Source organism: Scardinius erythrophthalmus, assembly GCF_964197995.2.
Source record: "Scardinius erythrophthalmus genome assembly, chromosome: 10".
Taxonomy (NCBI): Eukaryota; Metazoa; Chordata; class Actinopteri; order Cypriniformes; family Leuciscidae; genus Scardinius; species Scardinius erythrophthalmus.
Window position 1 is genome coordinate 18073803 of NC_138230.1, and position 72089 is coordinate 18145891.

The 72089-nt window shown below is 38.3% G+C and overlaps 3 protein-coding genes across 4 annotated transcripts; all 3 read left to right on the forward strand.

Annotated features, from left to right (window-relative positions):
* Nucleotides 1-10921: 10921 nt before the first annotated feature.
* Nucleotides 10922-17739, forward strand: nfe2l3 (nfe2 like bZIP transcription factor 3). Its single transcript, XM_081377445.1, has 4 exons — nucleotides 10922-11821; nucleotides 12832-12939; nucleotides 14890-14973; nucleotides 15091-17739. Exons 1-4 carry the CDS (start codon nucleotides 11312-11314, stop codon nucleotides 16288-16290), a joined length of 1902 nt encoding a protein of 633 aa, XP_081233571.1. The 5' UTR covers nucleotides 10922-11311; the 3' UTR covers nucleotides 16291-17739.
* Nucleotides 17740-20090: 2351 nt separating this feature from the next.
* On the forward strand, nucleotides 20091-22988 carry cbx3a (chromobox homolog 3a (HP1 gamma homolog, Drosophila)). The gene is made up of 5 exons (XM_081377452.1): nucleotides 20091-20328; nucleotides 21059-21198; nucleotides 21341-21509; nucleotides 21611-21705; nucleotides 22432-22988. Exons 2-5 carry the CDS (start codon nucleotides 21065-21067, stop codon nucleotides 22556-22558), a joined length of 525 nt encoding a protein of 174 aa, XP_081233578.1. The 5' UTR covers nucleotides 20091-20328; nucleotides 21059-21064; the 3' UTR covers nucleotides 22559-22988.
* Nucleotides 22989-27982: 4994 nt separating this feature from the next.
* snx10a (sorting nexin 10a) lies at nucleotides 27983-36125 on the forward strand. Of its 2 annotated transcripts, XM_081377446.1 has the most exons (7): nucleotides 28039-28148; nucleotides 29188-29227; nucleotides 30517-30603; nucleotides 30773-30873; nucleotides 34205-34303; nucleotides 34773-34988; nucleotides 35268-36125. In XM_081377446.1, exons 2-7 carry the CDS (start codon nucleotides 29201-29203, stop codon nucleotides 35431-35433), a joined length of 696 nt encoding a protein of 231 aa, XP_081233572.1. In that variant the 5' UTR covers nucleotides 28039-28148; nucleotides 29188-29200; the 3' UTR covers nucleotides 35434-36125. The 2 variants fall into 2 exon arrangements, with proteins under 2 accessions (XP_081233573.1, XP_081233572.1); XM_081377447.1 differs by lacking the exon at nucleotides 29188-29227 and having other exon boundaries at nucleotides 27983-28148; nucleotides 35268-36041.
* Nucleotides 36126-72089: the final 35964 nt, after the last annotated feature.

A 72089-nucleotide genomic window follows, 5' to 3' on the forward strand; every position in this document is an offset into this window, starting at 1 on the left:
ATGTTCAATGAACAGTAGCCAATGAAAATGCTTGCTTCTGCAAGAATAGCAGTATACCACTGATGGATGATGTTTAGTTGTGTTTCATGGTTGCTTACAGATGAAACTTGCATTATCGTTCAGAAGTTTGGATTTGTTATGTCTCTGAAAGAAGTCTCTTTTGCTGACTAAGACTGCATTTATTTGAACTGAAATACAGTAAAACAGTTTTGTAAATATTGTTACAATTTAAAATAACTATTCTTTTTTAGTATATTTTTAAAATATATTATTCCTGAGATGGCTAATCTGCATTTTCAGCATCATTACTCCAGTCTTCTGTCACATGATCCTTCAGAAATCATTCTAATATGCTGATTTGGTCTCAAGAAACATTTCTTATTGTTGAAAACCATTTTCAAATAGTTGAAAAAAAAAAGTTTTATAAATTTGAAAAGAACAGCATTTATTAGAAATAGAAATATCTGTAGTGCCACTTTTAATCAATTGAATGCATCCATGCTGAATAAAAGGATTAATTCCTTAAAAAAATATTACTGATCAAAACTTTTAAACATCAGCATATTTCTATTTCTTTCTTCATCTCTGATCATTTTGACTCCAGGTAAAAAAAAAAAAAGAAGAAGTCTGTTATGATAGCAAAGTAAAAGGAGGTTTGGTGTCAGGAAACTAGATTTGTAAATAAACCTGATTGCACAAACCTCTTAGTGCTAGAAACACTAAACCGCTCATGTCATCTGCACACAAGCATCCCTCAACACTCTTACACACACACACACACACACACACACACACGCACTCACACACACACAAACAAACACACACACGCACTCACACGCTTACACACAGTATGCTCTCAGTATGTTTTTATTGACTAAATCTGTACTAAATAGACAAAATAATAATAATGTTGCTGTATCCTTTGGTTATGTCATAACCTTTTTTGTTTCTACATGATTACAAAAATGCATTTTTAGTACAGTTTGGACATGATTTTATTGTCTTTATGTTTAGAAAGGTACATTAATTAAATGAAAACAAAATCTGTCGGATAATGCACAGATACAGATATGTTTGAGATAAGCTTCGAGTGAGGAAAACATGGGTAAAAGAAAAATGGATAGAAAGCATTACACACTGAAAAGACATTGGAATCATCAAGTGAGCCAAAAGAGTATGACAGAACGGGAGATTAAACTACTTGATGAAAGGTTAGTCTCTCAGTCAGTCAGCAACCCTTAAACAGAGGAGAGATGGTGAACTCTCGTTGGTGTCACTCAGTCGTCAATCTAAGTGGCAGGAGAACCACAGGGGCCCGTGTCGCCGGGCGGAACTTGTCTTTCAACCACCCAGCAGCTGCTGGGATATCACGACAAGAACTGGAACACAGCCCAGCTGCCCTGACCCTTTCTTTCCCTCTGCCTCTACACACACACACACACACACACACACACACACACACACACACACACACACACACACACACACACACACACACACACACACACACACACACACACACACACACACACACACACACACACACACACACACACACACACACACACACACAAACAATCTAGCACAATCAAAAAATAAATATACTAAAGACACACCCAATCTTATGTCAACATCGACACTCACGGAAAGAGTCACACACATACACAACTAGGCACACTAAACATAAATATTTATGTTACTTTATAGTTTAGACTATTTACTTTCATCCATTTTATACATGACCATTTTATAGGATGTCAAGTCTAGTTTTTTTGTTTTTTTTGAGCATACATTCTCACATACACATTTTGTAAAAGAATAAAGGGCAATTGTGTGTACAAAACAAATATGTGTTTGTGAGAAATGGAACCCACTGATCCATATCACAAAGACAACGGAGATGAAGAAACTGACCTTTTTTACAGTAATAAACTGTATTGAGGATGTGGGAGTGTATTTGCTAGAAAGTATACTGGAAAGTATCAATGTAGATTCTTATACAAAAATTTTAATAGTGCATTTGTAAGATTAAAAGAAAAACCATAGGAAAAAAAAAAGAGTCCATATGGAGAGAAGTCTTAGCTGGAGTCTGGGTGGCTGGAGTGTGTGTGTGGGAATGGGAACCCGAGGCCCCTTTTCCAGCTGCTATCCTCACTTTTCTTTTCTTCCTTTATTTGCCTCTCTTTTGTGGTTCTTCCTTTTCTTTTCATCCTTCTTATGGGTGCTGATTTTGCAGACTTATAGTGTTTGAAAGGCTTCTCTCAATGAACCTCAGAGCAAGAAAAAGACTGAGACGAGAAAAATATTAAGATGTTGTAAGATGCACAATTCATTAAAACTTAAAAGGTGCAGAATTTCTTTCTCATTAAAATGTTTTATGAACAGAGAAAAGTCTATATATATATATATATATATATATATATATATATATATATATATATATATATATATATATATATATATATATATATGTTTGAGATTAATTAATATATATATTTATTCCCCCTAATGGGGGCGGGCTTATTGAGAACACATGACCAGCTGAATACTAAGTTTATCTAAGTAACCCCCAGTTATTGGACACTTTCATTCATTGAATAAATTAATCCTGGCTGACTGCAAATCAGGCATTACTACAGTGCATCAGTAACTGAAAACATTTTAACAGTGTTGGGAAAAGTTACTTTTAAAAGTAATGTATTACAATATTGCATTGCTCCTTAAAAAGTGACTAATTGGATTACTTTTTATGGAAAGTAATCTGATACTTTTGTTACTTTTTCTCACCTGGGCTAGGCTTGCTTGTTTTTTTGTTTTTAGTTTTTTTTGTCATACCAACTTTTCACACCAAAAGTTAAATTTATTTATTTATTTAAGTTTATTTGAATAGGGACAAGTATGTTACATAAGCTCATGAATAAGTCTCAGGTTGAAGAAAATGCTAATTCACGCCTGTACAGTAAATGGTGCAGCTCAAACTTTTTAGCTGTGCTGCCAATCTGGACTGTTGAAAAAAAGAAGAAAAAGTCATATTTGCTTTTTTGTATATGATTGAATTGGATCCTCGGATGTCAGCAGAAAACATAGGTCCAGATTTAACAGCTTGCGCCAGCACAAAGCCTCTTTTGGCGATTTACTAAAGTCAGGATTTACTAAAGACACGCAGTGAAAAATTGGCGCTGAAAAGCTGTGGGCATATAAATTTTTGCGGCTGACCATATTGCATATGCATTTGTAGGAGATCCCTCTCAGACTCAAAATTTATGGGAGGAGAGTATTTAAATTAATCATGCAAGGTGATTTACTAAGGTCTGCGCTCGTCAATTTACTGGTGTTTGCGCCATTATTTACCGCCCAAAAAAGCACGCTTTAAACCAGACGCTAACTGGTAGATTGCGTAGTAGGTCATTATGGAAGTGATCCGGCTGCGTCTGTGCTCTTTAATTTGCTCGTCGTCATTAGATCCCACGTAGAACTTTCCACTCCCATCGGCGCTTTTATGGAATTGCCAGCGGCTAATTCGTACGAATTCATACGACCTCACTCGTACGAATTAGTACGATTTTTGCTAAATTGTACATATTTTACGAATTGCCCAATTCATATGAATTCATACAAATGACCCACCCCTGACCCCGCCCCTAAACCTACCCATCACGTGGGTTTAGACAAATCGTACAAATTCGTACGAGTGAGGTCATACGAATTCGTACGAATTAGCCACCTTTTTATCACTCGTACGAATTCGTACAAATTGGTCATGAGATAGCGTTGTATTGCGCTCTCAAGCTGATTTGCCCTTTTTAGTGGATCTGGCCCATAATGGTTAAAGTGAGATTACCCACATAAAGTATAGCCTATTATAGTATATAGCCTATTTCAGGTTTATTCTGAGTATTTCTTTCACTGTTTTTATTAATTATGAGGAATACTGAATCTGTTTTTGTGAGAGGAGTAAATGTATACTCACATTTAGTCTAGAAGTATCATGTTTCCACATTGCGCAAAATGCTTCTTCACTTACTCCCAATTTCTCTCAACCTGGGAACAGGAGAGGTGCTAGTCAATATATGGGAAAACAACTTGTGTTACTTATTTGAAAAAGTAACTGAGATCATTTTTTATAAATTTAAAAGTAATGTATTACTTACCTTTTAGTTTGAAAAAAAAAAGTAATCTGATTATGGAACTCGTGTTACTTGTAATGTGCTACACCCAACACTGAACATACTTTTGTCTTACGCTACATTAATGTCACTACTGTACAACCTAAGCACAAAATTACTGATTGCACCTTTAAACCAAATTCCATACTTTTTCTAATAAGTATTTCTAACATGTGTACACACACGTCATGATTTTTTTCTTTGGTACAGTGTTTAAATGGCTGTGGGTTTGTTTGCGATTTTCAGGTCCAACTGTAAAGTGTCTATGGTGATTTCACAGCGTCTGGTAATTCTCTCGACAGCAACTTGATGATGGCTTTAGTACATATTTTCAGGGACCTAGGTAAAGTAAAAGTCTCATGTGCTTGTCAGGGCATTAAAAAAAAACAGGGCTGACACGATTGGTGCTGGACCGGTCGACATTTGAGTACGCTGGAATCCTGTGTGAGTCTGACAGTTTCAGTGTTTTAAGAAAAACATTAACACATCACAAATTCCACCCCCTCCCATAAAACATCTGTCAGTCATTACGGACCCTTCCCCCTCACCCCTAGGCAAGGGCTTGAGAAACAACTTTTAACCCCTGACCCAAAGCACAGAGCTCCACTTAATGTTGCCGCCTTATTTCCACACACGACATTCTCTCTCTTTGTCTTTCTCTGTTACTTGAACACAGACTTATCTGTAAAATAGTTAACAAAGACATTTATATAATTATATAGCCTTCCTGTTGCTCAAACAGTAGAGCGTTGGTGCTTGCAACACCAAGGTCATGGGTTTGATTCCCAGGGAAAGTAAGAACTGATAAGAATGTCAATGTGTACCTTGAAATGCAATGTAAGTCGCTTTGGATAAAAGCATCTGCCAAATGCATAATGTAAATTAGTGAAAAAGCCAAATCATATTTGTCTTATGGAGTCATATCCTTTTGCTTTCAATGCCACATGAGTGTGACATTGGTATTTATATTTTTCTTTAGTATTCAAAATCTTTTAGGTATAAAATACTTCATAGTCTTTATATAGTCCCTTTAAAGTATTAATGAGACCTCTTTTTATATTTTTCCTCTTTTTTCATTGTGATTTACTCCATTTCTTTTATCCACTTTACCGCTCTCATCTTGTCCCCCTTGACTTATTGTCAGTGTATATCATCCTTCTTCGGTGTCTTTGAGTGCATTTCATTGTCTCATTCGACTCGCCCTCAAATCAATAACAGACACATTAGCGTTTGGTGAGGGGGAAGAATACAGGTGATCCTGTATCGATCAGGAGTCAAAGACACACAAATGCTCTTTCATGCACACGTGCACACGCTCTTGAAACATAAAGTGCAATTCAGGGATCCAGCTATCCTTAATGTCATCAGAGAGAACTAGCTTGAGAGACCTCGAAAAAAAAAATTTATAATAGAAGTTGGAATGCAACATGAATTCCCTGTTTAATTAACTTTCTGCTTAGAGTCGGCCAGTTCCTTTTTGTGCAAACTTTCTGTATCTTTGTTTTTGTTTCTATTGAGAAGCCTGCAACCTTGTGGACACACATAGTTATCAAGAAGGTCATCTACAGTCTGTCCCCCACCAAAAACCCCAAGCTTCAATGCACACTGAGAAATTTCCTGACCAACATCTAATAATATACAGCTTATGCACACAAGCAATGGAGAATGTTTGTAATTGCAAAAACTTTAGGAAATATAAACACTTAAACTAAGCTCTAAGTGTAGAAAACCAACAGAATGAATAACGGAATAGTGGCAGATTCATTTCATGTGCACATATTATGTAGTATTTGGCAGCGACTCCTTGTGGCAGTTTAAATTGCTCGCCCTGCAAAATGTTTGAAACTTAAAACAAAAATTGCATCCACAACGGGGCGCTAAAGAGTTTCCCATTATCTTGAAATTCGTCATATCCGGACATATTCAGATGTTTGCCATTGGCTATTTTGAGTGATGATGTATTCATCATTGGACCAATAAAATTGTGGGAAAACTGCGCAGCTCTGATTGGATATGGTTGATCTGTCAATCAAGGCGTGCAATGCCCAAAGAAGCACATGTCGTCAGTTGAAAATGTGGAAGGCTACAGGCAACAACTCAGCGCTCTCACAAGTCAGAGATTTAGTCAGAGACAGTTAGTTTTTCTTTACTAAAATCACTTTAATTTTATTTTACTAAAATCATATTAATAAACAACAATAAACAATTTGTTTAACATAATTATTAATATATTTTAATATATTTATTTTTTTAGATTTTAGTGTATAACCTAAAATAGCCTAACACAATAATAATAATAATAATAATAATAATAATAATAATAATAATAATAATAATAATAATAACAATAACAATAGTAATACATTTGTGTGATTTTTCAATTACAAATACGTTAATGATCAATTGCATTTTATTGGTTGTCACAATCACAAACACAGCAGCATTACTATAGGCCTATTTGCTATAGCTACATTATTATTTCTGTTATTATATTGACTGTATTATTATAGTAGCCTATAATTGTTGTAGGCTATAAAATATTGCAAAAATGATTGATATCAGAGTTATAAAATAGGCATAAATTATTCAAGTAGAACACACATATGTGTGTGTGTGTGTGTGTGTGTGTGTGTGTGTGTGTGTGTGTGTGTGTGTGTGTGTAATGTGTGCCCTGGTTTATATTACATTGTGGGGACCAAATGTCCCCATAAGAATAGTAAAACCTGAGATCACCTACATTGTGGGGACCAGCCAGCGGTCCCCACTTTTCAAAAGGCTTATAAATCACACAGGATGAGTTGTTTTGAGAGAGTAAAAATGCAGAATGTTTCCTGTGATGGGTAGGTTTAGGGGTAGGGTATACAGTTTATACAGGGGACAGAATATACAGTTTGTATGGTATAAAAACAATTACGTCTATGGAGAGTCCCCACAAAGATAGTGAACCAGACATGTGTGTGTGTGTGTGTGTGTGTGTGTGTGTGTGTGTGTGTGTGTGTGTGTGTGTGTGTGTGTGTGTGTGTGTGTGTGTGTGTGTGTGTGTGTGTGTGTGTGTGTGTGTGTGTAAAATGACAAATAAAAAGTATAATGACAAACGGATTAAAATATGTAGACCTACTATATAGAACTCACATTGTTTAAGTAAAAGAGACATAATTTTAGTTTTGCACGCTTTAACCCAAATCTAGGTTCAGTTGGGCTTTTCGAAGTAGGCCCCACATTTACATTTACCATGTGTAGGCCTTCGCACAACTGTTTTTGCAAATTTGTAAGACATCTTATAGGCCTAGGCCTAGGCTTTATACATTATATAGGCCTAACAGAGATGGGGATAGTGTTAACGGTCTTAAAAAAAATTAAGTGTGCTTGAGCATATAGCCTATATGGTATATCATCTTGTTTAGGCAAGGTATGTCATTCTTTCTACAGACGGCAGCCAACTGAAAACAGGCTTGTTTGAGATGAGCAAAAGCTGCGCAGGACCGATCACCGGTGTTCACCGCGAAATGCATGCCGGGGGTCCGCCTTGCTCTGATGTCATGCTGACGTAGCCTATGTCAAAAAACTCTCGCGAGCGCAAGGCAGACGTGTCGGATTCTGCAGTCGCGCGCAGTTGCTCTCCACTGACTGCGCTGATCAAAAGCACGATGGGAAACGACTTGCTGACAACACAGCTTAATGATCATTGGCTTAAACAACCATGATGTATTTCTCTTTTAAATTTTTTTTATTTTAAACCTGTGATGTCATGTTTTATGTGTATACCTTATGTGTGAATATTCCCAATCTGAAAGTGCGGTCTCTATGGGTTATGCATTGTAATTTTTATTTAAAAAGAAACACATTTGAACGTAAAAAAAAAAAAATATATTGATAAACATGTAGGCTATTTGGAATGGAATTAAATAAGTAGGCTACTTTGGGTGTCTTGTTGATTATATTTATTTTCATATAAGAGCAACAGAACTTAAATTACATCCAGTTTTTTAGCAACACTGTGCACGAGCGTGAATCCCGCGATATCCATCTTTGATCTCGCAGATGTCAGATCCATTGCGAGATGAGAGAACTGTCCGGCTTGCCTGCTTTTTTCACTCCTCCCCTCGCTGCAGCCTCCTACTCTAGCAAACATTTCAGGCGAGGCAAGGCGCATCTCAAACAAGCCTCTTCTTGTGGAGTCAACGCAAGCTTGTGCGCATGTCCAGTTCGTTTGTGACGTCGAAATTATTTAACCTATCCTGGAGCTCCTTGATCCAAACACAGAAAAGGGAATCTCTCTCTCTCTCTCTCTCTCTCTCTCTCTGAAATTATTACGGATTAGTGTTTGTCATTCGTAGGTTATAAAAGTTTTTTTTGTGCTTTTTTTCCTCCATATAATTTACACCTCCATGAGAAATCGTCCATTTATTCTAGCGAACATGCTATGGTCAACAATTAATAGGCTATTGAGATGGTAAAATTAGTTAGCCTATTTAATCTGTTATATAAATTATAAGATGGCACATGAATGATGTGGAGGTAGAAGATCATTTATTTCCCTGACGAGAAAATGATCGTCACCAAAGGGAGGGAGTGAGTGTTTGTGTGATTATGGCTCCTCCCCTTTTTCTCTTTAAATGAGTGAATTTACACAACGAAAGCGATCACTTTGGATGCTGTAACACACACACACACACACACACACACACCGCACGATTATGTCATTTCACTGACAAGACCAGACACAAGCTGAAGTTTCTAAAGGATAACATCGTGTTGGACAAAGCTGGGGGATGTTAAAGGCTGTCCGGACTGTGAAAAGCGTAACATGAAATTTTAATGTTATAAAACTATGCAAGTGTATTTTTTTTTTCCAAACACTGGTCGATTTTCAGTTGGATGGCAAGATTAAGATCTCAGATGAAGGATTTTACGTCATGACAGTATTTACAAGAAGATCAGAAGATGGATTAAAAAAGATCCTTATTCTGAGCTGACGTCTTTAATTATTATTATACAAATTATTGTTGTTACTGCTGCTGCTGTTGGTGTTTTCATCTTTCTTATTGTTATCTTATAGCAAAAACGAAAAGAAAAAAGTTGAAATACACAATTTTTGCATGTATTTCACTATAGCCTAATATTACAGAATTGCATCCACAGTAAACTAAACCATTTCTGGAGTGATAACTGACACACAGAGGTGGGTAGAGTATCCAAAAACTGTACTGTACTATCTCTGTAGCCTACTATCAACGTATACTAAACTGTACTGTAGCCTACTCAACTGTATATATATATATATATATATATATATATATATATATATATATATATATATATATATATAATGTTATTATTTAGATATTTTTCATTTAAATTAGCTACTATTATTATCATAATTAGGCTATCTTTACCACAAAACAGAAGAGACAAGCATTATTTCTGGCTTCTGAAGCCCGAAAATCATTGCATGTCCTCTAGTTTTTACGGCGTGTCACTGACACAGAGAGTTAAAACTCTTCACATCGCGCTCATGACCGCTACTGAACATCTGAGCACAAACAACGATCAAATTGCTCATTGATAGGTCTTCTTCTGTAAATTGGTTAACTGGGTTAAGGCAGACAAAGGCATTCGTTTTCAAGACGAGTTCCCACGCCACTGCGCAATACACACCAGCGGGATATAGTGGGTGATCATTTCATAAACTGTGGCTTATTTAATGTATAAATCTAGTTAGGCTATATGTCTAAGAAACTTGTATTGTCAAACTTTATATTGTAGTAGGCTAGTAGTGGTATCGTGGCGTAGGCTAATAATCTGTTTGGTTGTAGGCTATTACCTGAATGAAATTAAATCGAATATCGTCCTGTGGAGTCATTTATTCGCTGTGATAGCGCACCTCCTAATAATCACTTGTTCAGTGGATTTAGAAAACAACTAGCCTATTCAAATAAAAGTGTGCAGTTCCCGTTTTAAACAGTAGAGGGCGGAGAATGATTAACTAAATTACTTTGGAGTTGATTTAGCCAAGTCCGACCTGTGGCATGTTTTTATTGTTAATATCTCCCTGACCAAACGCCACTGTGATGTCTGAAGAACAATTTTACGCCAATTAGCCTAAGAGTCTGGGCGCTAATAGCCTATGTTTTGAAGTAGGCTACAATGGGACAAACGGTGCTACCCACATGTTTGTTTTTTATGTAAAAAAAAAAGTCAACATTTTTGTTGGGTGTTTGCATTGTACTGTCTGTGTAGATAAGATAGATAGATAGATAGATATACAGATAGATAGACAGACTATCACGCCCTGTAAGTGTGGTAATCTTTTCCCCTCGTTTCTGTGGTTCATGGACAGTTACATGTAACTCAGCAATGACATCTACCGTTGAAAGCATTTGAAGAGTACACCGGTTTAGCAGGTCAAACAGAAGAGGGAGTAGCAGTATGTTTTGACATCTACGTAAAACACTAGTTTTGTATAATATAAATATAATATAATATATATATATATATATATATATATATATATATATATATATATATATATATATATATATATATATATATATATATATATATATATATATATATATAAAAATAATGGATAAAACTCCCCAGTTTACTTTTCTTTTTTATCCAAGAGCGGAATGGGTTAGGAAGCGACAAAAGCATGTTTGCTTGTGATTGGCTCTTTAAATGAACGACAACAGAAATGGCCCAATCAGAGCTTGTTGCGATGGTAATTCCGTCGCATGTGAGTGGGATTTGATGAATTATGCAAATTTGAGCAGTTGTTCCCCTCTTCGGATGAGAGGCTCGATTCAGGATAGCCGGGGACTTTTATTGTTCTTTTAATAAGATAAAAAGTTTCATTTGTGTCGGTCGCTACAGAATAGATTAGGTGATAATGACTCCTTGTGTTTTGATACATTAGAGGAAGGCACTATCTCTGCATTAGGATGTTATAGGCCCGGAAATTATGAAAAGCCGGTAGTGTGTAAGTGCAGCGAACAGTTTCGCCGGTCGGGGCTGCTCTTTGTCTGACACAGAGAGTAGTCAACGCGTGCTCTTTTGTTTAGGATTTTGTCTTTGTTTAACTGCAAACGGGCGATCTTTGTTCTCGTTCAGGCCTCCCGAGGTTGAAATATTTGTTTTGAAACATGCATCATATGAAGAAATATTTCACCGAGGGACTCATTCAGTTTACGATTCTGCTTAGTTTGATAGGTGTTCGCGTGGATGTCGACACTTATTTTAGCGGCTACTTTTCGCCGTTGATAGAAACGGACGGAGGGCCGAGCTCGGCTTTTATACAGACCCCTTTTCACCACTATCGGGACACCGCGGCGGGCCATCAAGTGCATCCAAAATGTCCCGAGCTGGACTATTTTTTCACCAGCCGCAGGCTGCTGAATGAAGTGCGTGCGCTCGGGTCCCCGGCCCGCTTCCCCACGCGTGTCAGCGCATGGTTGGTTCACCTGGTGCCTGATGAGGGTTCCGATGTCAGTGAGCCACACGACCTGTCAGGGGATCCTGATGACGAGGGCGTAAATACCGAAAATCACCGGGAAGAGTCTGATCACAGGACCGGAGAGGGCTTCGGACGGTCAGTATCTCAGGACTGCACCGTTTCAAGGCCTTGCTGTGCAGATGGCGAACTTTCCAAAGAGGTAACAATGCAGTGCCGTATAACACCCATTCCATACTTAACAGTTATATTATGTAGTTTTCCTCACGGGGCACACAGGAGCAGCATGTGAACAGCTATAAGTATTTGTTTGTTTGTATTTTGCTGAGTTAGCCTGTTAGCTTCATGGCAAGTGGTGTTTTTGCACTCGTGGGCATCTAGGCGAAAGCGAAACAATAAGTGACCCAAGTTATCCTATCCATAATCAAAGTAAACTAGTTTAATGTTACACATTTAAATGTTGTTAAATATATGGTCAAATTAGATCGACTTGTTTGAATTGATCTGTACTGATCTTTATGCTATGAGTGTGTGAGACGTTATTTGCGTATTTTTTTTCATCAGCAAATTTACTGCAAGTTTTTGTGTGGAAATAAAGTCGTGTTTACGATTTATCTGTTAACTTGTTAGTTTAAATGTCAGTTAACATGGCAACTAGATGTACAGGTGCGTCAGGCAAACGTCACATTTAAACCATAGGTTTCAACGTCAAGTATGTAAAAAACTGTTTTGTCAAAGTACAGTGTTATAAAATAAATACTTAACGAAATTCCCTTCTTTTTCAGTTTTTTTAACGGATAAATCGTTTGTTTTATAATAGAGTATTCTGAGAGAAGAGTGGTAAATTACCATTTGGTCCAGCCCAAACCTGCTCTTTCTGTAATGTTCGTTGTTACCTGATCATGTCTTGACAGAGTTCAACCTAGTTTCTGAAATCCGTTAATTAACGTATTCTCCCTAGAGCACTGTTTAAACCGTGCATGCTATGCAAATATTTCTTCCTTTTAACTAATTACCACAGGTGCAAGTAAAGTTCTTTGAATAAAATGAATCTATTGAATGAGTTGCAGAGAAATAAATTTGTCATAAACATTTGCACCATAGTATTTCTTTAATCTCTTGGAAGTACTCTTGAATGAACTGTTTCAACATTTTTTTAAAAGAAAAACATTTTAAGCCTTTATTTTGACAACACAATTTCTTTCTTTCCAGGAAACTTTACTGAAGCAAGAGAATGAGGAGGAGGACGAGAGAGGGCAGGAGGAAACCAGCCCTGCTTCCCTGAACCAGCTGACTCAAAGCTCAGCATTAGAGCAGGAGGTAAACAAACACTAACTTTACTACCTGTCTTACAGGAAGGGTGTGTTTATCAAGTCCAATGTAAAACTGTAACTTTTTGTTTCAAAATGAATACATTTCAAATAATGAGTCAATGCATCATCAATCCTTCTTCCAAAACATGTTTTTGTCTTACCCTGATTCACTATGGTAAACCTATTATAAGCGTTTATATTTTAGACCCGACGGGATGGTTTTCATAAGTCACGCATCTGTGCTTTTCTCGTCATATCTGTAAATCGAGAAAAGTTGCTCAGGCTACTTTGAAGGATGTATGGTGTGGGCGTGGCATAGGTTAGTTTTCACAACGAGCGAGAAAGGTTGACATGGAGCAGCTAAGTCTCGAACCTCCGAGGAATCACCCGTTAAAAACAAACGCAAAACAGAGGAGTGTCTGCCGGCAAAAAGAGAATGCGACAGAGCTTGTAATAAAACAAGATTGAACATCGGCTTGGCTTTTTAGAGATAGCGAGAATTGAGGGATTTGAGATGTCAACAGGCGAGTGAGGTATTTTATTGATCTATTAATGGGTATAGCGTGTAGTTATAACCACTAAAGGGCCAAAAGTTATGGAAGCTTGTTTCTGCCACAGAATACAACAATTTAGAAGATAATTGTGACTTTTTATCTCACAATTCTGTCTTTTCCTTACAATTGTGCGTTTACATATCGCACAGTTTATATCTCGAAATTCTGACGACTTTTCTCACAATTGTTAGATATAAACTTGCAATAGTGAGTTATAAAGTCTGATCTGAAAAAAATTCTCAGAATTGCGAGATTATATCTCACAATTCTGACTTTATAGCTTGCAATTGACCGTTCGCAAAGACCCTGTCCTCTTTAGTTACTTTTGCTATATCAGACAAGCCACACATCATGTTCTAACGCAGTGAAAAATACATCGTGGAGCAGAGAGGAAATTGACAACACGCTGACAGACAAGACAGAGCAGGTTACTTTTGGTTTCCGTTTTGAGTCTTTAATGTGTCGTGACAGATCGCTGTAGCACCTCAGTTCAAGCTGCTCATGAACCGATCATCTCTTCCTCCTAATAAACATGAATGGACATCAGAAGGAATGTCGTTTCAACTACGGAAAGACGTCAGTACACACTGTTTTTCAAGTTCAAGTCCACTGATGTCAATCTACTAATGCCCTATCCAAATACACACTCTTTGCACTTGACCATTTGTCTACTTGCATGGTGTATTTCCTGTATTTGGCCCAAGTGTTCAGGTTGACTACAAGTGTGTGGAACTCTTGATTACCCGATGGGACACGCTTATAGTGTTGCAAAAAATGCAAGTGTTTACAGAGCTTTTTCATTACTTTGCATTGTCAATATTCGCTATGTAACTAACAGAAGACACAATTTTAATATTGTGGTGCTTCTAATTAAATGATAAAAAGCAGTTGCAAATGTTGTACAAAATTCGCATTCCCTACTTTGCACCAATGCAATGTGCAACACTTTGTTTTACTTCCAAATTATTTGTAATATCTAATTATTTTAAGTTACAGTGGAATGTTTTCCTCGACATCTCACTATTTCGGGGCACATAATGCATGATGGGATATACTTGACTCTCCTGACTGCTTTGTCGGACAAAATGGCGGATGGCGGATTATGATTGGTCAGATCACCTGTCAATCGAACTCTTGGTGAAGGGGGAATTGCGAGTTCATCACGCAATTCTGAGAAAAAAACAGATTTTTTTGGGGGTGGTGGAAACGAGCTTCCATTTTAGTGTACCTTTAAGAAATGATTGCATGTTACATAACAGTAATTTAGTTAATATTTTACCAGCTAAATGAATCAATGAATGAGAGAAGTTATGTTAGTTATGTTTCTGGTCATTCAACTCCATATTAACTGTTGCTGGTGTGAGATTTAATTTTTTTTTTTTTTTTTTTTTTTCTCTTTCCAGGATTTGCTGGCTAGTACCCTTCCTCCACCTCTTTCTGGGCTTGAGCTTCCTCCCCAGTGGCAGGACTTCCTCTCTGAATTTGATGTAAGTGTGGACGCTCTGTCCTCCATTCAAGATTAAAGGAATGTTCTGGTTCAGTACAAATATATCGATATTTTTGAAAATGTTTACATTGGCAATATTTTCCTCTTCCATCTACAGGATTTTGACTCTATGGTCCCCCAGCGCATGTCAGATTTAGAAGCCGACCTTCCTAATCCCATCAGCTATGATGTAAGCCTTCAAGATGCCATGGTAACCAGGGGAGATTCAGCTAACTGCAGGCCGGCATCTTCCCGAGCACCCCTCTTCCTTCTGGAATCCACAAACTCTTCTCACTCAGTCCCACCTCAGACCTCAGCAGGGGCAATTCCTTCATCGCTCTTCTGTTTGTCTGGGAACAGCTCTCGTAATGAAACCTCCCCTACGCAGATGGGAGGCTTTCTAGATGAGGCTGTTTTTGAGCACATCAACATGTTGGACCTGGGTCATCTTGGTACGATCGACCCTCAGATGCTGGATGGCATGCAAAGTGAGATGGACACTCCATGGCCGGAGGATTCAGACTCTGGCCTGTCTTTGGAGAGCAGTTTTAGGAGCGTCGCATCCCCGTCTACTTCGTCCGATTCATTTTGTGAGGATGAGGGTGGAGCTACGGGCTATAGCAGTGAAGTGGAGTCTCTTTCCTCAAAAGGCGGCGCTTGTGCAGCTGCTTATCGTGATTGGTCGCCTGTGAACCTTCATGAGAACATCTGGCATGATCATACCTACTCGGCCCCACAGGCTCAAAATTCCACATCGCCTAGCTGGATCACAACTATCAAACAGGAAGTGATGAGCGAAGATGAGTCTGAACCTGAAGAGATAAGTCGCGACGAGCGTCGGGTGCAGGCGTTGGGTCTTCAATTTTCAGCTTTTCAGATTGTCAACATGCCTGTAGAAAACTTCCTGGAGCTGCTGGACAGGCAGAATCTTTCAGGATCAGAAGTCACGCTCCTGCGTGACGTGCGCAGAAGAGGTAAAAACAAGCTTGCCGCTCAGAATTGCCGCAAGAGGAAGTTGGATGCGATCCTGGGCCTGCAGGGTGAGGTTGAGGGCCTTGCGGTGCAGCGGGATGCTCTCCTGCGCCAGAGAGCCCACACAGCCAAGGCACTTTCTGCCGCTGCTGAACATTTCGAGGCGCTTTCGAGGACTGTGTTGAGCCACATCCGGGATGAATATGGACATCCTCTGAACCCTGAGAACTACACGCTGCACTGCAGTGCTAACGGACGGGTGATGGTTCAGCCCCGCACCAACACAACGTCAAGGACAATGACTGGTAGCAAGACAGTGAAGAGAAAGAAGGTCAAGAAGCCCTAAGAAACTTTTTTTGAGAGTGTGTGTGTGTGCATGCGTGTTTGTGTTTACATACAAATATTTTTGTTTTCTGAAAGGTGAGTTTTTATCCTTGAGACAAGATGTTTTGGGGCATTTCTGGCTCTTCTTTGTTCCTAAAAGCCATTCGTAACTCAAGTGGAGGGCAAAAAGAATACTTTAAAAAATACTACACTTACGTTTGGGAGCAGCCTTGTTCGCTTGCTGGAGAGAATGTACTGAAAACACTGGATGTTGTGTATAAGAGTTCGTATAAAGAGTATTTCTAAAGAGCACATTTAAAAAAAAAAAACTTAATTTTGCTTTTCTTTAACTGTTCATTTAAATGGCAAGTTACTAAGTAAAGAATGATTGCAGATGGTCACTGGAGGACCATGTTAAAAAGTGTGCCTCGCTATTTCTTGCTGGATAGAGCTTAAAGGGATAGTTCACCCATGAACGAAAATTGTCATTTACTCACTCTCATGTCGGTCCAAACCTGTATTACTTTTCTTTTTCTTTCCCCCCCCCTGCAGAACACAAAAGAAAGTATTTTGAAAAATGTCTGTACAATGAAAGTCAGTCCAATGTTGTTTGCCATTGTCTTTCTTCTTTTGTGTTTCACAAAGCATGCAGGTTTGGAATGACATGAGTGTGAGTTAAAATGTTTGGGTGAACTCTCCCTTTAACACAAAGAACCCCACAGCAATGACCCTAATTCAATTTAAACTGTTTGCAAACATTAAATAAAATACAACTTTCAGATGAGATAAATAAAACGATACACAGTTAAAATAATGTGATTTTATTCATGACAAACAGGGTCCCGCTGCTTAAACTGTTCCTGTATATTACTTTACTGTCAAACTACATTTGCATTTTACATCTATGCACTTGCCTAACAAGAACAATTATAATGCGTTCTGATAGCTTTTTATAAAGGCTTTATAAGGTTGGATTGCAGTTATGTTTTCAACTTGGTTTTCCTTTTTATTTTTTGCACACTGCTGTCACATATTAAATATACATATAGAAGTGGTTATCTCTGAAGTGAAGTCAAAGTAAAAAAAAAAAAAATGGAATTAAAAGAAAACGCAATTGACGAGTTTTGGTCTACCTCATAGCACAGTTATAATTTGGAAAAGGCAAGTACTAGGCCTACATCAGCTATTAGTGAATTAGTATAAAAATAATTCTTGGCCCAAGCAAATGTTCCTCTTGTTTATTTCCTTTATTGGCAGAGTGGTTTGATTTGCTGTTTGAGTAGAAGCGGTTTCTCTCTCTCTCTCTCTCTCTCTTTTTATTTCTTCAGTTTTTCTGTTTTGTGTGTTTTTGAGCAATTATTTGTATGTATGTGTTTGTAAGGGGTTGGAATACCTTTAACTTTAAACAGGGATATTCAAAATATGGCTCTTTTATATCTTTTAAAATGAATAAAGGAGGACAATGAAGTTACTGGTGAGTTTATTCTTTTTATTGTATTTTTGTTTTATGGATCCTAGATGCAATGCCGCATTTGATGAAGCAGTGTCAAGCTAAATTCTGTTTTCTAAATTTTAAACTGCACAAATTGTTAATAGTGCACAGTTATGTTGTTTTACTTGATGTTTCATGGCATAATGAGACTAAATTTGTGCTGAATGCAAACAACCAAACAACACAATCATCAATGTAAAGGTGGTTGCAACATCATGCACTGGATTTGAATTGTTTTTATATATAAATTAAAGGAGAACTCCGGTCAATTTTAACATTGAGCTAATTTTTTTGTACATTTGGAGTGCTGTCAATACAGAGAACAACGACAAAAATCGGTGTTGCCTACACCGAGTTATTCTATTTTTAAAATTTGCACCCTGTTGACTTCAATGGGGCAAGTACTAAACCTGCTTTTAGCCTCTTAACATCCTTCATGTGTCATTACAAGTGCACAGAAAATGTGAGTGATTCCTTCAGAGTGAACACGAGTGAATCTGACTGCAGTAGATGTGAAAGATATGTATAAAAATGATGTTATTTAAGCCAGCGCAAATACCTGTTTACATCCTGTTTTTCGGTTGAAGTCCAAAGTAGTCGATTGCCGAGTTCACGCGCGTGATCATTGGTAACTAAACCTATGCGCGTGAACTCGGCAATCGACTACTTTGGACTTAAACCGAAAAACAGGATGTAAACACAGGTATTTGCGCTGGCTGAATAAACATCATTTTTATTCATATCTTTCACATCTACTGCAGTCAGATTCACTCGTGTTCACTCTGAAGGAATCACTTACATTAGCTGTGCACTTGTGATGACACATCAAGGATGTTAAGAGGCTAAAAGCTGGTTTAAAACTTGCCCCATTGAAGTCAACAGGGTGCAAATTTTAAAAATAGAATTACACGGTGTAGGCAACACCAATTTTTGTCGTTGTTCTCTGTATTGACAGCACTCCAAGTGTACAAAAAAATGAGCTCAATGTTAAAATTGACCAGAGTTCTCCTTTAAGGATAGTGAGAAAATGTTGAATTTGTGTTGATGAAAGGAAAAAGTTATTAAATGTGACAGAAAAAAAAATTTTTTTTTTTTAAAATATTCGAAATACTGGTCATTTGTTTACATATTCATAACAGATACTATAGGTCCTTCACAAGTGACAATACACATGCCAACCGTGTTTTTAATGTGTAACTGAATATCACTAATTAGTGGATTAGTTTTTTTTATGGGTGCCAGAACATATTATGATTAAAGACAAAGAATCGATATAATAGCTAAGGGTCATTAAACCAGGAAATAGTGGCCTGGTTTCACCGTTACTTAGATTAAGCCAGGAGTAGGCCTTAGTTAAATTAGGACATTTAAGTAGCTTTTATAAATGTGCCTTTATAACAAAAAAATTCTGGTGTACATCTGGAGACTAAACAATGGCAGTGTGTGTTTCAACATTTAGTTGCAATAAAATGGTGTAACCTTAATGTCTTCTGAATTTACTGCTAGGATTAGTTTCTTCCTGTAATGGTTACATTTGGTGGCGGTAGCGCGCGACCGGCCACAATCCTATATAAATCCAGACGTTTTGTAGACAAGACTAAATATTTTGTTTCAAATGTGTTAATTATGTGTATTATAACAACATGTGTAAAAAAAAAACAATACACAAACTTTATGTGTACTAATAAACTGTCTGAAGATGATCTCTTTGTCAAGTAGCCTAGGTCAGTTTGATTTATTGTTTAGGTCAGATTACAAAACTACAACAGGTTGGCATTAGTTAAAGTGTTTATCCCCTTACCTGTTCCAAAAATAATAATTAATGTTAATGAATTAATTGACTTGCAGTATTCCAAATGAGTAAAACAAACAAACAAACAAACAACAAAAGATGCATTATTACTGACATCATTGCTCTTTGAAGATAGTCACAGGAATGTCCATGGTGGGAATGGGATATGGAATATAATGGGATATTTCTTTAAGTGTGACAATTTTGCAGATTCAAGATTACATCTGAAGTGCGTTATACATTTTAAATATACTTTCAGACTGTTAGCACTCAGTTATTTGAATCAAGGAATTCAATTATTGCAATCAGTCTTTCATCAAATAGTATACGTGCTGTTCACATGTTCTGGATGTAAAACTTGGATAGCCTACAACAACAGATTAAGACTATAGCCTACTTGTAATTTTCTGAGTGTGTGGAATTTAAAGTTGATATCCAATGGTATAATGTACTTCTCAATGTACTGAATTATATTTTAAATGATTTGAAATCACGGTTGCCCCGCCTTCTGAAGAAAAAACAAACAAAAAACTCATTGGACACACGTGACCGGTAAGCAGGCGTGGCTTTACGTCCTCACGCTCGATTCGGGCTGGCCTTCGTGGAGCCTCAGTCGATTTCCCTTCTGCTGATTTATAGTGTAACGTTACCAAGATAGTAAAAGTTTTTTAAAGTTTGTGCCTCGTTAAAGTGCGATACATTTTCGCTGCAGTAATTTGCAGGTCGAGAAGCGTAAAGATTTGTAAATCACATCTTGATCCTTTTCCATTGTGAGGGTGAGTTTTCGCGCGCATGCATCTCGTGCTGCAGCTCCATTGTAGTTTGCTGTTAAAATGCTGCAGCCTCATTTGTTGCAATACGTTTGTTCTTAAATCTGTTTTATTGTCTTTAATTGTTTCAGTTTGCATGGATGTAACATACTCACTGTTATATAACACACATATTTTATTACAGTGTTTTTTTTTGGTTTGTTTGTGTATTTTTCAGCTAGCGATTAAGCTAACTGGCTATCTAAAACCAGCGCGGGTTTTAGCGAATATTTAGTAAGCAACGATTTCGTGAAACAGCCAGACATGGTTTCGGACAGCACGGTTATTTAGAAATAATAGTGTTAATAATAATAAATAAACCTAAAAAGTAGTTTAAACTGCGCTCGTGCAGCTGGCCTGTTCATGCGTGCGTAGGTAACGTTAGCACGCATACTAACGTTAGCGCATAAGTTATAAAAGGTAACGTTAGCCTATACCACATAACTAACGTTATTTAGTTTGAACGTTAATCGTAAAGGCTTCGTTGGATTCTTAAGATCATAGACAATTTATGAACTGGCTTCAACTAACGTTAATCTTTCAGTAAATTTGTAAACAATAGCCATTTTAGCATCATTGTGCAAGTCATATATAAGGCAACTATTTTTAAAGGGACATGCCTTTAAATCACTTAAGATTTATTTCATTTTTAAATCTCATATCAGGTTCCTGATTCTGAGTCTTTTGTACGTTTTAGGTCGACATGGGTAAGAAGCAGGGAAGCAAATCAAAGAAAGATGTTCAAGAGGTGGAGGAGTTTGTGGTAGAGAAGGTGATGGACCAGCGAGTGGTCAATGGAAAAGTAGAGTTTTTCCTCAAGTGGAAAGGCTTCACAGAGTGAGTATTTTTTTTTATATTTTTTAATCCTCTTTTAAAGTTCATTTGATTTTTTGCAGGTATAATGAGAGGAATGATTGTTTGGGAGTTTTGTTCTGCTGCATGTGATGAGAGTAACAAGATATGCTAATGTTTTCTTCAGTGCTGACAATACCTGGGAGCCTGAAGAAAATTTAGATTGTCCTGAACTGATCTCTGCGTACCTGGAGGCTCAGAAAGGAGTGGTGGAGAAACCAGAGGCTGTGAAAAGAAAATCCTCCACTGATGAACCAGAAACAGAGGAGAGCAAGGCAAAGAGAAAGAAGGAAATGGTATGATTGTGTGTTGGTCATCAATTTATGAGTTTGTCCCTTGAAGGGTGTAATAGATTTAAACATTGGTTCTTATTGCTAAAACTGATGTTTTGCTGCAGTCTGACAAGCCAAGAGGGTTTGCAAGAAACCTTGAGCCAGAGAGGATCATTGGAGCGACTGACAGCAGTGGGGAGCTCATGTTCCTCATGAAGTGGTAAGAAACTCACATAGTTTTCTATTTTAATTGACTGGATATGAGACCATAACCTTAAATAAAATTGACATTTCCTCATCTTTAAGTTGCTCCAACCTGTATTTTTTTTCTGTGGAACACAATTTCTTTTTTAAAACATAATTCCCCTCCCTCCCAATCACATCTTTGTGTTCCACAGAAGGAAGTCATACAGGTTTGGAACAACATAAGGAGATGACAGTGTTTTCACTTTTGGATGAATCACTTTAAAGGGATATTTCACCCAAAAATTAAAATTCTGTCATCATTTACTCGCCCTCAAGTTGTTCCAAACCTGTATGAGTTTCTTTGTTCTGCTGAACACAAAGGAAGATATTTGGAAGAATGTTTGTAATCAAACAGATCTCGGTCCCCATTGACTTCCATAGTAGGAAAAAATATATACTATGGTAGACAATGGGGACCGAGATCTTTTTGGTTACAAACATTCTTCCAAATATCTTTGTGTTCAGCAGAACAAAGAAACTCATACAGGTTTGGAACTACTTGAGGGTGAGTAAACGATGATAGAATTTTAATTTTTGGGTGAACTATCCCTTTAAGATTCTTCTAAAGGCCTGTAGGGGGCAGCAAAGCCTTTCTAAGTCACGATAGAATTGCTTGTTCAACCTCCTACTCTAATTGTCATGTGATGGGGTTTGTTTTATATTATAGCACTCTAACCAGAGATCTGTTTTGTGTTCACAGGAAGGACTCTGATGAGGCGGACTTGGTGCCTGCACGAGAGGCCAACACCCGTTGCCCACAGATAGTCATTGCCTTTTATGAGGAAAGACTAACTTGGCATTCCTGTCCCGAGGATGAGCAGCAGTAGCACCCCAAATCGAATTAAACCATACGTTAGTGTCGTCCACCTGTACAGTGTTAGCAGAAGTGTTAATAGTCTGACGGTGGAGGAATTTTAAATGTATTGAGATTTGGCTGGAAGCTATGTGCATGACTGTAGTGAACCAATGGAAGTATGTGCAAATGAGATGAGTGTTTTTAAAAGTTGCTATATATGCTTTAACTGTTTCTTTGAACTAGGTGTCACAGCAGTGCTGTTCATCCGTAATGCACTGGCTTGTGTTTTTTTTCTCCACTCATCTCATGCTTTCTATTCATGTTCATAGTTTCTTTTGGTTGTCATTATCGTAGTAGTTTTTTCTTTTAATTGTTTACATGAATAATGGAAGTGTTTATGTAAATGTTTGTGTAAATATTTCTTTTTTTAGTTCAATAAAGGTTTATATGCCTGCTTTTAATCTGCTTGCATGATGTGTCTTGAATATCCAAAGCAGATGTTTTTTTTTGGATATTTATGATTATGAAGCCTTTACTATCTGGCTCAAAACATGGTTATTTTGGGAGGGGGGAGGTGTTGGCTGTTAGCATGCGAAGTGTTTTTTTTTTGGGGGGGTGTGCTATAGTGAACTGTTTTCCACATGTCAACTGAGCAGAGTACAAGTGCCTGTTTTGCAGTTCAAATATCTTTTGCAGTAATAATGGATTTTAAAGGTACACCATGTAACTATGCTGAGTAGTCCAGTACCTGCGTGACTCATATACACACACACAGAGAAGTAGCTCCGGCTACATTGTCCTTCCACAAGTTGCATGCAGTTTTGTTTAACCGCTAGAGTGGCTAAAGTTGCATAATGTACCTTTTAAATAGAGCGCCTTACCAATTGGTAATTAAAAATGAGGAATAGTGTTTTTTCCATTCTTATTTCACAATGCATTTGCTTCCACTCTGGGTAAGTTAGTCTCTTCTGGATTTTGTTTTTAGCAAAAAGGTTAATCTGAGTGTGAGTTTGTATCAGTGTGTCACTTTCATTTGAATAGTCTCCAACAGAATTGTGGGTTGCCTTTTTTTTTTAAACGATGTCTGGTTGCATTTCCTGTTAATGTAGGCCATTTTGTGATCTGTTCAGAGCTAAAATACTTCTCATCCACAGTCATTTGAGCATTTAGGAAGTAGATAAAAAAAAAAAATTCCAAATTTTGTAATCAGAGCGACGAATGACTTATAAATTTTTAATTGCACAATTTAGTTGAGTCATAAATTTTCCAGAGTCATAATCATTAAATTTCTCCTCGTTAATCTTTCCGAGGTTTCTCTCCTAAAACTTATGAGCGCCAATCACACAACACAGAAATTGCTTTTCAAGACATCAGCTGGAATCTGTTAGATATGTATTCTGTGTATCTAAAATACACAGAGGCGGTCTGTTAACCATGGAAAAAGCAATGTGACCAATAATGTCATTACAGTTCCTGACCTCATTGCTTTCTTGCCGTCAGGGTCAGAGTTCACGACTTCATGTTCTGCTCACTTTATCAGACGTGGGATGCAGATGGTGCCTCTTTCTATTTGTGAACTCTTCATCAAATACATCAGGGAGATATGCCTAAAAAATGAATAGGCCTATCTGTAATCTGGGTTGTGATATGTTATTAATTTAATTCATGCACCATGTATCTGACTCTTATAACAGACCGCTGCGAAGTATAACAGACCGTTGCCATTAAAAACAGCGCGTTGTTATGGACGCGGAACGGACTATTTTCTTTGGCGAAAGCAATACATTCGTTTTTAAATCAATAAACTCCTTTTTAAATCAATAATTCCTGTCAAATTATTTATTTTGTAGGTAGCCATGTAATAAGCGGGGTAATGTATAGAGAGGCGGTCGTTATAGCGAATAACAACCCCTTTGATGATATCTTGAAACAAACAAAGAAAAGGAAAAAGTGCTGCCTGACGTCTGTAACCTCACTGCCTACTAACAGGATTATGACCACAGAAGAGACATTTATTATTCTTCCATTTGCTTAGCTGGTTGCAGGTCTCATGACAAAGATTAGCGGTATAGAGATGGACTTTGAGTTCTGAGGCTTTTTCCTCTCAAGAACCGGTTTTTGTAATGTCATCCTGAAAACACACTTTACAGTCATAATAATAAAAAAAGAAAAGAAATAACTGCACACTGGTTGGCTCATGTATGTGTGTATACTGGCTACTTAAAGAATAATCCCTATATTATATAACACCTTGACAGACACTGAGTGTCTCTGTAACAAAGGAACAATCCAATATCTGTATAGGTCACAAGTACTTCAACTACACAAGTACAAAATCCTTTTGGGTGTTGTGGTTGATATGTCTCACAGTGGTGGAGTGCATTATGACACAGTGTTTGGTATTGATTGGTAAAAGTCCAGCTTCCCACCCTACTGGACCTTTGAGTGAATTATCAATATAAAACAACATAATTAGTTATATTTTGGAGATCCGTTCAATTAACAATAATCAGGCGATTTTAACACCCCCGCAGAGCTGAAAATGCTTCTGTGAAAAATGAAATTGGGGAAACAGATTATTGAGTGGGGAATGTAAAAACAACAGAGAACTCAAGTTACACAATTATTGTATGTACATTTTGACTCGCACTCCACCCGATGGGGCTTCCCATGTGTCCCTTCCTCCAACAGTATATATAAGTCAGAAAACAGTGATGCAAGCTGGGCCTGCTGAGTGTGTCAAGGTAATGCTGCAAATGAGTTATTTCCCATTTAACAGGATTTCCCAGACAGGGTAAGAAAAGTACAATTTAAAAATGAAAGAAGCAGGCTCTTAATGCTTCATACATGTGCATGTTTATTTACATTTCCACAAGTGATTCAAGTATACATCTAATTATTAATGAAAGTGGAAGGCAAGTCTCTCTTTTTTTTTTCTTCTTTTTATCTTAGCTGAAGAATAACTGAATGTGATAGACTATGTCAACAAATGAACCAGAGAATTCTGGAGAGCAGCAGAGCAGTCAGCTCTTACCAGAGAGGAATATTGCAAGTAGCCAACCACTGAAAACCAGTCACGCACTTCAGCACATGGAGGATCAAGACAAGGACCAAGACAATGGAAGGTAAAAACTATATGTTAAATATGAAAGTGTTTGTATATGAACTAAATGAAATATGCTAAATCTAATAAATGTAGTCTATAAATATCTAAAACTTCCTAGCTGTTTTAAATCCCCGATACTGCCCACTACATCCGTAAATGTGCTACTGTTTAGAGTAACATTATATGATAATCAATTCTAGCATTCTACCTGCAATGTGCTGAAGCCTGGATTTTAAATACAAAAGATAATAATAATAACAATAAACATTTATTTGTACGGCCCTTTTCATACATGAAATGCAAAAGACTTCACAAGCATAAAAACAAATATTGGCGATACAATTTCACACATTATCAATATATACAAATATTCAAAAACAACTATAAAAAGTTCACAAGGTAAAATAAAGACACAAAACAAACTTTTACACAATATCATAAATACTCATTAGCAACTTTAAAAAGAGGCTGTATGTCTTATGCCTTTTAACAATATGAATGCTAGAAGCCTCTTGCGTTTAATTTAATAAACAATTCCACATTTTTGGAGCATAGCTAAAAGAAGCACCACTGTATCACTTAAGATTTGCTGTATAATGTGTCAAAAGACCAGCACTTACTCTTAAACTACAATTTGGAACATATCTTGACAGACAGTCAGTAATATATTAAGTAGCCAGATTACGCAGTTTTTATAAACTAATAAAAGAACCTTAAAATCAATCCTTTGGTGAACTGCCACCGATGTAATTCCATTGGTGTAATATGCTCTCTCATTTTTATTTTCATTAGTACTCTGTCTGCTACATTCTGTATCAATTTTAGCTTAGCTATACAAACCAAATGGAGCATGCATAATGAAAATAAAAGTGGCCCAAGAATTGATCCTTGGGGAACACCATATAATATTTCATGTCTTTGATATACAGAAGTTCCTTTCTGTACATATACATCATAAATGCATACTGAAAATATATGCAATATGGGAAACAAATATTTGTGTACATAATAGTAAAGACCTAAAATATATATATATTTGATGTTTATTTTGTAAGACTTAAAATAAATGTTTTGTTTTGCAAAATAGCAGTTGTTCTGCTCGTTTTGGACACTTTCATATTTCAACAATTAAGATGTTGAAAATAAGTCATTGATGCCAAATGAAAAAGTCAGGTCTTGTGCACATACCACAGTAAAGAGAGATGCTGAGATAGTTGTCATATGCCAGTAACAGTCCACATTGCGGTGACTGTCATGTGACCTGGCTTCTGACATTTAGTTAGATTTTAATAATGAAACTGAAATTATAAAAAGAGACATTCTCCTTACAATATTTATTTATTTATTACTGACTATTTTTGCTTCTATACCAGACTATTTAATATTTCTACATGTAAATGACCTCTACTATGATTGTCTAATATAATTGACTTTGCATGTGAACCAATAACGGTTATGGGTTGTGGTTTTACTGTCAGGTCCCATTTAGTTTGCAGTGTTCCAGTCTCTTTGCAAGGCCTGCATTACATTGTCACAGGTTAACAAAACAATATGCACAAAAATCAGCTCAGACTGATCAGGGACACGGGTGAAAAAAAGGAAGAAAATAAAACTATAGCCATTTGTGTCTAATGCTGAGATCTCCAGAAGGATATCCCATGGAACATCACAATGATGACAATGACACAATGACAATTATTTGCTTCATTGGATGTTTGGGATAAAGTCATAAAATGGAAATATGTAAATATGTTAAATCATAACCATGATGATTTCTAAATTATCCATTTTTGTGTAACTTTGTTCCATTTATAGCCTGGGTGTATTAGGGAGGGAGCTTATCATTGTGAATGTTCAGCATGTCTGTACATGATCTTTTTTTTTTTATAAAAAAAAAAAAGCATTTAAAACCTGTTTTTCAAGATATGGATTAACATATGATGAGCTGGTTCTCTTCGAATATAATTTAGCTAGATTGCTAATTTTGCTTTTCTTTTCTTTTTTTTATTGAGCAATTGGAAGTGTCAGTGTAAAACTTTGGGTAATTTGTTCCGTTAACAACAAACTCAAGTTAAAAATAGATTAAAAACAGCTGTTATATTTATAAAGAGGTCTCTATATATCAAGGTTAGAGCTACCAGAAATAAATATTGAACTTATATGAACTTATAAATCAATACCAAAGCACATATTTTGTAGGCTAATATTTGTTTATTGATTATTATAATAATAATAATTATTATTATTATTATTATTGTTATCATATTTTATTTGGTGTAATAATAACGGTGAAGCACCTGCTGATTTACACTTAAAATAAACTTAAGTGACGAGAAGTATGTTGAGAGCCGCGCATGCGCATGTCAAAGTCAAAGTCCGGAAAAAAAAAAACTTTCATTTCTCTAGGAATCCCCACACGCGAACTTGTTGCCATTGATCACATTAGTCTCTCAGGAGCACCTGGAGAGCGGCGGAAGAGTTACAAAACACCAAGGCATAAAACACGACAGAAAAGGTGAGAATAACAAATTAATCTCATTTTATGACACGAACTTATAAATAAATTTATAGGCTTTACTATAATGAATGTTAACGAAACAGTAGAGTAGAGAAACGGCAGAAAACGTTTGTGTTGTTGATACGAAGTAGGCTACCGCTAAACTGTAACCGTTCAGCGAGATTTTGTAACAGAACATTACTGCAGCATGGTCCTTTTTCCACACTGCAGTTAAAGTTTTTTTTTTTTTTTAATTGAACGCCACCACTTGTGATTTCTTTTCTTAAAAAAAATCTTTCGATTTTGTTAAAACTATTCTTTTATCTTTTTGCTGTACATTGAACATAATAGCCGTTCGTTTTAAGTGGTTTATTTCTTAAGTGGTCACAATGTATAAATCTGTTGTGCTTAGGGTCACTTGCTGTCTGCTGGCCAATTAGTATGGGATTCCTAGAGTACTACTTGAGGAACTAAAGAGTAATTAAGTTATAATCATAGTGAAAATCATAACAATTATTTTGAGTATCAATGAAAGTCACAGATGGCATGTTTGTTTGGACTAATGCTAATGGGACTTCCATTTTAGGATGCACAAAATAAGGAAAAGTGGTCTGCTTTATAATTCCCATTAGACGATTCTCTCTTACTCAGCATGCCATTACTAAGCATGCACAGCAAAACCTGATTTCATTAAAAGAGTTGAAATGAATATCTGGGTTTGCTTTTAGATACGATTGATTTATTGGTTTAATGTCTGACATTACCCCATTCCTCACTGAGACTTGCTGCCCTGCTCAATAGAAAAGTTAGCATTGCTGCTTAACTACTACTTCAGTGAAGTGTTTTATTTTCACATTGATTTATATCAGGTCGATCAAAATGGTTTTTCATAATTTTGGTGAGCTCTTGAATCACAGTTATAACACTGTAAAACTTGTTAGTTGTCATTTTTAGACCATTTCCTATTTTCTCTAGTCTTAGTCCAAGAGAATCAAAACAATCCAAGTCGCCTACTAAAATGTTCCAACTCTCAAAACCAGTCTCTTTATATTTCCAGTCAAATCTCTGAGATGGAAAATGAAAGCCTTGTGAAGAAGGTCAGTGTCTTGTTTTTCTTTACATTTCATGTTCATCTGTTTTTTTTTTTTTTTAAATGAAAACACAACTTTCAAAAAGAGTAATTTAAAATTAGTCTCATCTTGTGATTGGTGTTCTGATATTCAAAATTATATTCAAATATAAGTTAAGTCTACTCAAATGGATTATTTTGTTTTGCTAAAATTAAATGTTTGCAGCATTTAACTAGTAGCTTTTTATCCCAATGTCTTTTTAGATCAATGTTGACTTGATCATTGTATGAGAGAAAGAAAATGAAAGTCTCTTTGGTGGAAAGGTTTTAATTACACTTTGTAACTGAACTGCAATTGTATCATGCCTTTGTCTGGAATTTTTGAAGAGGAAACTGGCAGCACATAATTTCAATGGCAACAGTAGACATTTGTTTATCAAATGACTTTTCATGACCTTGTAATACTATAAAGACTAGTTTTCATTAAAATTATTTATATTTTGGGATATGTTTACTCAAAAATAATAAGTTTAATGAATGTCTCTAAGATTAGATGCAACATGGGTTATGAGCAACAAACTTCTGTATTCTTCCATTGTCTTTTGTGTGCTTTGTTAAATATAGAGCTGTTTTACTCAAGATGCCTTCAAAGGAGCGACCAAAGATGAGCATAAACAATGTTCATCAAATATGGACATTGATATCTAAAAATGTTTTTTCTTCTCTTCTCACTAACATTCAGATATTAAAATTGAATAAAATGCCAACAATAAAAATAACCAGCTAGGTTTGCTGATTTCCATAAAAGTCCATTGATATCGCCATCAGTTCATACTGCTGCTAACATTTTCTCAGACAATCGGATACGATGAGACCTGTTTTTCTGTTTGTTCATGTGACGTTTGGCATAAAGCCTATTCATATGGCTTGTGTATATTGGCTACAGGAAATTTTTCTGTTTTGCCAGTAAGTTCTTGTAAAAACCATTTGAAATGTCTTAGAGGGTATTTTTAGGAAGTGTTCTGTTTGACCTCAATGGCTTTGTTGGCTGTGGTACAACAAAGTGTGTTGATTTGAGAAATTCCAATTGCACATTACAAATAAATTCCAAATACCCTTTCAAAACTCCAGTTAGTGTGAAAGGTGAATGAAAGGGCAGAGTCTGAAGCAACACTTAAAACTAAAAACTGTAAACTGTAAACTCATAATGGGAAAAAGTACAAGCACACTTTCTGCTGTGCTGAGTCACTTCCTTGTTTAATTTGAAACGTTTTAGTGATCATAAACGCCTAACACTGACTGTTTCTCTTGTTACAGGAGTTTATAAGTGTATGGGTACGAGATCCTCGGGTACACAAGGAGGATTTCTGGCACACGTACATCAACTATGAGATCTGTCTTCATGTGAGTGCAGTACCCACATGTTTACATTGCACTGCTGTTACTGGGAAATGTTATTAATCAGACTTTATTTTCTAATGGTTTGGCTTGCCATCTGTGTATATATTTTTTTTCCATCGCCACACGTTTACCAATGTGAACATTAGTTTCAATATATTCTTCTTGATTATAGACCAATAGTATGTGTTTCCGAAAGAAGACATCTTGTGTGAGGAGGAGGTATAGTGAGTTTGTTTGGCTGCGGCAGAAACTGCAGAACAACGCACTGCTCATGTAAGTACATTTGAGGATATCACACTCAGGGCAATACAAAATTATATTTTTATTTAAAATAAAAAAAGTAATGCAGAAACATTTTTTTGTACATTTGGAGTGCTGTCAGTACAGAGAACAACGACAAAAATCGGTGTTGCCTACACCGTGTTATCCTCTTTTTAAAATTTGCACCCTGTTGACTTCAATGGGGCAAGTTTTAAACCTGCTTTTAGCCTCTTAACATCCTTGATGTGTCATTTCAAGTGCACAGCTAATGTGAGTGATTCCTTCAGAGTGAACATGGTGAATCTGACTGCAGTAGATGTGAAAGATATGAATAAAAATGAAGTTAATTCGGCCAGCGCTCATACCTGTATTTATTTCCTGTTTTCGGTCGAAGCCCACAGTAGTCGATTGTCGAGTTCTCCACTGTTGCTTAGCTACCTATGATCACGCGCGTGAACTCGACAATCGACTACTATGGACTTCAACCGAAAACAGGAAATAAATACAGGTATGTGCGCTGGCCGAATTAACTTCATTTTTATCCATATCTTTCACATCTACTGCAGTCAGATTCACCCGTGATCACTCTGAAGGAATCACTCACATTAGCTGTGCACTTGTAATGACACATCAAGGATGTTAAGAGGCTAAAAGCAGGTTTAAAACTTGCCCCATTGAAGTCAACAGGGTGCAAATTTTAAAAAGAGGAAAACACGGTATAGGCAACACCGATTTGTGTCGTTGTTCTCTGTACTGACAGCACTCCAAATTTACAAAAAAATGAGCTCAATGTTAAAATTGACCGGAGTTCTCCTTTAAAGGAACACTCCGACTTTTTGGGACTTTAGCTTATTCACAGTATCCCCCAGAGTTAGATAAGTCCATACATACCTTTTTCATTTCTGTGCGTTCTGTAAGTGTTATTTGACGCACCCACCGCTAGCCTAGCTTAGCACAAAGACTGGATGTAAATGGATAAGGTAGCATACTAATCCCAATACTAATCCCGCCCTGTTGATGGTTCCGTAAACAAAACAAACGTGACTAACTAGCTAGTAGCGAACGTGACTCGTGATCATGGCTGACTTTGAGGAATTGTCAGAGGAATTTTACTGGGTATTAAACCAAGATCCAGAACCATATAGTTTTGAGCCAGAATACACAGACGAGGAGTTACAAACTTTGGAAGCTGTAAGACAAGATACAGCGAACACCCATGATTGTAAACTATAAATTTACTATCTAGTAATTGCTGACTCTATTACTCCAACTCTGAGCGAACTCTCTGCTCCTCACCACAGGGCGTCTCGTGTGCTGCGCTAATCACTCCGCCCAAGTAGCCACTCCACCCAAGTAGCTGTGCTCCTACGCCTAGTGAGAATATACTTCCCAGTATTTATACGATTAAAAATGGTCTGTCTCATATAGCCTTGTTATTTGTACACGCTGTGACTATACAGATCACAACATGTAAATAGGAAAATGTTTGCATTATTTTGTCACTTATTGGGATTAGTATGCTACCTTATCCATTTACATCCAGCATTTGTGCTAAGCTAGGCTAGCGGTGGGTGCGTCAAATAACACTTACAGAACGCACAGAAATGAAAAAGGTATGTATGGACTTCTCTAACTCTGGGGGATACTGTGAATAAGCTAAAGTCCCAAAAAGTCGGAGTGTTCCTTTAAAGGCCCTGTTTACACCTAGTATTAAGATGCGTAAACATTATAGGAAGCTTGCTATCCAAATGAGATTTAAACTTTGTCGGCTGAAGACCCAAGTTTGGTTTGAAGACAAACTTACCAATCACATTGTTCTCTCACCATTCCTGATTTCTAACGCACACTCACAGCATTCGGCGGCATCTTGTGGCTATCAGCAGAAATGAAAGCTGCTGCAGAAAAGGCAAAATGCAGCTAAAGGTTTTAGAAAAACAAAAAAGCTCTAGGAAAAAGAATACATTGACAACAGCATAATCAATAATTAATATTTTTTACTGATTCTCTCTTGTTTTTGCATGTGTTCATAATTTCTTTTCATGATTTGGCACGTTTCATTGCGTTATCACAAATAAAAAACAATTGACTCCAAGCACAACTGAGCAGTATGCTTACAAAATCTTTAACACATTTTTAATAATATTTGGATAAAGGATGAAGATGATCATTTTCCTAGGCTAGAACACTTCATTGTTCATTGACTTTCCAACTGATCTTCAAACCATGTGGCAAAAGCAAGTCAGTTTATTAGGACTGCAATCTTTCCTGGAGTTGTTGGAGCCGTTGATAGAACTCATGTTCACGTCATTGCTCTAACTATAAATTAAGAGACGTATATCAATAGTGAAGGATTCAGTATCATCAACACTAATTTGTGATCATTTTCCGCAATGCAAATCCATTTAAAAAAAATGTTTCAGTGTCTTAATTGATTTTATTACAATTACGTTACATGATTGGTGTCATGCTGCTGTGACTTCACCCTTGTAGGCTCACTATTGGGTGATTTAAAGTCCCTCTGTAGTCAATTTTATCCCTTAAAATTCATCTTTGATCACTAAATGGCATATTTAAAAAAAATTCCCTGTGAAATTGTTTTATTCATGCGTTAAATGCTTGAATGTAACTCTACACTCTGGCTTCATTTAGAATATGCGGAATATGCAAATTAGCCCCGCCTTCACTCACTCATACAGGCTCGTCTGCAAGTAGATGTATCAGAATGCTAATGCGCTTTATGTATCACTCTCTACAACGTCGGACACATAACAATAATTATGATTAGCCTTTTGCTTGACTACGTTATCAAACTTAATAATGTGTTGCTAATGTTACACAAACTATGTTCCCGTTCACCATCTCAGAGTCTGCCTTCTAAAACTCAGCATCCTTAGAAACGCTTTGAACAACTTAGAACGGATAATCTTGCTGCATAGTAATAATGATGATATGCTAAATTCCTTCAGCACGTTGACGTGCTTTCAAACCGTGTCTTTTTTCACTTTAGTTTTAAGGAGAAAATTCTCAGCAATGGTGTTGACTTATGAATTTGCTCATGATTTGTCTTAAAGCATATTAAAAACACCACATTAACATATAAACAACATTACAAACACTACAGGGGTTCTTTAAAAGTTGAGGGCAGCCATTTTAGAGGGCAGAGTCTTAGACTTTGCTGAAAGTTGATTTTTCCCTCATCTAGTTACCTCTACTTGTGATCCAATCGACCAAAACGCATCTTAATACCAGGTGTAAACATGGCCATAAAGTCACTGTATAAATTTGATTAAGGATATGAGTGTAATCTCTCCCTTTCTTTGTAATATGTCTTTTGTTTCTGTAGAGAGTTACCTAAACTTCCTCCCGGGAATCCTTTCTTCAATTTCAATAATGACAGCCAGATCACTCAACGGATGCAGGGGCTGCAACAGTTTCTTGAGGCGTGAGTTTCTTCTGGCACTGACACCTTTTTTGGTCATGATTAACTTGATAAAAATGAATTTGAAAAATAATTCTGGACATTCAGCAATTAATACATTCTATTCTAGATTAGACATGAAGGAAATGCAGTATTTTTGCCATCTAGTAGCTGCTGTAAAGGGACACATTCCCTGTAAACCTTTAGATAGAGTAAATATTTTTTACTCAAACATATAAAACATAATATATATTTGTGCAATATTTAATGGCATAGAAATTAATATAGATAGTAATGCAGTGTTTCATTGTATAGCATTATTGTTGTTTTATTGGAAACCTTTTTATTCATTCTATATATGTCAAAATTAACAGTTAAGTCATCACAGCCACTTAATATTTTGCACTTCTTTAAATAGAATTGAAATCCTCATCACCAATTTTTAAAACTCATTATACTCCATGTAGTTTTATTTAATTGTTTGTGTTTATAGAGTTCTACAGACACCATTACTGCTGTCAGACAGTCGACTGCACCTGTTCTTACAGTCACAACTGAGCATTGCAAAAATGGACGCTTGTGCACACGGACTGACACATTACACTGTTGCACAGGCAATCCAGCGATGTATCGGCGATGCACGTTTCCCTGTGGAGGAACCGCATCAAGAAGAAGACAGCAAAACATGCTGCGACTCAGACTGTGACAGGTGTGCGCCTCTGTCTCATAAATATCATAAACCCAGTGTTACTTAGATATGTAAATCGCTTAAACGAGCCAGATTTGGTATTTTAAATGTTTTATTCATCTATGATCATTCCATGGTAGACGTTGAGAAAAAGAGACATTTGGCCATTAATAAATAAAAGGGGCATTTAAATATGTAGATGTATGTATTACATTTAATACATCTGTACAAATATTGTGATGCACAACATGAATATTCCTGTCTGATTGACTTTGTGTGGCAATTTATTTCTTTTTGCAGTACAACATCCTCTGGCTTGGGCAATAGCATAGGACCTGTTGAAGAAGACTCTTCCCATAACGAGAGCTTTGCCCATGAATTTCAAGCCACGACCCCTGAGGCAGAACTCTTTAGCAGCCTGTCTTCATCTCCTAGCAACCCGCAGCATGTGCACTCAGTTATGTGAACTCAAGAGATGTGCACATACATATACTCTGTCAAAGAGAGCCCCTGTTGCTGCTTACAGCCTCCAGAGTTCTATTTGGATGGATAAGTGAAAAAAGTTTTTTTATAACATGTTGTGTTTGTGTCCATGCTGCTTTTTTTTTTTTTTTTTTTTTTTCTATGTAGAAAATATCTTTTTATTTCATGGCTTCATATTAAATCATCCTCCTTAACTGAAGTGCTGACATGGAAATAAAACAACAACAACAATTGGAGTAAAGTAGACAGGAGTGAATTACAGTATGACTTCATCATTACTGTTTTTCTTGCTACTGTCATTCAGGTGTCCATTGTATGCGTTTAATGTGTGCCTGACAAAGAAGCTTTTTAAAATCTCTCTTCAGCATTTTCTTCTGTACAGATGTGCTTTTGTTGAACAGATTTTAAAATAATATCAGTAAGTTGAATAATATCATTTATTTCTTTAAATGTTTCTTAAAAAATCTTATATTGACATTGCTGAAAATGAGTGTTGAAGAATGTAAATGTGTGAGGGAAGTGTTATAAGTACATTTATTTTATTGTGATGTGGTGTATATTCAGCATTAAATGAATAAATGTTTTTTTTTTAATCCTAGTTGTGAATGGAATTTGTTGATGAAATGCCTAGAGATAACGTATTATCTAAATAAAACAAACACCAAATAAGTTTTCAAATAGAGAAAAAGACTAGTTTCTGCCTGTTGTTCACATGACATGAGCCATTCAAATTATATTAAATGCATTTCATTTGTTAAGCCAACATGATCATAAGTTTGATCATTATAGGATAAAGGGCATCATCATATGGGCAACATATTAATATTGCGAAGGTCATTGGTGCATAAGAGCTGGATGCAACAAGCTTACCTTTCCTCTAACATGGACTACTTGTTTGAAAGATTAAGGGTGGATGTTGCACTTAACCTGCCACATGCTAAATGGTTGTCTCTCTCTCTTTCTCTCTCTCTCCATGCACAACACAGCACTTTTTCAGTCGGCTATCTAATTGTTGTTTAGGAGAGAGATTAAATTCTCTATAAATGAGGGGTGAAGTTTTTGACAGAAATGTTTTGTTGACACCGGTGGTCAGATTGGGGTTATGTTCGATCTGTGTAGGTGTAGATTCATCAGCATCTAGCAGCAGCCGATAAACACTTTCAGTATTGTCATTCAGATCACTAGAATCGTAAAAGCCCACCAATCTCTGCCGCTGCCAATCACCATCACTGTGGTGCCAAAGCTAAACCCTGTCTGTAATTATAGAGTACATTTATTAGGCCTATATTATATAATATATAATAATATTATTAATGCACAAATATTATAATAATAAAATTCAGTCATGTGAAAAAGAAAGGACACCCTTTAGAATTCTACGGTTTTAAGGACATAATAAAAAATAATCTGGTTTTAAGCATGTTTTAAAATGAGGTAAATACAACCTAAGATGAACAATAACACATGATACTACACTATAATTATTTATTTACAGTTTTTTAATTTAAAAAAATATATTTTCACAAGTAAGTTGTACATTTTCAAAAGTACTAATATCACAATAGATCATCAAAAGTGCACTCAAATATTCAAGTATTGTGTTAGTACAATACACAAAATCACAAAGTATCCTTTTCACAACACAAAAAAAGTGTTTCATATATAAATGTTTCATTCACAGCCTTTCATAATGCCATTACTATCAAACTTTTGATTTTCATCTCTTTTCGATCAGGTTCAAACCATGGCAGTTTCATAACTTCAAACCTTTTGATAACACACTAGATAGATACTATTACAAACATAATGGATTCTATTACATAAGTTAGGTAATGTAAGTGTATTTTCTAATGTGGCAACTACCCTATATTACTGTAATTATTTCAGCATAAAGGGTGATTTGAAACATGTATCTTGCATTGTTTGCTGTTGAATTAACTGATTGTTAAAAGTGCTAAATTGAAAGAAGATTATACTGTTGTATTTCGGCGATTAAACCAAATGTTCTCATTACATTTTATAATAATATTGTGTTTGAAATTGAAACAATGATTATGTGGACTGAAATGTGTATATAATGAAAGCATGAGATCGTTTTTTTAAAAGAATGTCTAAGTGTGATCAGTTTGGATTTTTGTACTAAGAGTTTTAAAAATGTACCTTACTTGTGAAAATAGTACCAAAGCGAATAAAAAAACTGTAACAAAAATGGCGAGTTGATTGGATTGATTATTTAAACGTGCTCCTCCCGATCTTTGTATAATGAAACATTTTTTTTGCCCACTGTTCTTTACAACATTGTGAAGGGGTGGATTCTGGAATCCACTGCTGCTTCAATATGAGTTATTATAATCAAGGTATTAATCAATATTTTTCCTTCTAAATATCACATGAGTTGAATGACTTCTCTAGGCTTATGAGATGTTACTTTGTTATAGAAGTTACCAGTTTGATTACTGAAAATTTCTTTTCATGTTTTCTCTAATGTCTGAAATATCTGAGAGGTGACTGAAGGCCCAATGCCAGGAATGCAGTAACAGTGCTTGCTCAGTTGCAAGTGGGCTTCCAGAAATGAAATATGGACTCGTTTTGTGTTTGAGAAAGGTCTTCAACATGTGTAAATACATACATCTGCTTTTCTACTCTGACAACTATGGTCACAGGGGTCATTGAAGTCTATAGTTTAAGGGACCATTTCTTTGTTAAAGCCTTACTTTCCAGTTAGATTAAAAGTGTCCTCTCCTTAAGAGAAAGAATGTATTATCTTGATGTTTTAAGAAGACTCTCCTGTTTATAGTTAGAGCCTGGTCAAATCCAGCCTTGAAGAAGCTGTGTGTCTTTGTGTGTGTTAGTATTATTGGTTTCAGGTTAAGGATCAAATGGCATTACTGGAGATGGACTGACTTGTTTTCTTCAACATGTTGGCACCCAGCAACCCAGATCTGCGACCTGGAAGGTCACAACGTGCCTAGATATGCTTTAGTCTATCTGTCCATGTGCGGAAAATTACTATGTTTATCTATTTCTTAGCCAATCAGAACCACTGAACCTGAAGCAAGGACGTAGCTTAGACCTTGGTGTAGGGTATAAATGCTGTGATCTTTCTAACTGTAAGCGGAGCAGCCTAAGAACTCCTTGTGAGTCTTGAAGCTGACTTGTGCCTGATGAAACTGCAAATTATCTTCAGTAAAAATGTTCTGTAATTTATTATAATTCTGACTCTTTTCTTAAATTGACTGCACTTCTGACTCCGGGTCTTAATTAATCATACCTGGTCCTTGGGTCTTTAACATAGACTGTAAAAAATATGGACAAAGCGTCTGACGTCACCCATAGACTTTCTGAAGAATGGTTTTGAGGCCGTTTATGGGGGGTATGGGCGGCGCCATCTTGGAAAATCTTGTATTCAGGTTCAGAAAGGATACAGAGGTGGTATGATGTGTTGTGTCAGATCATGGCTGAGACGTCAAATTTCAGGAATTCCACTCGGCGCAGCCTATGCTCGTTATCAGCTGTCAATCGAGCTGTCAATCAAAGTTAACCACGCCCTTATTTGTCATACATTTTAAATTTTATATCTAAAAAATTCACCCCCCTCACAGTTGTCAGGCACTCGGAACCTATCGAAAAATACAATAGTCCATGGGACCAACCTGTAAAAACATGAATTTATGCTGTGAAAACGGATATTTTAACATGGGGATATGGACAATTGCTCCCTTTTGGGACCTGCCCCTAGCGGATTTTAGATGTATTGCAGTTTTTCACACTTCCGGGTAGGCTTCATTTTTCAGATTAGAATGTTGCCGCTTGGTCTTTAACTGTAAATCCCCCTTTCATTTCTTTGAGGTTTGTGGGCATCTGTTTATACATTGCTTTCTTAAGGTCCTGCCACAGCATTTCAATCGGGATGAGGTCCGGACATTGACTGGGCCAATGCAACACATTGATTCTTTTCTTTTTTCAGCCATTCTGTTGTAGATTTGCTGGTGTGCTTGGGATCATTGTCCTGTTGCATGACCTAATTTTGGCCAAGCTTTAGCTGTTGGACAGATGGCCTCACATTACTTTAGTATGCAAAGAGTTCATGGTCGACTCAATGACTGCAAGGTGCCCAGGTCCTGAGGTTGCAAAACAAGCCCAAATCATCACCCCTTTACCACCTTGCTTGACAGTTGGCATGAGGTGTTTAGGCTGATATGCTGCATTTGCTTTTCACCAAACGTGGCACTGTGCATTATGGCCAAACATCTCCACTTTGGTCTCGTCTGTCCGAAGGACATTGTTCCATTGTTCTTGAGGTTTGTTCAGGTGCAAATTGCAACCCTAAGCCGTGCAGCCATGTTTATTATTATTATTATTATTATTATTATTATTATTTTTTAGGCAACCTTTCCAAACAAGCCATACTTGTCCAGTCATTTTCTAATTGTACTGTCATGAACTGTAGAGTCTTGAGTTGTAGTTCTTGGGTTTTTCGCATTGCACGATCTGACCTTGGGGTGAATTTGCTGGGATGTTCACTCCTGGGAAGAATGGCAACTGTCTTGAATGTTTTCCTCTTGTGAATAATCTTCCTTATTGTAGAATGATGGACTTCAAATGGTTTGGGAATGGCCGTATAACCCTTCCCAGATTGGTGGCAGCAACAATTGCTTCTCTAATATCATTGCTGATGTCTTTCCTCCTTGGCACACCTGAATGCTCCAGACAGCAAACTGCCAAAACTTCAGCTTTTATAGAGTGGGCCACACTTGCTGATGATCAATTAAACAAAGGCATTTGATTAGCAGCGCCTGACTGCTATTACCCTCATAAAATGGAAGCAGTAAGGGTGTACTAGTTTGTCACACATGGCTTCTCCATTTTGGCTTTATTTTTGTTATATAAATAATGACACAGTGTAGTACGTCATGTGTTGTTCATCTGAGGTTGTATTTACCTAATTTTTAGACCTCACAAGAACCAGATGTGTTTTTATTATTATGTCCAGATACGTAAAACCATAGAATTCAATAGAGTTATTTTCACATGACATACTGTAATCATAAACCAGTACAAAAATAATCATAAATATTATAATACAAATAAAACATGCAGATGATAGATAGATAGATAGATAGATAGATAGATAGATAGATAGATAGATAGATAGATAGATAGATAGATAGATAGATAGATAGATAGATAGATAGATAGATAGATAGATAGATAGATAGATAGATAGATAGATAGATAGATAGATAGATAGATAGATAGATAGACTAGATAGATAGATAGATAGTAACAATAAATGTAAACCAATACAAAAACCAGGCAAAATGTTAAATGTTTTAAGTACTCATAAAACATAAAGACACGCAATCATCTCTTTCATCTCCCTGTTCATGGCCAGCGATGACAGGACTGTCTATAATGTATCCAGATAGCATCTCAGCACCAAATAAGTCCTTAAGGGCACGGTAGGGGGGCAAAACATGTCGCATTAGGATATGAAACAAAGAGCCACCTCTACCTTCAAGTCATGGGTCACTAATCAGAAGCACTTAGCCTGAGCAAGGGTTGCTGTGGTGAGAGTGGGGTTGGGTGAGGGAAGAGACGGTCATTTATCACCGGCTGTTTCATAGTGAAGCTGAGCAGAAAAGACAGCGCAGACTCTGCAGACAAACGACCAACAATAAAGAGAATTAATCAGCACTGATTACCTGACTACCCACAGCCGATAATGGAGGCTTAGAGAAACAAAGAGAGAGGGAGAGTGAGGGGAGAATATGGCCAAAAGGAAAACCGGAGCCAGATCTGAGGAAAAGCAAGGAATTAGGAGGATCTGATCACTCTGAATGACTTGCTCTTTAAACTGGAGTCATATTTTGTTTCATTTTTCTAATATTCTATAAAACAATCCACTTAAATGAGTGCCATGTCCCAGAGGCCAGTAGCGGAGTCTTGTATTACCACTGAACGGCTGTCATTGCCCTGCGGTTCGTCAATACAGTGATCAGAACTCAGTACAGGCTGATGGATTAAACAACTGAACGAATTGGATTCTTCTTGCTGTGCAGCGCCAGCTAATCGTTCCTCACACACAACAATAAAATGCACCTCCAGTGCGGTCACACGCTCATATTCTCTATTCAGCCCACCAATCACTGCCTCGTCTGATTTTGATATCTGAGATGACAAGGATTGGCCATTTTTACTGGCTGTCTGCTAAGCTAACCATCAACAGAGACTGTGATAAATCAGCCACTTCTGCCCTTTTATACCCAATATCAAAAACTACATTAAGCCTATTGGCCAAATATAATGTTCATTTTATGAGGGTGGTGTGTTTGTTGCAAATGTGAAGACTTTAATCTGTTTAGGTCTGGCGGGATTTCTAAACGAGCTATGTTTATATTATGATATGGGTTTCATTTTTTAAGGTTACATCAAAACATGCCCCATTGCGATTACCCTTACCTGTCACGTTAATCATTTGCTTTGAAATAGCACATGGCGGTCACTCCATTGCCAAGGGTATTAACAAAAAACCTCCCGTAAAGACTACCCTGGTGCTCATTGGTTGAACTGCCATAACCGGTCTAAATGAACACTCCTTAATGGACCCTGATGGGTGAACCTAATCCAAACCCAGTTGCTACTGATCAACTGGGGAGAAGGAACAGATGGATTACTTTGTGTGTGTGTGTGTGTGTGTGTGTGTGTGTGTGTGTGCATGTGCGTGTGTGTTATATTGTGCAGTAATTGCTATGTTTCTCTGGTTTATTGGCTCTTAACCTTGGGCTGACAGCTACTGAGCAGGTGGGGTTTCTGTTGCTATGACAACTGAGTTCAGGAGTGTGCTGGCATGTAGGATATACCCTACTGCAGCTTGGGGAAAATCACCCATAAAAATAAAAAGGTAAAGGATTTTTAAGGATTTAGTCATTTATTTGAGGGGCGGTGGGTGGATGGCCCTATCTGTAGGCTATACAAGTGTTTCCCAAACATCAAACTTGAAATGTGTTCATTATTAACTGATATTGTACTGGATATCATATCATTTAGCATTATCAATGATATATTTGTAGCATAATGTTGATTAACCCCCCCCCCCACCCCAAAAAAAAAGAAGAAGCAAAAATCAAGATGGTAAGAACCACAAGCTACTTATTTCTTTAGATGTGGATTCATTACTGTGAATTTAATAATTGTTATATAATACTAATATTTCCAAAAATGTTGAAATTGAAACTCCAATAATATAGCTAAATGATGGTGATGTTGCAATGACCAGAATGTGTCAAATTTTAGTTTACAGTTAATTTTGTTAATCAGCAAATAGTAGTATTAATAGGGTGTACCGGCGGTGTCTGTGACAGAGTTACTGGAATGTTGGATGTTGTTCGAATTAAACTCACACTCACATATCACAGAGGTGCAAAGACAAATCAGACGGATTGCTACCACAAAGGTTACCGTGAGGCACTTAAAATGGAAATAATTGAACAATTTTACATAAAAGCACTTACATTAAAATCAAACAGAATTTTAACTGATGGGGTGTAGCCTATGTGTAGGTTTACCTCGATTCATGTCTGCACAATTATTATAACAAACATGTATACACAACAAAACAGTAAATTAAGTATTTACATAGGCTACATCTGGTTAGGAAGAATCATTGTCATACCAAGCTCTTTGGGTGCCTTTTATCACGACTTCACGACAGTACTTCTGGTTTTCCCCTTGATGATGATTAAAAATACTGATGAGCATTATCCTGAAGTGCAACTCAGAATCAGCGCTCATTAAAAAGGTTATAGATTCTATTACAGTTCCTCTTTGGCATGAGCAATCCCTCACACTGCACAACAGTACCCAATAAATACAAGTATATTTACAGCAGCTTTTATTGTGACAAACATTATTCTCATGGTTAGTTAATGATGTAACAAAGTGACTTGTAATGGCTGTTAGTCATGCACAAATATATTAATAAAAGTCTGCATGATGCAGCTGCAGGCAGCAGAATGTAATTTTATTTCCTATTTGATAATGAAAGAGAGGGATAGACAGGGGAAGAGCAAATGTGCATAACCGACTGAGTGACTAATGGCGGAGAGAGGCCGAGGGACGCAGAGAGAAAAGGCGAGGGAGACCATCTGTTCTGCTCTCTCCTTGCTTTCTAATAACTAACCCTCTCTCGCTTCGGTTCAGATTCATGATGGGAGATAGACACACACACACACACACACACACACACACACACACACACACACACACACACACACACACACACACACACAAACATGCTGCAGAACAGCCAGTCCAATTAGAATACATTAAAAGAGAATTCATGATTAACATCAAGCTAAATGGAATAAGTATGACAGCCTTGACAAGTTGAGGAAATGACGTTCATTTGTGGGCTGGGCCGCAGCCGCCGCACAGATGGGTCCTGATGGCCGGCATCACTCAGAGAAAAAAGAGAGAAGAGAAGAGAAGTCAGAGAGAAAAAAGAGAGAAGAGAAGAGAAGAGAAGAGAAGAGAAGAGAAGAGAAGAGAAGAGAAGAGAAGAGAAGAGAAGAGAAGAGAAGAGAAGAGAAGAGAAGAGAAGAGAAGAGAAGAGATACAGGCAAACAGAAACATGAGAAAGGAAGGAACAGACGATCTATTAGGCCTACTGAACAGACGAAACCGAGACGGCCTCTCAGAGACCTTATTAAATTCTCCAATTAGTGTGAAGACATAAATAACTGCTTCCAATTTCAGTGTGTCACTCAAGAGCAGGATCCAGCTCCAGGGAAACAAAACAATTTAAATTACGTTCCTCTCGCTTTGTGTCCGGCCTCTCGTTTAATGCCATAATTACGCTGCCATTCTTTCGCTCGTCCTCGCGACGATACATCACCTCCTTGCGACCCCGGTGATAAACGTCCTTCGCAAGAGAAACGTGAGCTAAAAAACAGCCGCTGTCCACTTTTCTTTTTTTGCAAGAGCCCTCTCTCTCTCTTCACCCTGACAGTATATCACCGCGAGCTGCTGAGCCCCCCCACATCTATAATTCACGCGTCCCTCGACTGGGTTGCTGTCGGTAAAAATAGGAAATCCATCACGGAGACAAATGGTCGTTAAATGAAGCCCCTTGCAGCAGATAGGCAAAGCGGCAGATGATGTTTAATTGTCTCTGCGTGCTCATATGAAATCAGTTCATGACCGTGGCGATATGACCGCGGGCCTTTAGAGGTTGTGGGGCATATTCTTTAGGGCTACATAGTGTCAGAGAACAATTAAAAGGCTTTTAATTTCGGCATGAAATGGCAGTAGGCCATGGTTACTAGGAGGTCTTTTGTGGGCTACCACCGACAAATATGATACGTAAAGATGTATTAAAAGGGTCAACTATGCAAAAGTGGGGTTAGTTTGTGGCAGATTCACTTATATATTTCTTTTCTGTGATGCTAGCCTTTAGTGTCTTTAAAATAACGTAAATATGTCTATTATGGGCCTGTTAGGACTGCATTTGACTTTTTCTTCAAGTGGAACGAACTGTGTTTTTTTAAGTTAAAATTTGCTGCTTTGAATAGCCTACAACTGAAAGAAATGGTCTTCTATGAAGTCCAAAACCCTTATTAATTTTTTTATTCATGTCAAAATAATAATAGGCAATGGAATATTATTATTAAAACAACCTAAAAGACATGGTTTACACCAACAGAAGTAATTTTAGCAACAGCATTTACACTTGCACATGGGAATCACGCAAGGAGATTTAGACATAGCCTAGCCTACAGTTTCTCTAATCGTTAATACATCCAATTGAGACATGAATTACAAGTTATAACAATGTTTTAAATACATGATCGGAACACGATAAGCCTGAAAGATGAATAGCAATTAGCGATATGTTCATTTTAAAGAGCTTAAGACAAATTGCTCTTTCAGAGGAATGAAGAACGTGAAATACGACCGGACCACTAGAGGGCACTGGCAATGTGGGGGAAGAGGGGAGGGGTCCATTTCCTTCAGGAAGAAAAGGTAAGAGTCTCTGCATCCACATCACATCTGTAAATATCACACATACAACAAAATACAAAGAGCCAGGGAGTAGAACCACTGCCATTCGCAGCCAGACCTAGGAAATATAGGATTCATGCCAAAGCAGTTTTTTGCATTATAGCATAGCCTGCTTACATTTAGAAGCAAACAGCTTTTCATTTGACAGGCTGGTGCATAAAGTAAGCAACCATTACCAGTCACAGTACGGGCATTCATTTGCACAAAAAGGAAAAACTAACGTGTTTGTGATGAATAAATATTTGCCATTCTTAAATTTGTATAGTGCAGTTTTGTGGTTATGCAAATAAAATGCAAAATAATAGTTGTATTGATGTTATATTGTGCAACACCATTGCTTAATTAAGACAGGAGCTTGTCCAGATTTTCTGTCTCTGCGTGTTTGTGTGTGTCTGTGAAGACGAGTGCAGATGAATGCATTATTCATGGGTCAGTTTAAATAGGAATTTTAGGCTGTACAGCAGCCTTTTAAATCTCCCATCAATCTGTCATCCTCTGATTCACGGCAGCACTTCATCACCTACCTGAGAAGGGAAAAAGAGGGAAGGAGAGAACAAAAGAAAGAGAGCGAGAGAGACAGAGAGAGATCTTTTTGTCTGTCAAGCTGACAGGCTGCAGTTGCTGTGGCAACTCCGTAACATCTTTCTCTGCCAGTCGGGAGGAAATGAGCTGCCATGTAGCCTGTCGACCATCTATCACTCTACACTTAAATGTGCACACACACACACTCTTTCACACACAAACGCTACATCATGTTGCGGGCTATCAGTGCTTTTTTCTTTTCTTTTCTCAGCAATATGTTTTTATTTTGCTCTTGCTGATTAAACCTTTTCAAACTGAAGTTTTCAGAGAGAAAAAGAGAGATAGAGTAGGACTGAGATCTGAGGGTGAAAGACAGAGGGGGAGGAGCGGTTACAGAATGAGCTTATTAACTTGCTTCCCCCTGCTGTTGTCGAAATAATTACAATGTGCTCTTCTGTAGCTCATTATCATAATACATTTACAATGAGTATGCAATGTCATTCAGAGGACAGCTTCTCTGCAGGCGTAAAACCGCCCCGTCAGCAGCTGGAAGGCTCCCCCAATAGATGGCAGAGCTATAATAGTGCAGCATTAACTTCTCCCGTGCTGACTGTGCTCTCTCTTTCAGCCACATAAAACGCAGAGGAGAAAAAGAGATAGACAAGGAGAGAGCGAGAATGCTGAGGGAGTGACAGCTAGAGGAGGAGCATATAAGGTAAAGTGAGAATGAGATAAGACAGAAGAGAAAAGGAAGAGAAAGTTCAGGACACAGGAACAAGCCCCCCTGGCCGAAGGGCTCCTGGAAGTCTCGTGCTACATGTAGAGCTGTCTTTTACACGAACAAGCTAGTTAAAAAGAGGACATAGAATAGACTTCAATTGTTTATATAAAGGTCAATTCTAAACAATTCTGTCTAAATACATTTTTAATTAAAACAGTAAAAACTTTTAATTTACAGTAAGTGAATTTATGCATCACAACATTACATAACATTTAAAATGGTTATATTTATTTTGTGATTTGCTAAAGATTACATTTAAAGGGATGGTTCACACAAAAAGGAAAGTTCTGTCATCATATACTCACCCTTGTTTCAGACCTGCATCAATTTCTTTCTTCTGCTAAACACAAAAGAAAATATTTGAAAGAATATGGGTAACCGAACAGTTTATGGATCCCATTGACTTCCATAGTATGGGGGGGAAAATACTATGGAAGTCAATGTGGTCCATCAACTGTCTGGTTACCAATCTTCTTTTGTGTTCAGCAGAATAAAGAAACTCATACAGGTTTGGAACAATGAGTGAGTAAATGATGACAGAATTTTCATTTTTGGGTGAACCATCCCTTATCAGTTAAATATCTATTATTGACAAATACTGTTAAATAAAAAATCTGTAATACTGTCCAATAATCAATTATGATAATATATTGTGCATCCCTAATACATTATATAAAATATACATTACTTTTTATGATATGAATATACACATCTTCTTACTTATCAATATTAGTAAAAAAAAGTAATATATTTACATAATATTAAAATTATAAATATATATATTTATTATTATTATTATTTTTTTGTGTGAAGCTGCTGTAATAAGTGAATTTGCCCGGTGTGAGATTAATAAAGTCTACCTATACGTATAAAAAAAATAAAATAAAATAAAATCTGCTTTGTCTGTCATCGGTTATTAAATTATTCACTTAAATTGTCAAAATACAATTTTGGATCAAATAGTTGATTTAGTATGTTACATTAATGACACTTTAAAAAATATATTAATATATTGATAAGAATGATAAATTAAGTAATTTATACATTATGTAAAAAAGTTTAGCAAGGGGGCTTCTTGCCCCTGGTAGGGGGCCAACTTTCCCCAACAGTGGGGGACAATGTTTTAAAGGGTGCACCTTACCCCATCTTGCTATATATATTGTTATAGATTTATTTTTTATAGTTTATATTTATTTATTTAATGTATGAATAATTCTTGTAATTGAGGATGTTCCCAAAAGAAAGTTTAACTGTTGGGATCAAAATTGTCTGTAGATTGCACTAAACCCACACATGCACATTGACACACACACAGATAGGCCTACATATTTGCAAAAAAGCATGTTAACTTGAGCACTGTTCCATTTTATATCTACAGTATTTCCAACATCCACATCCTTTATCCAAAACAGGCAGTTTGTGTGTGTCTGTGTGTGTGTGTGTGCCAAGTGGAAGCCGATAAAGCGACAGCTGTCAGAATGATGGAGTGTCTGTCAGACAGGATGTGAGTAGCGAATGAATTCAGCGCTGCTGCCTGCATCATTGACTCACATCTTTCAAGTCATTCAGAGACACATGCAGTCAGAACTCGCAGAATCTGTCTCTCATTTGCATAAACACGTGTCATGTTTAGCTACTGAGCCACGTCTTGTCATTTTCACTATTAATTTTGTTTAAACTGAATTATTTACAAAGGCAGTAACTGTCTCAGGCCCCGTCAAACTACGAGAGAGGAGGCCTACCTATGCAAATTGTCCCTGCCCCCCTGAATCTTTTAGCTATAGCCCTGATGCAAAGACTAGTTGTTTACAAATCCTGTAGCTTCAGTAGCTATTGAGAATTACAGAATGATTCAAATCATTGATATTCATGTAGTTTCACAGAAAGCCACACAATCTATCCTAATGGTATTTGTTACACTAAAAGACCAAGTTCAGACATAAGTAGATTAACTTTGAACATAAATTTAATTTGGCCTTGGAATAAGTATTAATGTTTTGTTGTTTATCTTGCCCTCCTAAAGGCAAAACGTGGTTAATCCTGTTTCTAGTAAATTAGTTACTAGCTCCTGATATAGTCCTCATCTTAATGCTGACAAATCTTCATAGTCCAATGCAAGATCTCTAGTGCCACCTAATGGAAAATTGACAAAGGACCGTGCATTTCAAAATCCAATCAGCAAGAGTGCTCTTTTTTTTATTGTCTACCCCTGTTCCTATTCTATTTCCATTGTATCTGGAGTGTCATATACAGCTCTGGAAAAAAAACATTTACAATACAAAATTTCTCCCGAATTCCAAATAAAAATATTGTCATTTAGAGCATTTATTTGCAGAAAACGACAACTGGTCAAAATAACAAAAATGATGTAGTGTTGTCAGACCTCGAATAATGGAAAGAAAATAAGTTCATATTCATTTTTAAACAAAACAATACTAATGTTTTAAGTTAGGAAGAGTTCAGAAATCAATATTTGGTGGAATAACCCTGATTTTCAATCACAGCTTGTATGCGTCTTGGCATGCTCTCCACCAGTCTTTCACATTGATGTTGGGTGACTTTATGCCACTCCTGGTGCAAAAATTCAAGCAGCTCGGCTTTGTTTGATGGCGACCTCGGTGACCATCCATCTTCCTCTTGATCACATTCCAGAGGTTTTCAATGGGGTTCAGGTCTGGAGATTGGGCTGGCCATGACAGGGTCTTGATCTGGTGGTCCTCCATCCTCACCTTGATTGGCCTGGCTGTGTAGCATGGAGATTGTCCTGCTGGAAAAAAACAGTCCTTAGAGTTGGGGAACATTGTCAGAGCAGAAGGAAGCAAGTTTTCTTCCAGGACAACCTTGTATGTTGCTTGACTCATGCGTCCTTCACAAAGACAAATCTGCCCGATTGCAGCCTTGCTGAAGCACTAAGATTTATTTAACTCTTCCTAAGTTAAAACATTAGTATTGTGTTGATTAAAAATGAATATGAACTTTTTTTCGTTCCATTATTCGAGGTCTGACAACACTGCATCTTTTTTGTTATTTTGACCAGTTGTCTTTTTCTGCAAATAAATGCTCTAAATGACAATATTTTTATTTGGAATTTGGGAGAAATTTTGTCAGTAGTTTAAAACAAAAATGTTAATCTTACCCAAACACATATAGAAATTGATAATTTTGCAGTGGTCTCTTAATGTTTTCCAGAGCTGTATATAGTAGTATCAAAAAGCAAAACAAAAACCAAAAAAACAGTATTAGCCTATCGTAGTAACAAATACATTTATATATATAAAATATAATAGATTGATTAGAGCGGCCCACTAATAGTTTTGTTTAAAAACAAATATTGGAAAAAGGATTTAAAAAAAAAAATGACAGAGAGAGTAAAAAAAAAAAGATTATAACATCATTACATATTTTATAAAACATTTTAGAAATATATAATAGAGTGCGTGAGAGAGATGCATGAAAATTATATAGACCAACCTCCACAGACCTACAAACAACACAAATATGTTTGCAAAAATGGTCATGAATAGATTTTTCTTAAAAATGTATCTCGAAGAGATGTATGAAAATTAGACCAACCTCCACAGACCTGCAAACAACTCAAATACGTCTGAATAGATAGCCTACCATGACTTGACTTGACTTAAAATTGATCTCGAATTAGTGTTGCAAATTTGATAACAATAGCGAAGAAATTCATAACGCATTCAAACCATAGACTGGAAACGCATTCACTTTTCACCATGCATGATTTTCTTCCCTTTAACCACTAGGTGTCACACTAACATTTAAAGCAGACTTTCAAGTGGAAGTATAAGGCTGAGGGGGCGCGCTGCGCGATGCCAGGTGAAGAGTTCAGTGCGCGCCTCCGAGAGTGATGATGCGCGACCTCACATCAAACTATAATTCAATTTGCCACGAGGTAGTAAATGCATCGCTCTCGACATGTAGTATTGCGATCGTCTAAATAAGGTCCTTAAACTGAGGCATGCCAATAAACAAATGCTGCGGACTATTACGAACACTTAACCTTATGGACGGAATATGTTTGCCACCATTAATTTCAGTGTTTCACAGCGCTCGCACACATTGCAGCCACGAAATGTCTAATGGGAATGCGCCGTTTATATATTGGACTACTGTAATTGATGATGCCATGGTAGAAGATTGAAGAAAAAAAAACAAATGACAAGCTATGTTCGACTAACTCCTGTGCCATGGAGAAGCGATAACTCTCACGTTGAGTATGAAAACACCCTGGTGATGTTTTAAAATGCTAGTTATTATGTAGATATGTTTTTAAATATATTTAAAGGGACATTTTCTTTTCTAGAGATCATTTGATTGGACAAAAATCTGTGCAGTGTAGATGGAGTCATCTTTAAATCCATAAATCTGGCAATTTTGCTCACTTTTAATATAAAGTTGGCTTCAACGCTAATAGATATTTTATAACAATATAAACCCCCAAAATAGGAAATTTAGATTTTATGAAGTCTTTAACACAAATCATAGTGATAGTGATTTTATATTTCCAGATTTCCATGTGGGACAACAAAGGGTGATTTGTTTTTTTCATTTTTAGGAATTCAATTTCTAATGCACACCACATAAAACACACACATCTGTGTTTTATGTTTATTTGGAATTGCCAATCTGCACATTGTTTGATGCTCAAGCCTTATGAAAACAGACCTACAAGTACTCATAAGTCCTGTTAATTGCCATAATTATGAAGTGAGGACACTCTGATTAAATTACTGCAGCACCAGCTGCTCTGAACCAGTCACGTGAGATGTTGGCTGAGCTTGTGTGTTTGCGTGTGTTCAATGCAACGACTGTAACCTTGACCTGTTATCGTGAAGTTCATGATGTCATTTCCTCAAGACATCATTTATATGTATACAGAAAACCAAGTAACTAGGATGCATGTTCACACACGTCAACACATTCTTCCTCTCATGCAGATAACAGAAGTTGACTGAAAATAACGCACACATGACTTTCGTCAGTCTGACAGATAGGGTCGTACACCTTTGCCCTACATGAAACACAAAGAGAAATGGTTTATCAGACAGCTTTTCAAAATGATTCACACATAGCCTTCACTGACAAAGACAAAGGTGTGAGGACTGATAAAAGCAGTGTGGTGGCCAGCATATAGACGGCTTCTTCCGTTAAACGCACAGGCTTCCTGTCGTAATAACCTCCTCATTCTGCTGTCCACAGATTCTCCCCTTTCACACTCTAAAAGAACATATGGAGAACACCAATCAGGAGAATAAACCGTGTTGGCTTGAGATAACTTGTAGTTGAAAAACTGTCTGTCCCAATCAGAACGTCTCTGTTAGTTTCTGACCATCTGGTTACACATGGAAATGGAACAGTTAATCAGATTAATTCGATTTTTTATGCTTAATTCTTCACTCATTCTTTCTCAGTTCTTTGTTGTATCCATAGAGTACGTAACTCTTGATTCGACTCGTTTCTTAATGATATGCACCGTGAAGATATTTGAGCTTGGCCAACATTTGTGCTGTGTATCCGAGGATCGATGAGTGGTCTTAAGTTTATCTGATTTTCCACTGGCCGGACGGGGGACAGGTCGATGGGAAGCTGCCTGTGTCAAGTTGACCTTTTCAGGGCATCGGCGACCGGCCGTCCCCTGGGCACCCCTCCTGTTCCCGTGTCACACTCTGAGTGACACCGGTCCGTTCGGCTCAAACACAAAGTCCGGCTGGACGTCTATATTGCACTGTCGCGGCAGTGACAGAGATTGGCTGCAGTATTTGTGAGCTGTCCTTTGCCACTGACACTTTGCCGATGAATGCAGGCTAATTTATGCGGCCAAATCTCCTCTGTGCAAAAATGAAAGCTAATTGAGTCATTACCTGCTAATTCAAGGCAGGATTGCTTGTGTAAATTGGCTTACTTTGTAAAGCCATGTCCCAATAATCTCTTTATCTTGTCTCTCTCTCTCTCTCTCTCTCTTTGTACCTAAACCTACAGATTTTTAGACTCACTTCTCTTCTGGTAACCTTTCTCCATTTTGTGTTTAAACATTTTCTTATTCATTTTGGTTTTCTTTCTGTAGCTCATGACAGTAACTTATTAGAATATTGCGTCTCTTGTAAGTGTATGTCAAAGTTCATCTATAACTATTTAAACAGTAAAATACCCTTTCATTCGCTTTACTAAATTAAATGTGGTTGAATTATTGTGCTAGTTGCGATTATGATGTTAAATGTTCATTTTAGTTCATTTTAGTTCATTTTAGTTCTGTTGCTGGAGGCTTTTCCTATCCATACTGAACAGAACTAATGACTTATCGTACTGATGAATCGGTATGCTTCTGATACAGAAAGCAATCATGATAAAAAATAAATAAAAGGAAACTTAGTCTAAAGTGATATCTAAGAAAAGAAACATTTATCAAACCAATTTATACTTTTAGGATCGACAACATCACCATCTTATTTCACAATCTAACAAAATAATTAATTATTCACAGGCTAATGTCTGCAGCACTGCATCATTCATTATGAACCTCAATGGTTTGTTTATGAATCGATGTGGACTTTTCCGGAAGGACAGTCACACTGTCATCATCAAGATTAATTAAGATGTTTCCTGCATAGCTAATGCATCCAAAGCCATCACCATGACAACTGTTGAGCACCTCAAACCCGATGTGTGGGTGTGTGTGTGTGTGTAGATAGTAATGTTGGCAATAAGCAGCTCTAACTGCATTTTTCAGACGGTTGAGGTTTCCAGTGGAATTGAATGTAATGATCTTTCCTCCTCCGTGAGCCTTGCCGAAATAAAACTGTCCATTTCTCTTCCTCTGTGGTTTCTTATGGGAATAAACACAGTAATCTGTCTTTCTTTTGTGGTTTTAGTGGAGTAAATGTGAAACTAACATCTGACACCCACCCTGACCCCACTGCCGCATCAGTAGGGAAAAGGCCCTACACTGAACCACTTTCTTCTACCATTAATCAGTGATTGGATTTTAAGCTCTGAAAAGAAAAAAAACTTTCTGGCTTTCATACGATGTCCAAATATAGGATAGTATATTTGAACGTGTGTGTATAATATTGTACCCCTAAAGAACAGAAAATGCCTAGTTTTTGGTTTTGAATACAACATGTAATATTGGGGCATATTAATATTGCAATAAGAAATGTACTTTCATTTCATGCTTTGATTACTTCAGTAATATATATTCAGGAAGATATATTTATATAGTAGCCTATTTTTCACTCGTTGGTCTTTAAATGTATACATTAAAAGAAACTGTTCTAGTGTTGAATTATATACATTATCATGAAACATTGATTTGTATACATGTATACAAAATGGTTTATCATAAGTAAGATAATAAGACATAATGTTACAAAAGATTATTTTGAACTTTTTAAAATTCATTTTTATTTTTTATTCATCATGAAAAAAAAATGATTACAGTTTCCACAAAACTAGTAAGCAGCACAACTGTTTTCAATATTGATAATAATCAGAAATGTTTCTTGAGCACCAACTCATTATTAGAATGATTTCTGAAGGATCAAGTGACATTGAAGACTGCTGGAAATTCAGATTTGCCATCAAAGGAATAAATTACATTTAAAAAAAATTCAAATATGTATATTGAAATTTTTTATTTATTTATTTATATTGTAATAATATTTCACAATATTACTGTTTTCACTGTATTTTCGCTCAAATAAATGCAGTCTTGTTGAGCATTAGACTTCTTTCAAAACATCAAAAAAATCTTACTGACCCCAAAATTTTGAACGGTATAGTGTATTTGTATCTATGGAAATAATTTTGGCCTTTTCATGAATATTTTGACATTATAATCTTAACATGTGGAAAAGCATAGAACAATGTTGGTTTAGAGAGAAAAATAAACATATCAAGCACTGATTGTCACTTTAAATCATTTGGTTATCGGAACGCTTCTGCATCCTGCTGGTGTTGAACGGGTTTGGCCGTGACCTGGTTTGCCTGGTTGCATGCTGATGACTTATTTTAAGCCATGCTTGAAAAAAGCGCCCAATGACGCCTCTAAGATATTGGGTCATGTTTTGTGGATGGCTCCATATAGGGACAAAATGAGAAAGTTGAGGAGACAGAAAGAAAAATATCTCTTTTACATTCACACATCTGACCTTGCCGGGCTGAATATATGATTAATTGTTGTAGTGGTCAAATGTATTAGAAGAATGACTTAAGGGGATACTCCTCCAGTTTATTAGTAAACAGCTGGTAATGTTTCAGTCAAGTCAAGTCATCTTCATTTATATAGCGCTTTTAACAATGTAGATTGTCTCAAAGCAGCTTTACAGAGATAAGCGTATAATTTCAGGTAACAGAGATTGTTTCGGCTTTATAGCAGAGTTAAGTTATTTCCATCTAAAGTTAGTTTTAATTGATTTGCTTCCGTCGCAATGATCATTTGTTATTAAATTAGGGGCCGCTAAGACGACACCATTCCCTCTACACAGACTTTAAACGCGAACCTGTGAGAAACGCTGATGGCGTTCACATGCGCATTTAGAATTGGTTCTATAGTTATGTGCGTTTGAATATACGCAGGTTTGGAATTCCCTACAAGCCAACCCTAAACAAAATACTTGTCTTTCCTTATAAATTTTGATAAGGAATTTTATTTTATTTGTTGCTTTGGGGTAGGAACGCGAGACGAATTTTCCCGACAACGCCTTATCTGTATAGTGGTAGTGGGATCCTCCATAGGGAGAGACTAGTTGGCACTTCAGCACTGTGTTGTCATCGGTCCAGGCGAAGGGCCTTCGTCAGATCTGGATACGGCCTGGATCCGGCAGGCTGCAGGAAAAACCTCGGGATAAACACAGACACTAAAATTAGCGTAGATGCCATTCTTCTCATGATGTAACGAGTACATCAGGATTTTTGGGAAGTGTTCCCGGTTCCGGCTGACCTACTATATGCAGCCTAACATTAAATTATAGAAGTCTATAATGTATTATGTGAAAGCTAGGTCAAAGAGATGTGTCTTTAATCTGGCTTTGAACTGACAGAGTGTGTCTGCTTCCCGGACAATCGTAGGAAGACTGTTCCAGAGTTTTGGTGCTAAATAGGAAAAGGATCTACCGCCAGCAGTCGATTTTGATATTCTAGGTATTATCAACTGGCTGAAATTTTGAGATCGTAATAGACGTGACGGACTATAATGCGTTAAGAGCTCGCTCAAGTACTGCGGAGCTAAACCATTCAGTGCTTTGTAAGTAATCAGCAATATTTTAAAATTGATGCGATGTTTAATAGGGAGCCAATGCAGTTTTGACAGAACTGGGCTAATATGGTCATACTTCCTGGTTCTGGTAAGAACTCGAGCTGCTGCGTTTTGAACTAGCTGTAGTTTGTTTATTAAGCGTGCAGGGCAACCACCTAGTAAAGCATTACAATAATCTAGCCTTGAGGTCATGAACGCATGAACTAATTGTTCCGCATTTTTCAATGAGAGCATATGGCGTAATTTAGATATATTTTTAAGATGGAAAAATGCAGTTTTACAGATACTAGACACGTGACTTTCAAATGAAAGATTGGTATCAAAGAGCACACCCAGGTTCATAACCGACGACGAAGACTTAACAGAGCAGCCATCGAGTGTTAGACAGTATTCTAGATTATTACGTGAGGAAGTTTTTTGTCCAATAATTAGAAACTCAGTAAAGTTTCAGCAACTTACGATTCAGTTGGTTGCATGTAATTTGCAGCTAGCCTCATAAGTTCTCTCATATCGCTCCACTATAGCATAAAATTACATTAGTGAAGTACTTTAAAATTTTCTGAAGCTTTGATGTAATATATCTTATTATGTTGAAGAATTTAACTTTCACATATTGATAGATTAATGAAATCTTTCAATCATTTCTTGGCTAATATGACTATTGTGACATGTGCAATATGATGATTGTAATTTGAGATACCCTCTTGGCCTTGGTACCATCTAATGTCAAATAAATCTCTGGTTAAGTAGTTGGAGTGTCCTTTTTCCAAGATTAATGATCTTATTGAACGTACATTGTATGAAGCAAAATGGAAGAGAGAGGAAGAAAGTGGCAGACTGATAGTGATCAACTCAGTAGCTCAATGAAGGTGGCAAACACTCGTTGATCTGACACAGTCAAGCTATTTAAATTGCATTTCTCTCAGCTTAAATTTCTGGCACTTTTTGGATAAAAAAGATGAGGAAAAGAATTTGAATCACTACATCGTGACCATGCAGGAACTCTTCTGCATACTCAACGTTCTGTTTTTAGTGTCAGGCTGGGAAACTGTCAAATTACCATAGTGTGTGATTCCATCTGTGCTGCTGACAAGTCTGCCAGAGATGGGATTTAATCTCTTAATAACCGTGCTAATGTTTTTTTCTGCATCCCTGACCACATCTGCCCATGCTCACTAGTTAAACACACTTTGGAAGAAGAGAGAGAGGAGGAGAGACAAAAAAGATAAAGTTTCACTCTTGCAGTACCAGGACAAGTGATTGATAAATAAGTAGCAATAAAAGCAAACTTTCCTTTCTGAACATAGAACAGTACAGATTTGGCAGTGCATTTTCTGATAATCTCTTAAACGTGCACCAGACTTTATATTATTGGTCACAAATAATCACAAAATACCTTAATAATTGTTAAATGTTTGATTTTGTTTTACTTAAAGTCATACTTGTGTCTTGAGTCATAGCTGAGGTTCCTAGGTTCAAGGGCTCCAGCCTTTGAAATGTTTAGTCACTACAATTAAAAGACATTTTGTGTGTGTTTTCTCTGCATAATATTTCCTGTTAAACAAGATGGTCCTTAGCTAATCAGCTAATTAGAACCCCTGGGTTTAATTAGGGCAATAGAACACATATACACTCACACGCACACATTTAGACCATCAACATCTCGCTGCTTTGTCAGAGAGCTTGTTAACTACTTCAGTGTTCATTAGTGACAGAGCCCAAGGCCTTAATTAGGGAACTGGATATAAGAGGCATAAACAAGAAGTATGGTTGTGATTACACACACACGCACACACTTTCACAGTCACACGCTCTCTCTCCCACTATTACTTTGACCATGCATATTGTATGTGTATAAAACATGTGGAATCTCTAAACTTCTTCCATCATTCTGGTTGAGATTTGGTTTAGCTTTGGTTTCTCACACCTTTTTTAGTATATTGACAAACAGATCAGGTGAATGACTGACCAGATGACCAATTGATCGATTGATTTAGCAGTTCTCCTTGGATAGAAATGCATTTCCAGGCATTCAAATCATTGGGGTTAAAGGGATGGTTCGGAGTAATTTCAACCTAGGGTCCTTTGCACCATGACCTCGAGCCAAACACCCCCCCATATATATATATATATATATATATATATATATATAGTAATTCAAATGTAAATAAAATATATCAAAATTATTAAAAACTTTTTTTTTTGCATTTTTATCTGAATTTTTTTAATTGTAAATATTTTCCTGCTTCTGCATAAATGTACATTTCTCATTTCTACATATTCAAAGTGACTTACATTGCATTGAAAGTATTTATCAGTTCATGTATTCCCTGGGAATCAAATCAGTGACCTTGCATTGCTAGTGCCATTCTCGATTGTTTGAGCTTTAAATGCTGTAAATTAAGAACAAATCTGGGCTCAAGTTCAAAGCAGAATAGACCATAAACTAAAAATTTGTTTTACAAATAAGGATAAATTAAAATAGTCCTTATTTTATGAGTACATTGTTGTTTTTCTCCTGGTTTATTCCTTTTCTTCAGGTTGTGTTAATGTGCTCCTATGGACATGTATGCAAGCCAGCATCTGTGCTCATATGCAATGATGCCTTTATACAAAAGATGTTCAAAGGAAAAGCTGGACAGGTGGGTTCTGTATGTGGGAGGTTGGCTGAGTTAGAGTTTGGAGTCCTGGTCTGTGTGTGTGTGTGTGTGTGTGTGTGTGTGTGTGTCTGGAGCTTAGAATTCAAAGCCCAGTGATAAATCATTCAGAACCTCCCTCTGTAATCACACACACACTCAAGAGTTGTGATGTATGAGCCATGTCAGAATCAGAGGCCCCATGACACACACACTTCACAAAGAACACAGGCGAACACACACACTCACACATGGTGTAAGAAGCAAGTGAATCTGCAGTGGTGCTTGGGTCTCAACAGGCCTCAAGCTCATTCGTTCTCTCTCTCTCTCTCTCTCTCTCTCTCTCTCTCTCTCTCTCTCTCTCTCTCTCTCTCTCTCTCTCTCTCTCTCTCTCTCTCTCTCTCTCTCTCGTCTGTGCCATTTTACTGTCTATGTCTTATTCTTTCTCTTCTCCTCCATAACTTTCCTCTCCTCTCAGAAAAATATAAAAAGCACCACAATCAAGCTGTCTTCCTGATACATATGAAATAGAGATATAATTGCCTTTGCAAGCTAGAAAAACTATATATAGAAACTGAAAATGTATTGTAAATGAAGAATCACGGTTGACAGAATTATTTTATTGTCAATAGCTTAAAGTTTTGTCTCAGATGAAGGTCAGTTTGCTTCTCCAAAACATAGTTTAAAATTGGTAAATGGTAAAGGTAAGCTGCTGAAAAGAAAAAAAACTTAACTGGTTTGCTCATTTTATCTGGTCTCTTGGCTGGTTTTAGCCACTTTTCACTTGCCCAGGCTTGGAAACCTAGTGACTGTCCAGATGAACCAGCTAAACAACAGCGTACCAGGCTGGGAAACCAGTTTAAGATCAACAAACCAGCGTAGGCTGATTTAAGCAGGTTTTCTTTTTTTCTGTGGATTGCAAGAGCTGATTCCAAATCATCAGTTCTCATTCTGCTTTATTTATCTGCAGCTTTCAACACTGTTAATCATAAGATCCTTCTCCCCATCCTCTCATCACTGGAACTCCACTCTGCTGGTTTGAATCTTACCCCACAGGTAGGTCATTCAAGGTTGCCTTGGGAGGGGAGGTATCCAAAACACATTATCTGGTCACCAGGGTACCCCAGGGATCAGTTCTTGGACCTTTTCTCCATATACCCTACATCGCTGGGACCCATTATACAGGCACATGGTTTCTCCTACTATTGCTATGCTGGTATTTCAACCAGACCCACGGTAGCTGCAAAGATCTCAGACTGCGTGGCGGACATCTTGGTATGGATGAAAGAACATCACCTACAACTCAACCTACCAAAGACAGAGCTTCTTGTCCTCCCAGCCTTCTTGAACAGCACACTTTTACCATCAAATTCGGCCTGGTATCTTGGGGTAATCTTTGACTACAGCACAATCATGTAGGTTTGCACTGTACACCATCAAGAAGATCAGGCGCTTTCTAACTGAGCATGCAGCACAACTTCTCATCCAGGTCCTTGTCCTTTCTAGGCTGGACTACTGCAATACTCTTATGGTTGGACTTCCAACATGGTGTAAGGCCTGCCCAATCGGTACAACGACAGTTTTCGATAAGCGGGCAAAGGTTTACTGCGTGTTACTGTCTTTTCAGCGTGCCAGTAATTTAATAATTAATTAAATTCCAATTAAACTTTTATCTTACTCCATTTTATCACGACCTCGAATTTACGTTGGAATGCCAGTTTGTCATGTATATAATAGTTTAGCAATACATTTGATTATTCTATTTAACTCTTTACTCTTATTATAATCGTTAATTCGGGTGGCAAAGTCATGCGGTGACTTATGCGGGCACACGATCACAAACTCGTCAGTCTGATCAATAACCAGAGGTTATGGCTTGTACATTAAGATAATGCCGCTTCAATGTTTGCTATTACCTCAGTAGTATTTTTTTATCTAGCCCCCTATAGTAATGTGAATGCATAACAACTTAGTTAAAGTCAAGCAGTTGGTAATAAATCTAGAATCCCACCTGATGCTCCCTCTAACCTGAGATCTAGTATGTACTTAACCCTGAACGCAGATTTGCGGAAACAATGGATACAACGGAATCTACAAAATTGTATAATTTCAGAGTAAGTCAGAATAAAATCAAATGTAAAATCAAATGTAACTTGTGTTAAATGTATCATTCCAATTACATAATCAATTAAAAGATAATCAATACAATAACATCAAATGCTCAGAAATAAAGAGCAAAGATGTATAAGCTACCTGACATTAGAAAAATACATGATGCAGAATGTCCTCAAGACACGTCACACCACTGTTAACTCTCTGCACTTGCTTCCGGTTGTGGCTCACATCAACTTCAAGACATTGGTGCTTGCCAACAGGACGGTCACGGGCTCCGCACCCTCCTACCTACACTCTCTCTTGAGGCTCAAGGAGCCTCCAGTCTGTAAGTGAGTGGAAACTTTGTATTAATAGCACTTTTTGTATTTATTGCTTCTTTAGATGAATCATTTGTTTTATTCCTCAATTGTAAGTCGATAATTGTAAGTGGATAAAAGCGTCTGCTAAATAAATAAATGTAAATGAATAGTGTTGAATAAGAAAAAAAAGGATGATGTTATTTTCTTAATTCATGAACATCAAGCTACAAAAATAGTTGAAATGTATAAAGGTTAGTGTGTCAAAAGGAGTACAAGGCAGACATGTTGACTCATCAGAGGAAGAGAGAAGGTATCCATGGGGACAGGTGGAAATTCTTGGTCAGCAGTTTCCATAGTGATGCCTGGGAGAACAGGAGAGTCTGACATGATGAATAATTTAAGATTCATGCTGAACGCTGAACATCCACACACACAAACACACACACACGCTAAAGGACAGGAGTGTATACTTGCTGACAACCAGAAAAACTAGTGCATTTTGAGAATGCACACTAGCTACTCTCACACTAGCTACCTTCTGTTCAAAGGCATTCCATGTGACATATCTTTTGAAAATGTTTTATATAATACATGGCTGGAATATGAGAGTCTAAAAGGTAAAAATACTGCCTCATTAAGGCAAGTGTCTGAATCAAATGTAGACATAAAATCTTTCGGTAACACTTTATTTTACAGTGTCACTGTTACACATATTATATCTAGTTACTGTAGTAAAAATGATACATAATAACATGCCATTAACCCTGATCCAAACCCTCATCCTAATCCTACCCTACTGTGTAATCAATACTGCCTAAATGTATAACTACACTGTAATACTGACACCTTAATATAAAGTGAAACAAATCTTTTTTACTGAGACACCATCATATGGTTGATTTTTGCAAGCGGAGCAGATGTGTCCTTGGCTGTCAATAATACTTACAATCCAGTGCATGTGGTTTAGTGGTTGATTAAAAAAAAATGCAATCTGACAAAATGGTTCATTTATGAATGTAACTTTTTTTATTATTAGGGGCCAAGCACCAAAGGTGCTTCATTAACGTTCTTCTTCTTCCTATGGCAGCCCATAGAACCTCTTGCAGAAAAGTAATGAAATTTGGCACACAGATAGAGGACAGTCTGAACATTAACCACAGTGATTTTGGAGCCTCTAACTCGATCCCTCTAATGCCACCAACTGTCTAAATTTGCACTCACATTTATGCTAATTATTATTGAACCGTAAGGCCGACTGAAACATTTTCCGCCATCTTGAATTTTCCAATAAGAAAATAGGCTGTTGCTCCGATTTTCACGAAAATTTAACTAGATTATCTTTAGACCATTGCGACAATTTTTTTTAGAATTCAAGTTGATTTGTCAAACCGTTTTCGAATAACGCGCAATTTGAATTCGAAGAGCACGCCAAAATGGATGTGAGGCCATATCTCTGCAATGCTTTAGCATATTCAGACCAAGCTTGGTGTGTGTTATGACAACCATGACTTGAGGGTCTCAATTTCATCACAGTGCCATGTAGTGGTAAGGAGACATGAAAAATGGCTATTTTTGCTTATAACTTTGGAACGGTTTGGTCAAAAATCACATAAGTCTTTAGATTCCATTTTGGGTGTTGGCCATTCTGAATTTTATTGTAAAATGCTATCTTTTACAAACACATTGATGTCTCGTTATGAAACTCGGTTTGTGCCATCGGCACCATGCAAGGTACTCAAAACTGTCATGCCAAGAACATACCAATTTTGCCATAGTTAGCCGAACTTCCTGTCCGCCATTTTAATCTTCTTTACAAACCTACTTTTTCTAACTCTTCCTAGACCGTTTCTCTGATTTTCACCAAATTCGAGTCAGATCATCTTCAAACCATGATGGCGAAAAGTTATGGATCAATAAACTGTATCTCTGCAATGCTTTGGTATATTGACTCCAAACTTTGCATGTGTCACAAGCCCCTTTCACTCAGTATTTACTGGTAAATTAAATTATTATTAAGAGATCATGTGTGAACGAGACCTTTTCAAAAATACCGGTAAATTGGTTCTGGCAATTTACCAGTAAGGGAGGTTGTAAAATTACTAGTAAATTACCGGTAAGATGTTGCGTTGTGAAGATTACTGGTATGAGCATGTACAAAGTCAGAACGCTCTGACGTAAGAAGTCTGCTTTGGAGCAATCATAAAGTTCTTATGGAGATGATGTGATTACTCTGCGCTGTTTATGGTAGCTCCACTGCTTTTCAACAGTATTTTATATTCTAATTTCTATGTAAATATATGCGGTCAGGGTAAGAAACACAAGATCCAGTTACGAATGCAATCTACAGCTTATTATAAATAAACAGGAGAAATAATCAAGGCAGGGTGGTCAGACGCTATAGTGCAGGAATGGTAGCAGGCCTTGGCAGTGCGGAGACTGCAATGGGCTGGGATGTCTGCCGGTCAGCAAAGCAATGATAATCCAGACACAGCCAGGAGGTAAATAATCCAGACACGAGCAGGAATCAAACACACAGGAACAGAAGACTAGAGAGGTGCTGATGAAAAACAAGACGGTAAGACATGAACACCAGATCAATCTGACAATGTACACAGCAAACACAAAACTACATATAGGGAACTGTGACGAGCCATAGGTGTGGCTAGTCAGATTATCTCATCAGCATAGTTAGTAGCAAGGCAACACTGACAAGCAATCAGACCAGTGATAAAACACAACAAGACAGTCAGAATGAATAGACAAACCTGTGAACCGTGACATTACCGCTCCCCCTAAGAGTGCCTACCTGGCGATTGTAATCATCGATAAGGGAGTGTTCCAATATGTCTCTTGCAGGAACCCAACTCCCCTCCTCCGGACCGTAACACTCCCAGTCCACCAAATACTAGAATTCTCACTCCCTCCGCCTTGAATCTAGAATACTGGGGCAGGCAGATTAATGGCAGAATGAAAAACGATTTAGAAACTTGAAAGACGGGATGGATTCTCCTGTACGCCGGAGGAAGTTTGAGGCGGACTGCCACCGGACTAAGAATCTTGGTGACAGTAAAGGGCCAATGAATTTAGGAATATTCGTAGATGAAAGCCACACTTTTTGACCAACAACATAAACGTGAGGCTTCGACCGATGGCAATCGGCCTGGACTTTGGTGCGCAAGCCCACCTGGAGGAGGGTCTGACTGGCCTTCCTCCAGCTACGTTGACACCTCTGGACAAAGGTGTGGGCAGAGGGAACTGCTACTTCGGATTCCAGACTCTGAAAATTGGTGGCTGGTAACCTAATTTACATTCAAATGGAGACAGGCCCATTCTGATAGACCAAACATTGCAACACCCGGTCCAAATCTTGGTTGGCCCTCTCTGTCTGACCGTTGCTCTGAGGATGGAACCCAGAGGAAAGACTGACATTCACTCCCAATAATTGACAAAATGCTCTCCAACCCGCACTGAGATGTTTTCCCATGTAAGGCAGTGCAGACCTTCGACTCGATCTCCCAAGTCAACATCGAAACCACAAGTTTATGTGACAGGATGGGTTCGTGAAAATGCAGGCATTCAGATTGGTCAAAAACACGGTACAACGCGTTAAGTTTGATGTTCTTGGAAAATTCAAAACAACCGAAAACAATTGCCCACCGAGCCTGCCTTTAGTCGTTTGCCGGATCTGATGTACTCAAGGTTCTTATGATTGGACCAGACGATGAAAGGTACCCCCAAACCTTCCAACCAATGATGCCATTTCTCCAAGGCGAGCTTGACTGGAGAACGTATTAACGAAATTGTGTTCAGTGGGTGACAAACGATGAGAAAAATACGCGCAAGGATGCATCTTGCTGTCTGTGGAAGAGTGCTGGGAGAGAACCACACCAGCCCCCACCTCTGATGCATCGACCTTCACCACAAACTGACAAGAAAGATCAGGGGCAACAAGAATGGAACGAAGCAGCTTTTGAATTTGGAGAATGCAGCCTGGCTGCCCTGGACCACCTGAACGCTGTGCAATCTCTCGAAAGCCGAAGACATCAATGGCAAAGGATAGGTATTCTTTACTGTGATGCTGTTCAGTCCTCGATAATCAATACAAGTACGCAGGGAACCATATTTCTTTTCCACACAGAAGAACCTGGCACCTGCAGGAGAAGAGGAAAGGTGGAGTTTGGTTGCCAGAGAATCAGAAATATATTTCTTCATGGCCTCCCCTTCCGGAGCGGAAATCGAGTATAATCTGCTCTTAGGTGGAGACTTAACTGGCAATAAGTCTATAGCACAGTCATAAGGACTATGCGGAGGAACAGAAGCAGCTCGAGACTTACTGAACACTTCCTTCAGGTCAGGATATTCGCTGGGCACGTTTGACAGGTCCGTATGTTCATTCTGCAACACAGAACAAGACACAGAGGAACAAGCAGACACCAAACAAGAAACATGGCAATCCTTGCTCCAAGCCAAGACAGTGTTCTGACGCCAGTTTATGTGAGGGTTATGGAGTGTGAGCCAGGGACAATTAATGTTGACTGGAGCCAGGACAGAGCCAATCAACAAAAAATGAATGTCTTCAGTGTGGTTCCCTGATGTGATGAGACTCACCGGCCCGGTGGAATGGGTAATGGATGATAAGGGCTGTCCACTAAGAGCACTGAAGGAAATTTGGTGTGTAAGGAGAACCACAGGAACCTTAAGTTTGTGAGCCATGTTGATGTCCATAAAATGTACCCTTCCGACCGTATCGATGGAAGTGGCAATGGAATGATTATCCATGGCTGGAACAAGGCTTTGCAGAGCGTGTTGATCTCGACGCTGCAGAAGTCTACTCGGATCGCCAGATCAATCAAACCATCTCTAAGGTCATAGGCAATTCCAACGTGTAGATCTCATTTTGGATAAGGTCGGCCAACCCATGCAGAAACATGTCCCACTACGTTCCAATTACTTTCCGTGGCCATCGTGTGGAACTCAATGGAATAGTCAGTAACCATTCTGTTACCTTGACGCAGGTCCGCCAACACTCAGGCCGCCCTCTCTTCCTGAGACTGCGCGATCAAACACCTTCTTGAGTTCATCGTTGAAAGACTGAAATGATGAGCAACACTGGTGCCTTTGTTCCCACCACTGCTGTTCCCCAAATTGCCTCTCGTCCAGATAACAGCATTATCACAAAGACCACTTTAGACTCCTCAGAACGTCTAGGTTACGACTGTAACCTCTGTTCCCTGAGAACAGGGAACGAGACACTGCATCGATTGACTCTAAGGGGAACGCCTCAGGCATGACAGGTGTCTGAAATCACAATCAATCACAATCCTATTGACCGGTGACAGCCCATGAATCATTAAAGTGCGACCTGGAAGTATATAAGGGCGCTTTGCAAACATGATAATCACCTTTTCATCCAAAGGGACTGTTTGGTAGGCAGGCCCCAAGGCATGGCAAAAAGATGCAGTGTCTCATTCCCTGTTCTCAGGGAACAAAGGTTACAGTCGTAACCTAGACGTTCTCCATCCGTCATCTTTTCCCACTGAGGAGTCTAAAGTGGCCTTTTTGATAATGCTGTTATCTGGACGAGACCACAGCCACGAGACCATAGCCTCAAATTTAGAAGGGGTCCCTTCTAGGGAATGTGGCCGAAGGATCCCCAGCCTATTACTATTCAGGGGAACATACTCACCCAAAGTGCCACCAGGAAGGCCTGAGCTGGTGTCACTTACATTGGACATTTCAGTCTGGCCAAATTCCTGTCTGTCCGAAGACAGAGCCTCTGGACACTTGCCTTTAGAAAAGGCATCCAACCCGAGGGACTGCGAAGCTGGCAGTCAACCACTCGGCCCGGATCTCAGAGACTGGGCATCCAGGAGAGCATGACTCAGCATAGCGCTTACAACCCTTGCCAGCGAGGGGAGTTTCTTTGCTCGATCCACAGATCTACCCAGCGCCTGTGTTTCAAAGCACTGAGGAGGCCTACAACTGTCTGACCAGACTCTGGAGGCTGACCCTCAGTGAGGGGAGCATATGGCCTGCCTGGTAGGCAAACCAGGCTGTAGGCTAGATAAACAGCTAGGGAACCAATAGCAGAAAATTATCATTAATCATGCTGGGGCGCAAGCTCGCCTTCAGAAGCTGCCTGCTAAGGCCAGCTGAACTGATAGCAAGTGGCCACTAACTGCCAGAACCCAGTGTCGCTGGGAGACCACTTACAAGGAGGCCTGGTGAGGCCTACTACCTGATAACCAGAGGGCTGGCTACCTAGTACCTGTATTTGGGAACTCTCTTTTAGGGAGGCCTAGTGAGGCCTACTACCTGATAACCAGAGGGCTGGCTACCTAGTGCCCATATTTGGGAACTCGCCTTTAGGGAGGCCTAGTGAGATATACTACCTGACTGCCAGTACAGCTAGCTGTGCAGTTGCCCATCCTTGGGACTTCGCATTCAGAGAGGCCTGATGAGGCCTACTACCTGCCTTCAGGTAGGCCTGGAGAGACCTACTACCTGATAGCTAGCATCCTTGGGAAGTCGCCTTCAGGGAGGCCTGGAGAGGCCTACTATCTGCCTTCAAAGAGGCCTGGAGAGGTCTACTACCTGATAGCAAGCTATAACTGGTTATTGCTATGAGCCCTGTTTCCAGGTGTCAGTCCCAGGGCGGCCTGCTAAGGCCTGCCAGTCTTGGGGCTCAGTCTCGGAGCGGCCTGCTAAAGCCGGTCATCTGAAAGTTTTCTTTAGGTAAGAAACTGACTGCCATGGCCGTAAGGTTGGGAACCGAGCTACATGGTGGCCTGATAAGGCCAACAACCTGACAGTGGTCAATCCTATTTGGCTGATCTTAATCGGGGCTAGCCTCCAGAGAGGTCCACTGAAGCCAATTGTCTGATTGGCCAGCGAATTAACAGTCGAGATATGAGGGGGGCTCAGGGGCTCAGGGGAAGGGAGGCCTTGCTAAGGTCATGACCATAAACAACACTGTTTGTATACACCGTCACTCAAGACTCACTTGGAAGATTGAGAGCAATCAGTGCTGTCAGCCAAAATCATACTGCCGGGGACTCGCCATCAGTGATGCCTAGTTGGGCCTACTAGCTGATAGCCAGTCTATTCTGCTACACACATATACCATTGGGAACCATACTACACCAACACAAATATTGAGGCCAACAACAGGAGGCCTAAGAAGACTACTACCTGGTCGCAGCTATAATGTATGTCCCACAACGTTAGGACTCCCTTCCGAGGAGGCCTGTTTAAGGCCTACTACCCATCAGTGAGTCTACTGCCCGAACTACTAAGGCCAACCACCAGAGGTAAGCTGGCCTACCGTGCCGTATTGGGGGCTGCCCATTCAAGGAGGCCTGCTGAGGCCTTCTACCTAACGGCGCAGCCTTCGTTGGCAGATAAGCTGTTTACACAGTGCCTACAGCATCCTGGTACCTAATCACATTGCTCATGGCAGGGTTACTCAGCAAAAAATACAGCACCCTTTAAGCAAGGGGAGTACAACATACACCACTCTACCTCAATGGAGGCCCCAGAGTCAGGGGCCTACCATCTGTACACATGGGCGTCAGCTCATGGCAATGCTCTAGCTTCACAGGAGCGTACTTCAAAAACCAAAAAGAAGTGAAGGTTAGAACTTTCTGCTCGACCCGAGCCATAATGGTGCGAGGTAGGATAATACATAACTGAAAGTGAAGTACTCAGATCTACTCTGTATCACTGAATACTACCACCTCACCCTGAGATTTAACAGGGTGCGGGCCCGCCAGCGGCTATAGAGGTGACAGAACTTTTATCTGCGCCCAGCCTAGGGGAGTGGGGCTTGCTTGTAAGCCACCCACCTACAAACTGACGCTTGAGCAGTAGCTCAGTGAGGTGAGTGGAGCCTATTCTGGCGGGCCAAATCCATATGCTAGTTCTGCACAGCTGGGTCGGGCAGACAAAACCCAGTCTCTTCGTGAGGCGAAAGACAGCCTAACCCTGCTCAAGAAAGACACATTGTACTGGGGAGGCCTTATTGAGGCCTAACCCAGGGTCTTTATAAATCATGCCTCTGCACAGAGCTGCATTTTTCTTCTCGCCCCAGAATGCAGAGAGGGGCGGGCCTTGACCTAACGACTCCCATGGGAGGAGGCTGTCATATAGGGATGCTAAAAACCTACATTCACAAATTGAAGGGCCAGAGGCAGAAATCCTTTAACAGAATGCCTCCACTATCCCTAGCATAGCCTAGGCCAGCTACAGAGGCTGCCCTGGTGAGGGCCAGCCTGTAAGAATAGATCTACCTGAGGGCTCGGAGGAGCCACAGCCTTACGATAATTTCTTTTAATTTTTTTAATGGCTAACACAGGTGTGTGTAGAAAAAAAAAGAATGACATTATGCCACTTAACTCTCCACTGATAACATATTTCATATGAATGAGGGGCAGCCTCAAATGCTCTCACCATGAGAGGAAGCCTAAGCTTTGAACATAGTTTTACAACTAAAATGAGTGGTGGCACACCTCACTTTATCTTACATATGACAACAAGGGAAGCCATAACATACTCACAAAAGAAGCCCATACAACTGGTGCTTCTCTCTATCGTTCTAGCCACCTAACAGGGGAACTTCAGGGCCCTAATACCAAAAAATGTTACCTTACCTTATGACATTGACATTGACATTACCCCATAACTCTATACAGGGAACGTGGTCTGTAGAGAGATACATTTTAGTGTTAGTTGTGTAAGCCCGGCTCAGTTGGCCCAATGGAGACATCCGGTCAGTGGGTTAAGGTTTTTGCGTGTTACTGTCTTTCCTTGTGGCAAAGTAATTTGATTAAATGAAATACACTTTTTCATATGCATTACCTCGTTATTTCATCTGACTCCATAAATGAAAAGGTTTTAATGATATCTGTGCATCATTAAATGTGAGCGAATGTTTGACTGTTCTTTTTAACTCCTTACTGAAAATAATGTCAGAGTCAGAGTCAGAGTCAGTTAGAATAAAATCAAATGTTTACAATTTACTGACCAGGTAATAGAACAATAATTCCAAATCCAATTCATACAATAAAATCATCGGTCGCTCAAACATTAAAGAAATATTTACCTGGCAACGAAAAACTACACACAGCGATCATGTGGGAAGTCTACCTACAGACTCCCCAAACCTTTTTCCCATTTTCCTTATAAACCCAGATAATTCAGTATTCTTACCAAATGGTGGTGTCTTAATTTAGTTATAATTAAGATTATAATAATTAGATTTTGGTCCCCTATTGAGGGGTTCACAACTGTGAGATCAGAATTTGTAATTTAATGGGTTCTTGTTTTACATACAGGAGACAGTTTGAATGGAGGATCTGGGGGAGGGAACACCTTTAAGGGACACATAACTTTTCTCATATTTTATAACTTCTTTTAGCTTTTCATTATGGTTTGGAAAATGAGACCATTTTACCAGGTGCACAGACACTTTAAATGATACCAAACATGTATAGTTACTTTTTGCACATACTTAACATTGCATAGGTTTTCAGTGAGTTTTAGGTGAGGAGTAGAAGGGGGGAGAAGGGGGAGATGGTGAGATTGTAAAAGTGAGGTGTGAGCTGCATCTGTGGTGCGTCTCTGATGTTGCTGTTACATATGCAAGAGAGAGTTCAAATGTTAATTCTCAGGAGAGTCTTTTGTTTTCTCTAGGGATCGTTCAGACTTGCTGGCACCCGCCTTACAGTTGCACACAAAAATTACTCTTAAAGAAGACCAACTCAGCTCACCTGCGGCGTGCGAAGTGAAGACTCACCAGACAGTTCTTTATGAACATGGGGTCTACTACCTTTACATGCCTGAAAGAGGTACTCTCACTAACCAAGCCGAGGCGGGCCATCAGAACATTGTCCTCACCATGGGCCCAGCCTCATGGCTGATGTAAGAAGCACCTGGGGAGTCGGGGATGAGAGGAGAGGGCTAAGATATAATCACGGCCTCAGGGGAGGTGATCCATCACAGACACTGTGTGCGTTTGTGCTGGATCACCTCCCTTAGATCCCTCTTCTTGCGGGAGTCGTGCCTCTTCTGTGACCTACTCCTCCACGGAGGTGGTGCATGAGAGTCCTACAGTCCTCGGACCATGATGGGCCAGGCCCTTCCGTCTGTCTGGGTGTGGATATGGATCTCAGCGGTATACATGGTCCTAAATGCAGCTCAGCACGCCTTCGCCTCTCGGAACTTTCCAACCACTGCCTCCACGGAGGTGCTGAAAAGCTCAGAGGGTGAAACCGGCGAATCGAGGAGTAAGATAATTATGTTTGCAAGGAGAAAGGTCTTTTTCTTTTTCTCCACAGATCTCTCTCTGTGGCCACTATCGGCGCCATCGACCAGCCGATCACGGCAGCAGTCTGTTTTGGTGGCCCGGAGAGCTGGTGTGCAGCGCAGCACTGGTCTGACCCGCTGGCGTGTATGCTCTGCCATTGAAACTGGAGCTCTCAGTGTCAATGTCCGCTCTCCTATCGCCTCAACATCAGCGAGACTAGCCCGCTGATGTTGGTGGATATGGGTAGAATATGGGTTCTTCCATGTTCTCTCGATCTCAGTATGGAGATCGGGAAGAAATGGAAGGCTCACCTGAGCTGGTGGTTTATGACCTGGGAGAATCCGCTCTTATCGCGAGCTGCAGCTGCAGCCTGCCCACGGCACGTTCCATAACAAAAAAACATGCTCAGCATACACGTGGCAGGGTGGCTGAAACATTCAGGATCTATCCGATTATCACCACCCTCATCAGCCATCTCCTGTTCGTTCGGAAGAGCACTCGCTGCCAGACTAAGTTCTCTTTTTTTAATAGAAAAACTTTCATCATCCATCTACAGCTCACCCTCGTCAGCCACCGAATTGTTTGAGAGGATTACACCCCTCTCAAGGTGATCGACGAGCTCCATCTGGGAACCCCATAACGCA

Bases quoted from the DNA above. Each gene is read 5' to 3' on its own strand.
- nfe2l3 (XM_081377445.1), top strand. From the start codon at position 11,312: ATGCATCATATGAAGAAATATTTCACCGAGGGACTCATTCAGTTTACG. The intron at 12,940-14,889 runs GTAAACAAACAC...TTCTCTTTCCAG, and splicing joins GCTCAGCATTAGAGCAGGAG to GATTTGCTGGCTAGTACCCT. The intron at 14,974-15,090 runs GTAAGTGTGGAC...TTCCATCTACAG, and splicing joins ACTTCCTCTCTGAATTTGAT to GATTTTGACTCTATGGTCCC.
- cbx3a (XM_081377452.1), top strand. From the start codon at position 21,065: ATGGGTAAGAAGCAGGGAAGCAAATCAAAGAAAGATGTTCAAGAGGTG. The intron at 21,510-21,610 runs GTATGATTGTGT...GTTTTGCTGCAG, and splicing joins CAAAGAGAAAGAAGGAAATG to TCTGACAAGCCAAGAGGGTT. The intron at 21,706-22,431 runs GTAAGAAACTCA...TTGTGTTCACAG, and splicing joins CTCATGTTCCTCATGAAGTG to GAAGGACTCTGATGAGGCGG.
- snx10a (XM_081377446.1), top strand. From the start codon at position 29,201: ATGGAAAATGAAAGCCTTGTGAAGAAG. The intron at 30,604-30,772 runs GTGAGTGCAGTA...TCTTGATTATAG, and splicing joins ACTATGAGATCTGTCTTCAT to ACCAATAGTATGTGTTTCCG. The intron at 34,304-34,772 runs GTGAGTTTCTTC...TTGTGTTTATAG, and splicing joins CTGCAACAGTTTCTTGAGGC to AGTTCTACAGACACCATTAC.